We start from the raw sequence: 72,089 nt of genomic DNA on the forward strand, positions 1-72,089 counted from the left end.
GCGGTCATATACTCGCCATCTCCAAGCCGAAAAAAATTCCTCTATAGGGTTTAAAAATGGTGAGTAAGGGGGCAAGCATACCACTTCAAGTTGACTTTGGTTGGAGAACCAGGCCTGGACCAGAGCAGCCCGATGGAAACTGACATTATCCCATATCACCACAAACCTGGGCTGATCTGGTCTGTTCTGTACAACTATATCATGGAGAGCATCTAGAAATGTGAGTATGTGTTGGCTATTGTATGGACCCAGTATTGCATGATGGTGCAGAAGCCCTCGAAGGCATATGGCGGCACATAATGTGATGTTTCCCCCGCGCTGCCCTGGGACGTGCACAATTGCCCTTTGGCCAATTACATTACGACCCCGTCGTCTTGTTTTGCTCAGGTCGAATCCAGCTTCATCAATGAAAATGTATTCATGAGGCTGTGCAGCTCCATCCATGGCCAAGATTCTCTGAAAAAAAGGGGAACATATCACTGTACTACAGTGCTACACATACAGCACCCTCACCCCATCACACAGGTACCTGTGTAGCTCTCAGAATGGATCCATGTGGTACTGATATGGTACATATTCAGCTGCTACTGGACTTCACCAATACTCTATTGTAAATGTAAGGGACAGTTACACGTACCTGTACATATTCAGCTCAGAGTCCTTTGACCCTGTCACTGTTCCTCTCGAATGGGACTCTGTACAGCTGCTTCATGGTGATGCTGTGTTTACCCAAGATGCGTCTGATGGTGGTGATGCTCACATGGTCTATGTTGCTGAACACTCGCCTGTCTGCAAGTATTTTCCGTCGTAGCTGGTGGAGACGGATGGCATTGTCTGCCCTCACTAGGTCCACAACAGCAAGTTCCTGCCGTTGTGTGAACAGGCGTTGGCGTCCTCCCCCAGAAGGTCTTCGAGTCATTCTAGAGAAATACAACCACATATTGTCATCGGTTTGCTTATTTTTCTTACAGTACTTCACTGTATATACTGTATCATCCACTGTACAACACTGTACTTCAATATAAGTAATCATGGTATGTTTCACAGAAACTACCACTTTGGCTGCAAAAGGAGCATTAGCACCCTGCAATACCCTGCACACTTGATATGGTAACTGTAGAACAGTACTATGAAAACCATCTGAGTAGAGTAGAAGGCAGTGAGATGAAGACAGACCTGTTTTCTAGTCGGAATTTTCTTATTACAGATGCCACTGTGAAGCGGCTTAGATGTGGGTGGACTCTCTGCCCAGCTTCCCTCATAGTCAGGCCGTGGTTGATGACATGGTCCACCAAAGTTGCTCTTATATCATCAGAAATATGGGTCCGTGCATGGCCTCTTTGACCTCCTCCTCCTCTTCCTCTTGCTCTCCCTCCATCCATGCTTGCAAAGTTCTTGAAATGGCTAAACTGAGGGCTTTTTGTGGTTGGCTAATTGGTGTTCAGTTTTGCAAGTAAGTGCCTTCAGGTGTATATTTGAGTGGTTGCAATTACCCGATGTGTTTTGTATTTTGGATACATGTGTTTTCCAAATGGCACCCGGAAATTTCATTTTTGAACGAAGTGTCTTATGTATGAAATAGAGTGTAGTATGCAGGACCATGTGTGTTGCATAAAGGAGTAAGTGAGTTGCATAATTGCAACCAGAGTGCAAAGCAGCACTTTTGTTTAAGGTATGGGTACATGTGTTTGGGGTATGGTAACAAAAGCTTCAAGTTGTGTTACTTTAGTCTAAGCATGGGTTTATAGTGTTCAAGCAACGAGCAAAAACTGTAATAAGCACACAATGCACCAACTAAACACTGATGGTATGAATAAAAAACACATCTGGCTTTTGCTTTCTCTGTGCACAAGGTAGGCTATGTCAGTTTGAGCTGAGTACAGGGAAGAGTGGGTGATCTGTAAACCAGTTGCGGACCGAAGCAGCCCTATGGAAACTAACATTGTCCCATATGATGACGTCTGCTCTGCTCTCTGAACATTGGTGAGCATGTCATGTAAGGTGTCCAGGAATGTTGTAATGTGTGCAGTGTTATATGGGCCCAGGGTTGCATGATGGTGAACAACTCCATTTTGACTTATAGCTGCACACATAGTTATGTTACCACCACGGTGTCCTGGGACATTGATTATGGCACGGTGTCCAATGATGTTCCTGCCATGTCTCCTTGTCTTAGTGAGGTGAAAACCAGCCTCATCCACAAAAAACTGCTCATGACCCATCTGCCTCGAGCTCCATCACTCTCTAGACAAGACAAAACAAATTCAGCACAGCAGGCACATGCACAACACTACAGTGTGCACTTCCAGATTCAGTACCAATGATACTATAGCTTACCTGCACATATCGCAGCTGTTTTACACGTTCACTATTTCTTTCCAAAGGTGCTCTGTAGATTTGTTTCATTCGGATTCTGTTGCGGGCAAGTACACCACCTAATACAGAAATGCTCACATTTCGTATGTTTTGGAAGGTGGTGTCATCCTCAATTATGTGCTGCTGAATTTCACGTAGTCTAATGGAATTATTTGCAATCACCATATTGACTATATGGGTTTCTTGGTCTGCAGTGGACATGCTTCCTCTGCACCAGCATCTGGTCAGCTAGCAATTCTATAAAGTAACAGATTCAGTATTGTTACATCTATGGTATTGTTGTGTTCCTCATTAGCATACGGCAGTGCTACAAGTCTTAGTGCAAAGTGACTGTACTCACCGATTCTCATTTCAAAATGCTACAGTGTAGCGGCTCGAGTTAGGCTGAACCCGTTGGCCAGCTTCGCTCAGGGTCACTCCATGGTTGATTACATGGTCCCTTCCACCTCCCCCTCCTCGTCCTCCTCTTGCTCCTCCTTGTCCTCTTCCTCTAACTTCACCTCCTTGTTCGTGTCGTCCTCTTTGTCCTGCTGCTTCACCTCCACGTCCTCTTCCTCGGCCTCCTCTAATTCTCACTCTTCTCACTCTTCCTGCTCCCTCCATTGTACTCCACACGAACAGCTTACCTGTAGCTTATTTATAGTGCGTAGGCTGATTGCAAAGTGAACTAATTATCTAAAACAGTTTTCACATGAGACAGTGCGCCAGACAGTTGGCAAAATAGTGTAACTAACAGCCATAAATGTGTATAGTTTTGTTAGGAGTTTGTTGATCATTTGGAAATTCAGTGTAAAGCAGTGAGTTGTGTTTACAGTTCTGCAAAAAGAGTGCTGTGCAGTGGATTGTAGCTACAGGTTTGCAGAGTGTGTCTTACAAAATGGCAACCTGAGTGCAAAGCAGTGTTTGTGCTTTTAGTTTTGAAAACTCGGTGAGTGATTTTGGTATAAGTATTAATAGTTTTTGAAATTGTGCTGTAAGAATCACAGTTAGGCTTTAAGCATTCAGAAAAAACTGTAACATCACTTTGGGTTCTTGGCTAGCTTTGCATTAGCACGCTCTCTGTACTGAAGCTTGCAAAGAGCTGATGTTGTGCTGGCAGCATCAGCTGTTTCTGTCCTGGACGTACACGTTACAATCACACTCTTGTCCTTTTGTGTAATAACAAGAAGTAAGTGCTGTGGGCCACTCTGCCATTTTGTCCTCTTGCACATGAACTGTAATGCAGTACTGGAGTTGTCACTACAGTACTGCATGTTACACCCAACACTGCCACCCACCTAAACATGATTGTGCATCATGAAGTGATCATAGCAAAACCTGAAAGGAAGCAAACAACAGGCTTCAAACAGGATGCAGAAATATTCCGGCTATCCAAGAGAAAAGCAAGAGAAAAAAAGAGCCGTGGTAATACGAGAGGACATTTGTATGTGTGCAGAGTACAAAAGACTTATGGTGCTCTTTTTCTTGTAGATGAGTAGGAGGGGACAATGTGACGAGCCAGACTTCTTTAGTACTCTTTAAGTGGAAGCTCACAGTGGGAGGTGTGAAATGCTGTAATTCTATTTGTTTGTATGATTACAGATTTTGGAACTTGAAAATGATTTGCTCCAAATTATTTATAAACTGCCAACACATTCTTATTGTTTGATAGAAATAATCTTGTTCTTGTGATGAGCCACTTTATGTGTGCTTGGTGTAAACTCAGACCCTTTTCTTGAGCCTACCTCTTCTGTCCAATCTAATAATAATAATTTTTAAATTATGACTAAACTAGTATTTGCTGGTAGTGGTAGTTAGCTCCTGATCTGTAGTTTTGGAAGCAACGTTCATTTAAACTGAAACAGCTGTCTGTGATTTCATTAAGAGGCTTCCTCGTGCCCTTGAACCAGCTCCATGGTGCTCCTGTGTAGTGACACTCAGGGACAGCAAATGAAGCAATTATCTAAAACATTTCGTTTCCTATAGATGTGTGCATTTGATTTTCCACCTCTGTCTATATGGATATAGCTGAAAACAATAGTGTAGCCTACACTGTAGTAGAGGAAGAATAAATCTAATTTCATATCATGTATCCATGTGCAATAAGTATTAAGACTAAAATATGCCTGCAAATAGAGAATGTGATACTTGTTCCTCTCGGCATTCACACCTAATTAACTTCCAAACAGCACATTTTAGTCCAGTGACGACAATCGGACTCTTTCCAGACAATATGCTGACTGACTAAAGCCATATTTTTCCTCACTTTACGCTGGCTTTAGCTGCTGCCTTTGTTCACTAATGCTGTCTTTACACTAATGATTACACGCAGAAGTCTTTTCCACACATGAACTTTGATTAATTATAGTCTCTATTCTCCGTTTTACCCCCAAAAGATGAACTTTGGTGATCTCACTTCCAAAATGTCACAGCAGCACTGCGCATCCTCAGTCTGTAGCTGCACAGCATCATCGGCCAGCAGGCAGACAGACAGACGTGCGACGATGACAGACAGACAGGTAATTAGGCTGGTAGGTGGACGGACAGACAGTCGGGACAGGAGACAGGCCTCGTGTCCGGAGGCAGTGAATATGACACCCATGATCGCTCTTTAATCTCTGCTGTGGAAAAACAAACACATGCGCACACAAAGCGGGTGTGTGGTGACAGCTTGCTCCTGTCTGTCAGTCCAGTTAAACTGCAGTCAGGCCAGTGTCACACTGACAAACAATGAGCTCTGCTTCTCCAGGGTGAGCGCGACAACCTCCGACAACTAACCCACACACGCCCAGACACTCCACGCTGACTGTCTTGGCAAAAGAGCTATGTGGTCATGGGTAAGAAGAAGAAGGAGAATGGGGGTTTGAGTGTGTGGCAGCATCTATATTTCAGTGTATGACAGAAAGACAGAGAGAGAGAGAGTGACAGAGAGTAGATGTGGCTTGTCCCCGGCGCCCTGCATCAGAGAGAAGTCCTTTTGGCCTGTCATTCACCGTCAGCTTGTATTAGAAGCTAAAGGAAACCCCTGGGAGAGAGAAACAACAACGGGGAGATGGTGATGAGAAGTGCAGGAATGACAGAGGGGAGGAGAAACACACACACAGAGAAAGACAAAGGCAGAGGATAAGAGATGAGAGAGGTTAGAAGAAAGAGGAAAAGGATGGGAAACAATTAAAAGTGGTGCTGAAGTGGGGGAATGGAAAGTGAGAGGAAGGAGGATGATACAAAACGAGGAAGACAGGTCACGTTGCCAAAGTTACACTGTATTTACACGCGTTTTACTCAGCATGAATTACAGCTTCTGTTTTTCATTTCATCAAGTTTGTCGATACAAAACAGCTACAAAAGGCCAAACTGCAACAATTACAATGCTGCTCAATCACACATGAAATCTACCACAAATGGGAAACACTCTAAAAAAAGATTTGTAGGTCACTGACTTTGAAAGTACCTCATATCTCAGTCATGCTGCATATCTGTAGTGATATGGACTGGTTAGTGTGTTAGGTACAAAAAGGGATGCCACATTGTCAGATGGAAATGAAAATGATCACCCTACAGAGGGCTGAACTAAAACACGAAAACTCAAAGTGAAAAAGTTGACGTGGCATGAGGTGTTGATTTTGGGGACTATTAATTTTCGTCGTAGTGCTTTTATGGACAAAAACAAAGACAATAAATTTTAAAAAAGCTAATGCGAGAGGACAAAAACTATAATGAAATGTATTGATGAAAATAAGATGAAAATGTTCTGGATAGACAAGATCCAATCAGAACTAATCAAGTTGTGTATAAAGGCGGGATGAGTTTGGAAATGATCCAATCAGAAGTAATCTCTTTGTGCAGTGAGGCTGGATCACACCTAGCTTCCTGTTTCTCATGAAAACGCAACAAAATGTCAACGCTTGGTAGGAAGAGAAGGGCAGACATGTGGACACGCTTCCTGTTTAAAGTCTACGAAAATAAAACATTTTGTCAACCATGTGGAGCAACTCTCTGGTAAAACCACAACAAACTTTTGGATATTAGTTTTAATTTTCTACGGCCCCCACATGCCAGACAATGTTGGCGGATGTCCCTAATTAGACGATGGATAGCGTCCTGAGGGGTCTGTACTTCCAGATCTGGAGCAGGGCATCACTGAGCTCCTGGGCGGTTCAACCTGGTGATGTCAGATGGACCAAAACAGAACTCTCAGAGGTTTTCTATTGGCTGTAGATCAGGTGTGCATGGGTGCCATTTGGTGGCCTTGTTTCCACCATCCTCCAAGAACTGCATACTCCGCACCACATGATCAAAACTCAGTGTTGGGGAGTAATGGAATACATGTACCGCCGTTACATATTTAAAATACAAAATATGAGTAACTATATTCCGTTACAGTTACCGTTTAAAAAGCTGGTTTTTAGAATACAGTTACTTTGTTGAAATAAATGGATTACACAGCGGTCTTTTCCTGTTTTATATTGTGGCGGGTCAGGACTGTTTGGGTTTGTTTGATAGCTATGCTCTGTTGTTCCAGGCGGCAGCCATGGTGACGCTCTCTCGCGAGGAGGGAGAAAAAGGAAAAGTACGAGCTGTCACCGAGCAGAAACGGGAGCTGGAAGCATGTAAATATAATAATAACCACTGCAGCCAAGAAGAGAGCCTGACGAGCCCAGTTGTAAGTAAGCTATTAAGACTCGACTGTACACCGTGTTCGTGTTTTCCTCCGAAAACAATAAGTTCTGTTGGAGCAGCCTTTCAACGCCTCTCTCTGTCTCTGCTAGCAAAGTTGACCCAGACAACAAAGTAAAGCTATTTTTCAGCTACAAGCCCGACACGAACCCGACGTATTAGCCAGAGGTCCGGTTTGGAGTCGCGGACCTTCAGTAACAGTAATAAATCACACAGCAATAGGACATTCATGTAGTTGTAAACAGCATTATAATATATTAAGTAATCCAAAGTATTCAGAATACGTTACTCTCATCGAGTAACGTAACGGAATACGTTACAGAATACATTTTGCATGTAATCTGTAATCTGTAATGGAATACATTTTATAAGTAACCTTCCCAACACTGTCAAAACATGAGGCCGGGCATTGTTGTGTACTGGCAGGAACCCAGGACCCACTGCACCAGTGTAGAGTCTGACAGTGGGTCCAAGGATTGCAGTTGCCAGGCCTGTAGAGGTCTGTGCATCCCCAGATCATCACCATCACCAAACTGGTCATGCTGAACGACTTCACGAGGCCACTGTTTTTCTGATTGTTTGGTCAGAGACATTCACACCAGCGGCCTGCTGGAGGTTATTTTGTAGGAATAATGCAGGGCTGCTGATGGCTCGAGGATGCTCTACTGTCCTGTGCAGCTCTCCTGGAGTAGCTGCCTAGTTGTTACCCCTCTGATGCACCTGGTGTTATTTCATTAACACCAGTGATGCTGAAATCTCCTCTGTTACTTACCTGACCAGACCAAGGCCCCAGAGGTTTAACTGACTTCATGTTATACTCTAAATAAAAAAGGTTTTGTTGTTGTTGTTTTTTAGCAATGTACACGTAGCTATAAGGTTAACAGATTTTATATGTCAGAGTTAAATTATTATCTATATCAAGAAGCAGGATTATTACAGTTTTGTTTTTCTTATTATTTTATATTTCTACATATTTACCATTTACTTTCTGAAGGTCTTTAACTTACAGTCATGTAAACATGTCAGTGCTCAATAAGAGTGTGATGCAAAGCTTCATCTGGCAGCTTGGGATCACTAATTTGACGATACACACCCAAACTAAAACTAACGAAATTCTCGTTCCATGTTTTTTTGTTTGTTTGTTTTATGAGTACAAAATATCCTTTCAAGCGCTGCGTTGGGCTGGTGAATAAGTCTCAGTGCAGAGAGATATTGAGGTGAGAGTCTACTACCAGTGCCCACCCCATATATCCACAGTCTGGGAACCAACTCTATCGTCAAAGATGGCAACGCCCAACCCCTCAGGGTAGGGTTTGTCAGGGACCTCCAGAATTTGTGAGTGGAGGAATGGCCGGCCTGCAGTCCTGACCTCAACCCCATTGATCACTTGTGCGATCAGCTTGGGTGTGATATTTACGCCAGAGTGACCAACAAAACCACACTGGCTGGCAAAAACTGGTTGAAGTGTGTGACCAAGTGTAACAGTGTTTATGTGGTATTATTCCACTTGCCACAAATGTCAGTGTAATGGGGAAACAGCGCCCCCCCCTCTCGGTGTGGCTGGTTAGGTGAGGCTGGCTGCAGTAATCGCTGCCAGTCTGCCGTAGCCATACGAGAGGTGAGTTGTATTGTTCCGCACACGATGTAGCTAAGTAGTACAGACACATAAAACATGTTTGATTAGCTGATGGGCACCGAGTGTAATAAGTGCTTAGTGGACACATGTCCAACACCAGTTTTATGTACTTTTCATTTGTTTATTATTGTGTAAAACTGTATGCTAAAGCGGAATGCTAATGGGTTGTTCTGCCGTAGTGGGCTGTGCGGAGTGGTGTGTGGCGAGCAGTGTTGGTCAAGTTACTTGAAAAAAGTAATCAGTAACTAATTACTGATTACTTCCCCAAAAAAGTAATCCAGTTACTTTACTGATTACTTATTTTCAAAAGTAATTAATTACTTAGTTACTTAGTTACTTTTTAAAAACACGATTTACAACCTGAAGAGGTGATAAAGTGATAGATCTTTAAGCCCAATTCTACTTTTTCTGCATAATCCATCATACAAAATGTAATCAAATGGAAAAGTCTCTTTTTTTTTAACTTGTTTTATTAGTTTGAATCTTTTAACTTTATGCATCAAGCAAACATTAAATTATATGCAACATTCTCTGACTGGAAGAAATTAGTTTAACATTGAAACCTATTTTCTGCACATTCCAGCACATAAAATAAAATATTTTTTGTGTTTACACTCAGTCTTTCAAATAGATGCAAGTAAAACACAGCAGAAAATAAATAAAGTCAAAGACTCAGCGGTCCTGTTGCTCTATTTTCACCTGTAAAGCAGGAGTGGGGTAGGCGGAGGTTTACCCTGGTGCAGGTGTGCCGCGGTCAGTGGAAGAATCCGCGAGTTTCTCTGAGTTTCCCATTACGTCGTAGCTACTCGGTGCTTGTTGGAAGTTTAGGGGTTTTTTCGCTGTAAAAAGAAGTTTTCTTCCCACGCACAGCGGACACTAATGTTTTTGTCACTTTTTATGGAATCAAACTCAAAGTAAGGTCAGTACTTCCACGCTTTAAACGCTGCACGCTCATACTCTCTCTGCACTCCATATATGATCCATTGTTGATCTGCACACAGCTGTTGCCAGAAGTCGCACTGGCTTATGTCACTGTCATGAGACATTCTGGCAAAAAATCACGGTTTTAGTAACGCAGTAACGCAGCGTTCCTACGGGAAAGTAACTGTAATCTAATTACCGTTTTTGCAATAGTAATCCCTTACTTTACTCGTTACTTGAAAAAAGTAATCGGATTACAGTAACACGTTACTGCCCATCTCTGGTGGCGAGCCTGTGCACTGATACAACACTGTTGTTTCCATTCAGGAAATAAAGTGGCAACGATCGATCAGAGACTCCTTGTCTTCTGCAGAGTCGTGTTTTATATACAAGCTCAGGCCCATGACAAATACCAAGAGCGCAGAAGTGAGAGCCTCTGTAAACTGACAGCAGTGTGATTTTTAAAGCACAGCCACGATATACAGTGGCATATGCATATCAATATTTTACACTGCCATAAAGAACTAATGTAGGCCTACTCTCACTTAGGGAAGTAAGTGATGTGATGGCTAACTGAGTGGAATATAAGATACTTCTGATTATACTTCATGTGAACAGTAGTCGCAGAAAATACTGCAACCCTGGTTCGTGTAACCAGTCTGTGATCTTATATGTGTAGGATCCAGTTATGTTTTTTCTATTGGCACGACATCGATACTTTAAACACTGTATTGGATGCATCGATGCTTTGGAGATCGATACACCTAGCGCCACTGCAGGGCAGTAAAAGTCTACGTTTTACTCAGTGACACTAAATCACTAAGATGATCTTTAAAAAAAGGACTCGTGATGTTTTTGTCTTTATTTCCCAGCGGTGCTCATTTGGCACATTCTGCATTATTTCAACACATCTATCTGTCTGTCTGTCTGTCTGTAGATAGATAGATAGATAGATAGATAGATAGATAGATAGATAGACTGTAAAAAAGAAATTGAAGCAGTAGTTTGGGATGGAGCAGGGACAGAAAGAGAGAAAAGGAGAGAGGCTCTCTTAAGTAGTGGGGCGGGGAGGGGGCGGTCCGCACGCAGTGATTGGAAAATATCGAAGACGCGCACGCGCTAATCCGATGATGAGTCTCCGTTACAGAGGCAGGGAGGGGTGTGTGTGTGTGTGTGTGTGTGTGTGTGGGGGGGGGGGGGGGGGTCTGTGGAAATAAAAAAGATAAAAAAAAGAAAAAGTGGGACCTGGGCGGGAGCATCTTTCGCTCGCGCGCCGCGTCCCTTCTGAGCCTTTTGTGTTTGAAACTCTCATATCCCCCATATCAATAATTCAAGCGCGCGCGACAGAGCAGACGGAGCTCCCCCCTCTGCGCTATGAGTTCTGCTGCCTCGTCACTCGTCCAGGGCCCTTCCGCTGCGCGCACGACTCTCCCTTACTGTGTTTCCAAGTGACAGATAAGCTGCCGAGAGGTGGGAAAACAGGAAAGGAACAGGTGAAAACTGGGGACTCGCCTGGAGATACGGGTTAATAAAGCAATTGTTGAAAAAAGGAGCAGAGACGCCTAAAACTAAACCATCTGGGTTTGAGACACTCCGCCAGGGAGTTCACGTTAGGCTAATTAAATCCAAGAAAGCGGAGTAGCACCTAGTTGTAAAACGAACCTTTTAAGGTTAATCGAGGAACAGTGGGAAACTCTTCCTACCTGACATTTTTTTTTAAAAAGGGGAATAGACCCACTCCGGTTTGAGGTGTGAAGACGACCTGAACAAGTTCACTGCTCGGTTCCGGCATGCTGGCGTTTTGCCTTTTAAGTGCCGTGTGGCTTGCGGCGAGTCCGGTCCGCGCTCAGAACGAGACGGAACCAATCGTCCTGGAGGGAAAGTGCCTCGTGGTGTGCGACTCCAACCCGACCTCGGACCCCACGGGCACAGCGCTCGGGATCTCGGTGCGCTCGGGAAGCGCAAAGGTGGCGTTCTCCGCAGTCAGGAACACCAACCACGAGCCCTCCGAGATGAGCAACCGGACTATGGTCATCTACTTCGATCGGGTAGGAGACAAAAGATATAGTCCAATGTGACAGAGAGAAGAAAAAAAGATTCCAGCTCAGTGTTTGTCTGTTTTTATCTTCTTACAACCTGAAGAAGGAATGTTGTAAGACATAAAAGTTTCAGATGATGTTTTATTGTGTAGACTATAGAATGCGTGCTGTTTTAGGTGAACTGTATTAATATGCTGGGAAGACAGTTTTTACTACTGATGGCGGGGGTGGGGGTAAAATATAATTTAGTCGATGTCACAAAGGCGTCAGGAATAAAACTGGCATTTTCCCCCTGCACGTTAGAGCACCACAGATATTCCGCTTCGCCTTCCCGCAAACTACGAATTTAGAATGTGCGCAACAAATACTCCACTTAGTCAACAGACATGTTGCGTAAGACCATTAGAAAGACGAAAAACAAGTATCCGGGTTAACTTGGGGGATAGATAATACCACAGCGGCGGAGCTGTGCGCAGATGCATCGTGTCTCCGGTGGTGTTGGCTGTCGGAGATAACAGACTGTGGATTCATTTTTTAGGTAGTAAATTTTATTGGTAAAGTGGCTGTGTAGCCAGGTATGCGAGGCTTTTCAATATCTCAACTTTTTGAGCTGACGGGGTGGGATATGGGAACTGACATCTCTCCAAATAATTTAGTAAGGGAAGGTCACGAGAGTGAGATCGTACCCGGCTGCCGTTAAAGGTTAATTCTCCCTCAAACTGCCGTTCAATTTCACGTCATAATTCGCCTCCATCCATAAAATCAGACATTTGGCTGCAGGAGTGCATAATTGAAAAATTCATTTGAAAGCTCGATCAAGTTCCCTTCCAGTCCCCATAAAGTTTAGAAGTTCTGACAAGGAGAAAAATCCCCGATAAAAAGCAGAGAGTTTTCCATCTACATGAGTGAATCTGAGTGTGTGGTCTGGGGCGGGGGGCACAAGAGTCTTAACAGGGTGTCTGCTCCAGAAACACGTGGGTTGAATGGATTAGTCAATTCCACACCAAATAAACAATAGAAGAAATTCTGGATGAAGCATTTGGCTGTATAAGAATCCATTTTCTCCCAAAGGGCAGCACAAATTAGTTTGTTTCCTCGTCAAGTCAGTTTTGAAATAAAAATATTTTGAGTTGGTTGCAGTTGTGTTTCGCACAGCATGACAAAGCGCTTGTACCAGTGAATTTCTTTCTGTCTGTCTGTCTTTCAGGTTCTTGTAAATGTTGGGAGGAATTTTGACGAAGAGAGAAGTAACTTCATTGCACCACGGAAAGGAATTTACAGTTTTAACTTCCACGTAGTTAAAGTCTACAATCGCCAAACTATACAGGTAACGCCTGTTTGTGTATTTGTCGTGTGTGTGTGTACCTGTGCTTTTCTGCTTTTCGACCACACTGCGTGACAGCTGAATGTTCTTGCCCATATAAGTCGAACATGAGCTGCACCGTCGGTCATTAGATGTTTGAGACGTCTTTCTCCAGAGACAACAACAGCAGAGGCCGCCGTTAATAGTGTGAAAGCTAGCCCTCCGCCACCTGCTGGGCCAATCATAATTAATCAATACATGCACAGAGGATGGAGCCAAATGAAGCCCGTGTAACCAGCAGGAGGACGGGGCTGCTGTGGTGAGCGCGAGGGGTGCGTGGCTCCGGCGTCTTTACTTTCAGCACCACGGACAGCAACGTCCCCCTCTGTCTCTTTCCCTGACAAAATGAGACGACAGGAAGATTTTGATTATTTAGAAGAGATTTTGAAGAGAGCAAACACAGACAGGCATTTTAATTTTCTCCCTCAAGCACACAACGTCACACACAAACAGGTTTTAAGTAGAAGTAACATGTTTTCTATTTATTTGTTTGTCACACCCTCACTCGCATGCACCGCCTGGAGTGTGGTCCGTCACAAGTCTTCTTTTATCCCACTAATTACTCCTCTTATAGCTTAGCTGTAGTTTCCACATTTCTTTTGATGTGTCAAGTGATAGGAAGCTCTTAAGCAGTCCCATTTTTAACATTTAACATGCGCGTGATGATGCTTTACAAGCTACACAGCGTTAATTACAATGTAAGTCTTGCAATTTAATCCGTTGTGTAATTATGCTGTTGGCTCCCCTGAGGCTTTGGCATTATGTTTTGCTACTTATACATTATTATTGGAGTCTTGCATTAATTAGCATGGCAGTGGAAGAAACAATAACAGCAGCGAGGAGAGCGGGCAATATTTGAGAGGGAAAGCTGTGTGTGTGTGCCTGTATGCAGAAGATGCTGGATGGCAAACGCTTGACTCTTGGTACTGTCACATTATCATTTATAGCTACGAGATATAAAAGTAAAAACTTTGAGTTTTAAAAGCACTTTGGGCTAAGTCCTGTTCAATATAAGCCCTCTGAAGTCTTAAACATTTTAAAATCAATAACTGTTGAAAACTGATTGTGGATGATTCGAAGAAGCTTTATTCTGGCATGCTTTCTGACATAAAATAGACCAGTGTAGGTTGTCCTCTCTCCTCCAAGCATCCAGCCTGCGTGCTGCTCACCCTCAACCTCTTCCACTCATCCTCCTCCCATCCATCCAGCGCATCTGCTGTGTTGAAAACTCCCACTGTTTGATTGCCTTAGAGGCAGCTACTGTGGTGCATGCAGGAGACGAAAGACAGCAGGAAAAGAGTAGCAGTTGAGAGTAAATTAAAAAAAAAGAGGGACAAGGGGATGGAGAAGAAGGGGGTGGGCGCACAGGGGTGAGAGGACAAAGGAGAGGAAAATGGGGGATGATAGAAATGGAAAGGAGAGACAGGAATGCATTAAAGAGAAAAGGAGACATAATGGACCAAACGGGAAGAGAACGAACAAATGAGACAGGAAAAAGCCAAATATCACGAGTCGCTATTGATTAGCAAATGCTGCATACATGTAGGAAAGGATAAACATTTTGTTCCGTCTCATCAGTCTTTTCCGGTGCACAGATCTGCCTGTTTATCTGGGAGGTTCAGAGAGGTAATGTGGGTGTCTTTGCTTTATGCCTCCGAATTAAAAATACATATGGAAAATGAAACGCGGCATATTCTCACATCTAAAGGGAGCTCGTATCGCTCTAGCCATCCATGTCGGCTAATAGGGGGCTTATTTACAGTGTTTATAAAAATCACGGACTGTATAGCTATGAAATATTTTGCCACTTGTGAAAATGAGTTGCATTTGCAGCATGTGCCACAGCACTCAAAACAAATAAAAGAAATAAATTCCACATCATGAATTCTGAATGTTTCACATCTGTAACTCTAATATCAATAAGACGTTCACACAAGGTGCTGGTAGACTTCAGTGGGCTGATTTTTAATTAGATGTTTATTTTTTGTGCATTTTTGAAGACGTGATAATCTATATTGAAAATTACTGGAGGTAGTAAACAGAGGTTAATAAGCTCTTTGACCACTGCGCAGCAACTTTATCAAAACACAGGATCACAGCCTATTATCAACAGCTTGTTATTACTAAGTAGATGTTTGCATTGTTTTAAAAATTGGTTTCAATTATCTCTGTGAAATTTGCACTGGATATTCATTTTAGCGACCTATAAACAATTCTAGTTTTTGTTAGTAAAAGATCCAGCAGAACATTATGAAAAATATATTGCCATCTGGTTTTACAATGTAAAAAGGAGATATTTTACAGCAGTATTTTAAGCATGTGAGCATATTCAGAAGTAGCTTTCATAAAAGCCTCAAGTCAAAGCCGGCCTGTAGCTCTGAAAGTGACACAAAGAACAGCTAAAATGCCTCACGCTGTGTGTATTATAGGCCTTTCTGTTACTTGGATTTTCCCATTTAGAGCAAAAACCCAGAGGCTTGACTTCAAGCTGCTCATAGTACAAGGCCCAATAACAAGAAATGTTACCTTTTTACACACAGCTCTTCGACCAAGTAGTTGCACATGTCCCTAACACACCTACATGTATTCCCAAGGCAACGTTTTTTATTCTCAGCTTAAAGTGAGTGGGGTCATTCAAATAAAACATCTTTATTGTCATTACACATGTATAAATACAGGCTAACAGTTTGCATCTAATCAGAAGTGCAATAGGAGCAGATTATATACAGATGTTTATATTGCTATACAGAAAGCAAATGTACAGAAGTGCTGCTCAACACGATTTCAGAAGTCATGCAGTACAGAAACCCGGTGTTCACTACACTATAGCAAGAAGACCACAGGGGCCCAATATAACGTTAGTCTGCTACATCCACAGTGACACTGAGACGCATGTTTACCATCACCGTTGGTAACTGTCGTCACTTACTGTGGCACATGAAATCACATTTATCTGAATGATATTATAAAGAATGCCAGTTTATCAGTTGTTTAAGCTTAAAAGTAAAAAATTGCATTTGAAGCAAAACGTTAAATATTTCAACTGCTTCATATTCTGAGCAGTGCTGCTATTAGTTACATTAAAAAGTAATTATTCTGATTACACAGTAACATGTAATAAGATATTACAAAGAGCATAGTTTGAATCAGATTTGGTCAAATCTATTTTTTTAGAACGTACAGTATTAAAAATCTATTTAAATAAATAGGAGTATATTTTGACAATTATACACTCCAAGAACATTGATATAAGATCTATAAATTCACAGTATACATGTTACTGCGTTACATAAGGCCATAGTTTTTAGTCATGTCTCAAGTGGTTTTGCCATAGAAGCACCACTTCATTAAAGTGTTGGCAAATTCTGTTTTAAAAACACTTTTAAAGATTGATACGTGCACACACCACTGAGATGAACATTTGCATAAGCCACATTCCTTCTAAACGTACTTAAATATCCTCAAACAGTTTATTTAATATAGTGTGACTCCTCCGTGCTGCTCTCCACTGCAGATAACACATTTATTAGACACAAGCACAAAAATGGGAGGCCACGTTACCTCAACCGAGGTGTGTGTTAAGACGCGGCAAATAATTATCACGCCAAAAAGATTAAAAAATGATTTCTGAAAATGGCAAACGGTCGTAGTTTCAAGCTAGGGCCTGAAAGAGCCTGCTGCCTCGTCTGACACTATTCAGCACTGAATTCAAACAAGCGTACAAACATTGTTTAAAAAGTGCTCTTTGATGCCTTTATGTTAAAATGCTAGACGCCCATATGAAAGATGGCTGAAGTTTTTAATAACTGAACTTTAAAGTCTTTAACACTTCTTGACTTTGGATGATGTCAAAGTATTTTTTCATTCAGTTGTCTCAGGCACAGTTCTGGCGTTGACCACTAAAGGCACCACCCATCCGCTGTTCACATATTCTGTGTGTTTGTAAGGTGGAGCCGGTCAGGAGAAAAAAGGGCGGTTGGCCTTAAAAGGAGTGAGCTAAAACAGCTTGTTTCAAACCGAAGGCTGCCCCAGCACCCAGTGTAGCGCCAACACGTAATATATGTGTAGCCATTTAGCACCTGTCACTTGTTCAAAGTGTATCTAATGTAGAGCGTTAAACACTACAACAAGGATTGGCACAGTAAATTACCACTAGTGGTAATGCCGATGAAGGTCAACAAATACACATTATAATTATGGTGCACATTGTACCGTGATGATAATATTTATTTGATTTTATTGCTGGAAATGGGAAAAAGTTAAACTACGTAGCTTCAATTAAAAGAATAGACTGAAACCCAGGTAACCTAGCATTAATGTGGAGCAGACTGTACTGCACATGGATCTGTTGCACCGTGAACAGAATGACCTGCATGAAATATAACAAATAAATAATAGAAATACGATAGGCTTCTGCTCCTGGTTCAGAGAGTGTTTCATGCAGTGGAAATGAGAGGCGAGTCAAAGCCACATAAATAAACATCTTATCTGTTCTTAGGTTTTCTTGACTTGAAAGTATGGCAAGGGTAAGCATTGCTCTACAGGTAATCAGTCAGTCTACTGTTTCACACCAGTGCAACCGTTATGGTCATCTAAAAATCACTGTATTAAATTTTATATAAAGGGTACATATACGAGGACACATACAAATTTCAGTGATCAGCTGCGTTTTAAAGCCAAATGGGTACCACCATTAGCATTTGTGATTCAGGGCTCAACTGTAATGTAAAACCACCCTATATACGCACCACATTGTACCAAGTCGATACACAAGCAATGCCACCCTCATGTGAAAATATCACAACATTTGTAAACAACATACATTTTTGGTAGCGTCCTGTTAGCTACATGGTTACAGCACACACGTGTCTGTGCTTTGGTTTTATTCCAGCGGTGTACCTGTGACCTGTGTCACTCCGCTCTCCTAAGCTTCCATCTGGCTCTGTTACACTTAAATGCCCCATAAAAGGTAAGAAAACATAGAAGTGTTTGAAGAAGAAAAAAATCTTGCCAGCCAAAAACAATTGTGCCAGGTGTTAGTAACAGTGAGGATGGATCCACGGTGATGCTTTAAGCAGGAGACACATTCCTCAATAAACTGCTGTGGCTCTGCATTAGTGTGGCACAAAAGATCCACCCATTTTTATTCTTGGACTTACTTTATGCTAATTATAATTTACAGATCATGCAAATTTCCCAATTAACTGATACTCATCAATAGTCAGCCGACACTAATAAGAATCTAAGAATGCAGAGCTATGCCTTTTGGTTGTGTTATGAAAAATATGCCAGGAGGTCAAACAGAAAGTCACCTTTGAGCGTTTGCCATGTATTCGTTTTTTGCACACTCTGACATTTTAATGAGTTTGGTTGGGCGATTGTCAGAAGATGAAGCATTTGATTAGAAAACACTGCGCTCTTCCAGAGTAAAGTGATAAACAGGCGAATATACAGAACATCGTTAAAATGTGAGAGGTAATTAATAGCTACACAATATTATGATTTATGTAGAATACATATATTCAAAATGTTCTGTATTGTGAGCATCTAATAACAAAGAAGATGTTTCTACGCTTTTCCTTTTCATTTATAGTTAACACACACACACACACACACACACACACACACACACACACACACACACACACACACACACACACACACACACCCTTGTTTTCACTGCGTCAGAGGACAGTACAGTTTTATCCTTTCAATTAAATGACTTATTTTGTTACATTGTGGGGGATTTGCTTTTTCCCACCAAAAGGGTGGCAGGTACAACTTGATTCTATTGAAGTGATACACACAGATTTATACAGTGACACACAGTCTGCCAGCCAGATGCTTGGTGTCGTATTTATCTAATGAACCTGTGCTCAGTCTCGCAAAGGTTGCACTGAATTTATGCTCATGTGTGAAAGAGAGGAGGAGTCGGCGTTCTTTGGATATTCATTTTCTTTAAATCGAACAGGGTTGATGTAACAAATGAGTCATTAGGACATAATGTGAAAAGATTTACATATCTCACTGACATCTCTCTAAACAAAGAGCAATATTTAAATTTAGCTCTCAGGATTATAGGAAAAAACTTTTAGCCATTCGTGGCTGGACTTGCACCACACAAAACCGCTTCCTGTTAATTACCAGAGTAAAAACAACTCTTGCATTTAGCAGACGCAAGGTGTGTGTCTGCACGGCTGCAAGATGAAACAGGGCAGCTGTGTTAATACCACAGACAGTACACACAGTCTGTAGCATTATGATATGATGGGCACTTAGTCTGAGGTTCAGTGCTTTGCTCGGTATAATTTTATATTCAGTTTTATTTGATTTTGACGTTTGTCTTTCTTGTACTCTGTGTTTTATTGCATGGTATAAATAATTTAAGTAGCTGAATTGTGGGTATATTCAATTTCCTCTGGCTTATGGTGTGTGTAATATAAATATTAGAGACTCATAGGACCATCTGGTCTTGTTGGAGTTTTCAGATGATCTGTCTTAATTATCTTTCATGTGGTTTGACATTTGGCAACAGATCCAGAGTTGCATGTTTTTCTGACTTTCACCAGTGGGAAAAAACAACAACAAAAAAAGACAGTTGAAGGCTCTGCCCAGCGGTTTCCTCAAATTAATGATGTTGTTCCCTGAGGCAGTATCGATGAAGACGGGTGTGATCTGCTGACATTTGTTAAGATCTGTTTTTGTGCCTGTGTGAGTCTATGTGTGTGTGTGTGCGCACAGTTCAGTTGTGACCTTTGCTCTGGTTGCCTCCATCTCTTTGAATAAATGCTGTTTCATTTTTTGATCATTTTCACAGAAACTCTTTACAAAAGCACCAAATCAACTTTTCAGAGTGCTTTGAACAGAAAACAGTCATTTGTGCCAGTGGATGACAGTTAGGCAGCACGTGCAAATCCATGTTCTTCAAAGTGAAGCATTCATTGATTGTTTACAATATAACATGTCAGAAAACATCAACAAATACCCCAAAACATCCAACTCGAATGAGACCTGCATTAAATTGGTACGAGTGCCAGAACAGCGCCCAGGAAAAATATGCTGCTATCAGTTCTAACATCGCTGTCCTGTAATGTAATAATGATGACAATCATGTTCGATATTATGTTGTGTTTAGATTCTGTTATCAACTGTGTAGATGAAAGGGCAAATGTAGCATTTTCAGCAAATGTTGGTCATTCTTTTATATATTCTATGTAAAAATGTAAATGTTGCTATAAAACACTCCAGGAAAATCCAGGCTTCTTTCTATCTGGAGCTGTTCAGTGTGTTTGACTCCTTTAGTAAAGCAGCTGCTGTAGTGATGCCGTCAGTGCAGCCTTATCAGCCCAGTCCTCATCACAATAAGTCTGTTGCTAACTTGGGACACATTGTTAGCACTTCTTTAAGTATTCCTTAACAGTGCAACAAACTGGATGTCTCCAAACTGCGTTCGTATATGAATATAACTGATTACACAGAAACCCAGCTTTTTTCTTCAAAGGTTGATGACGACAGTCAAACGATGCTGTGATATACTTTATGGTCTGACACACACAGTAATGGGGACAGCCAGGTGAAGTGAAGACAGCACGTTTACTTCAAGCTCAGTGAAACACACGGACCAAGCCAAACGGTCCCACAGTTCAGTGTGACGGGACAAATAAAGTTAGTGTGGTAGACGCCAACGACAGATTACACATTTTGGTTTTCTCTGGGTATTAAAAGTTTGAACTGCCAGGAGATGACCCCAGAGGCCCGTTACCGAACACCCGCAAACCTGCTGAGCATGAGACTGAGGTGAAAAACGTCGTTAGTCTCTGTGTAATAGCTGCTAGTTTCCTTATCTTGAGCCTTTAATACAGAAAATAGGATCAAAACGACTTCATGTTAAGATGTAAAAGTAATTAAGCAATGCTGAAATAGGGTCAAATAGTTCTTTTGTTAAACTTTGTGACCACAGAGTTTGTGTGCTTTCTTTCAAAAGTTCTGTACCTGCTTTGGTCAGTGAGTCATTTCTTCTGTGCCTGTTTTCAAAATGGCATCTGGAAACTCATTCCTAATGAGGCTTCCTGCTACCAAACGAAAACAATCAGACGTACTGAAGCAGAAATTAAGGACAGTGACAGTCAGACAGCTGGCAAAGGAGAAGAAGCAGCAGTGATCACTGAGTTAATACATCTGAAGACTGGAGAGGCCAGTTCTGGTTTTGTGTGTTAGAATACTTTGTGTATTATTTGTTATCAGAGTGAACAATAACTACACAATAACTTTCTGTGCTTTTTCTAATATATGACTGTTATACCAACACATTGTCATCCCAATGTGTAACATACGGACGACTGTGACAAATCGTATGTTAGGAACGATAATGCTCTGGTTATACTGGATGTACACTCTTGATTGCTCGCTTCACAATCGTAACTTCAAATTAGCAGCATACGGTCGCTGTGCACACACAGCTTTGTCTCCGAGTTCCTTTTATGCACATGTTTCATCTGGAATGGTAAAAAATGCCTTTTTTAAATGATTACAAAACACAGCCATTACCCACTTTGAGATTCCTTTTCCTTATTGTATTCGAGAAAGCAGCTACTGTTTCCTCAAAATCGGATGAAACGGTGCAACAACAAAAGCAGAAAATCTGAAAATAGAGAAGATGGTCGATAGCACAAAATAAACATGCAGAGATGACCTAAATAACAGCAAACATGCTCCACATTCACATAATGATTCAGCTTGTGAAACAGTGAAAGCTTTCCCCCCCAAAATGCAAAGCATGATAGTGGAAATGATCAATTTACTGAGTTTAGCCAGAAACCTCAGGTTTACTGTTCATCCATTAAGAAGTGGTACTGCTGTAATTATCTATGAATATTCCTATTGTGGTTGTCTGTGAAGGTTCTCAGTCATCCAGGTCATCGTAGTCAAAGGAGCTTGCAAAGAAAAGCGTCTGGACTTCTTTAAGAAAGAAAGAAGAAGTCCAGACGCTTTTCTTTGCAAGCTCCTTTGACTCCTATTGTGCTTGTTATCACTAGTCCTTCTGTTAGTGTTGTGTTATACCAGGAACTGCTGTTGTTTCCATACTGTTGATTTGTCATGACTAATGTGCTAATGTGTTAACATCCTTCACAGAGAAAGCAGAGCCCTTCAGGATTATTCCATTATCCTGGCTGTGGGTGGGGCAGACTGCCTGTTTACATTTACTTTTGATTTAAATTCCATTTCATTTCAATTCTGTTTTATTTACACAGAGACAAATCACAGCAATCAGCTGAAGGTGCTTCATTTTCATTATTAAAGGATAAAGATGCAACAATCATGGAGGAAAAGCCCAACAGTCTGACGACCCCTTATGAGCGAGCACTTGGTGAAAGTGGCAAAGAAAACACCCTTTTAGCAGGAAGAAAGTTCCAACAGAACCAGGCTCGAAGGACCGAAGGTGTCCGATGAGGCGCTGGACTGCTAATCTGTTGTGCTTTGTGCGTGTGGGTTTGAATCCCATCCTCATCGTAAATCCTCTTCTGCACTCCGACCAAATCCTTTCGCTTGTTTTCTATATATTCCTCTAGTTTGAAAGAGATGACATTGCTCGGCTTGGCGGAGGTGGACGGCGACGTCTAAGCTTCTCTGCTCATGCTGCTGTGTAGGGAAATGAATGGGTGGACCCTAACTAATAGGAGTGGGCCAATTAATATATTCAACGTTTCTCAAACAATATTACCACTAAACGATTTCAGAGGCACGCACTTTGACTTAGAGTGCATACAGAATATCCATCGTATCCATCCTTACCCACTGAGGCACACAGCCTTCTTTTGTTTTTGTTATCTTTAGCCATCTTCACAATGACCCTGGAGGAACTTTAGAAAACTCTGGAAACTTGCTGTTTTAAAGACGGAGGTGTCACAGTCCTCAGACAGATGCACCATTATGTAGCTTATGTATCATCACTCTGTGTCTGTAAAGTGTGGATGAAAATGAAAATGTGAAAGGTCCAGTGGGGAAAAAGAAGGGAAAGCAAAAGATGGGAGAAAAGGAAACGTGTTGAAAAGAAGAAAGATGAAAAGGGTGGGGGACCACCAGAAGAGTATCATTGTCATGTCAAGACAGATAACCGGACAGGAATTGATGATGCAATAACAGGATGTCATCGTGTCGTTAAACATTAAGTGCAGCACGGAGACGTCAGACAAATTCTATTTGCATAGAGAAAGACAGATTCTGTCTTTGCTGTCTCTCGGCCCTCTCTGACATCCTCCTGCCAGTGCAGCCGTCTCTCTCTCCTTTCTCTGCGCTTCCTCCTTCTTCTCTCACTCTCCTTCGTTATTCTGTCTCTCCTTTCCATTACTCAGCCAGTTAATTGGTGCTTATGCATTAATGAATGCAGATCGATCGCGGCCTGACATGACGCGAAGCCCTATTATCATGCTTTTATATTTATGGCTGCTAATTGAATGAGTGTAGGTGTAGCTGAGTGTGAGGGTGGGGTGGGTAGATGGCCACACAGAAGCACAGCCAATGCGGTTTTTTTATTTGTACAGGTGTGTGTGTGTGTGTGTGTGTGTGTGTGTGTCTGCATGTGTGTGTGTGTGTCTGCATGTGTGTGTGTGTGCGTGTGTGTGTGTGTGTGTGTGTGTGCTGACTGCAGTCTCATCCTTCCAAAGCCACTGTCACAGCTTTATTAGAACCATACATCACTGACCCTGTAACACAGAAACACATCCAAATCTGAAAACATGACTTTATTCATATGTCCTCTGTTCATAGACCTCATGTGTTACAGTCTGAATTAAAATCATCATCAAGCTATCAAATGATTTGTTAGCTGCTGTGGTGTCTCACATGTTGGAGCCCGACTTGGCTGGACACAAATCACACAAGCCCACTTGGCACTGTCCCCTCATTGTCCTGTCATTGTGTTTTAACAAAGTGTGTGCAGCCCCCCACCCCGATTCTAACTGATAGAAAAGCCTGCCCATGTTTGAATTTTGCAAGTGTGCAGGGACAGCAGGGGAACACATTTTGACAGGTAGAGAGATCACGTGTGTGTTTCATGTATATGTGGGGAACCATGCGGGACTGGAGGGATGGAGGCTTGGTTTGTAGGTGTCCCCAGGAGTGACTTGGTTGAATGGCTGGGTAGTTGTGTGTGCTCTTGTGTTTATCTGAGGGTAACGGAGTGATGTAGTGATGCTGGCTCTTCCTTGTCTGCCATCTCTGTCTCTCTTTGGAAGCATTACACGCACACTGGACACGAACCATGTCCCCCCTCCGTCTCTGCTGTCTTTCTGCCTGTTCCTGTGTTTAATGGCCTACTTTTCATCTGTTGTTCGTCTGTGTGTGTTCCCATCCTGATATCTCTGCCTGGTTTTCTTCTGCTTCTCCTGTCTCTCCCCTTCTAATGATTATTTTATATTATGATATGAAGGGTTAATAAGGCTAACCCGGAGTCTTCGGATGCATCTCTCCACATAAAATGTTCTCTTTAGCTTTGTGATCCTCATCTGTATTCTAAGTGTACTGGGCCCAGCTTGATATTCGACATGGTGGAGGAAGTACTTGATGTTTTTTATTTGAAACAAGAAAGAGTTGGTACATAAAAATACAAGTTCATACATTCATCAAGCATCAACGAAGAGTAATGTTTAGATTTCTCTGCTTCTGTACTTGTTTCCTTTGGACATTATCACTCAAAGATCAGTTGAAGTGATGCAGATATTGATGAAGCTTGCGTAGCAGGATGGGATCCAGTGTTGAGATTAGTATATTTGTGTTGAAGCAATCCAGGCTCATCTCTCTTCAGTGATTGAAGACTCTTGGAAACAGAGTAATGACTACAATCAATCAATGCATGCACTAAAGCAGCGTTTTTCTTTTTCACAGTCTGGAGTTGCAATACAAATGCAAAACTTAACCTCCAGTTAGACACATACAGTAGTACTGAAGGTGTCAGTGACAGTGTCACCAGATGAATCGTCAAAGGAAATCACTGGTTATCAGCAAAAATAGATTGTGCATCCCCGGCGTATATATTTGATTTCAAAAATTGCCTCATCAGTCCACGTATTAGCTGTTCATAGAGATATTTTTATTGTGTACATGATGTTCTTTAAATGTAAGCATTACACTGAGGCAGTGTCTCAGATGAATTGATGGCATCCATGAAATACAGTTAGAGTTTCGATTCTGTGAGTGAATCTTAGAGGCCATCAACCACACTTAGGGATACATTTGTCAAAGTTTGACCTGCTGCTGTTTTACATCTGATCGCCTCTGAGCAAAAGTTTTGTTTTACAGACTTTATATTTAATATTTTTTATACATCATTCAGTCCTTCATCACTGGAAAGAAGTCGGTGCCTTTAATCTGATGAGAAGGTTTAGCGTGATTAAGATCATCACTCATCAAATATAGTTTCCTATAACCTTCAATTTAGTTTAATGCTTTAGGTGTATGAATAACAATTCATAATTTAGTCATTTACAAATGAAGACTTCCTGAGTGCACTTAACCTAGAATGTCTGTTTATAACTTCCAGATATCTTTTTAGCTCAATAAACGCAAAGATGCTGAAGTGATTTAATATTCTGACTGCTGTTTGAAACTTTACTGGATGTTCAAAGTTGAGGTAAGACGGCCACATACAACGTACTCTCCTCTCATACCGACACACCTCCATTGCTTTCCTCTGGTTAGTCTCCCCCCTAACCCTAACCTAACCCTGACAGTGCAAAGGCACTCCCAGATCTAAAAACTGTATATACTTGGTCACCTGTACAAAATGTGGTATCCAGTATGTCGGGGAGACACGTAATACACTGTTGACCAGATTCACACAGAACAGGCACAATATCTCAAAGAGAAAGAACACCCATAAGTACCTGGTAAGACACTTTGTATCTCATGGCTGGGAATCTGTGAAGGCGACTGTGATACAGGCAAATCCCACATGGTCAGTCCAGCAGAGGAGGACGGCTGAAAAAGTTTGGATTGCCAAATTAGACACAATGTATCCCAGGGCACTGAATGAAAAAGGATGTTGAAAAACACGTCTGGTGTGATGTACATAGTTATTGTTCTATATGTGTTTCTAGTGCTGTTATGTCCCATTCAACACACACGGTTCTAACATCCCACCCTGAGACTTATCCTAAACCTAACCTCACTAAACCCCATGCCGGGATTTATTTGAGCCCTAAACCTAACCTTTCCCCTCTCCCCCTCTCCTCTCCCCTCCCCCCCCTCTCATTTTCTCTCCTCCTCTCTCTCTCTCTCTCTCTCTCTCTCTCTCTCTCTCTCTCTCTCTCATTTTCTCTCCCTTCCCCCCCCTCTCTCCCTCTCTCTCCTCTTATCTCCCTCTCTTCCCCCCCTCTCTCCTTTTCTCTCCCTCTCTTCCCCCCTTGCTCTTCCTCTCTCTCGCTCTCCCCTCACCTATCCCTCCTCCTCTAATCCAACTGAAAAACAACTGATATCCCCAATTGTGAATGAGGAATAAAGCCCTCTTACAGGTCTGTAGTGGGACCATGTGGACCCTTGAGTGGAGACTAAGGAAGGCCTGTGCATTGAAGCCCGGCCGCCTTTGGCGACTGAGCTTCCATCTTGGTTTCCCTAACCCAAACATGACCCAAACCTAACCCAAACATGACCCAAACCTAACCCAAACATGACCCAAACATGACCCAAACATGACCCAAACCTAACCCAAACATGAACCAAACATGAACCAAACATGACCCAAACCTAACCCAAACATGACCCAAACCTAACCCAAACATGACCCTTACATGAACCAAACCTAACCCAAACATGAACCAAACATGAACCAAACATGACCCAAACATGACCCAAACCTAACCCAAACATGACCCAAACCTAACCCAAACATGACCCAAACATGACCCAAACATGAACCAAACATGACCCAAACATGACCCAAACATGACCCAAACATGACCCTTACATGAACCAAACCTAACCCAAACATGACCCAAACATGAACCAAACCTAACCCAAACATGACCCTTACATGAACCAAACCTAACCCAAACATGACCCAAACATGACCCAAACCTAACCCAAACATGACCCTTACATGAACCAAACCTAACCCAAACATGACCCTTACATGAACCAAACCTAACCCAAACATGAACCAAACATGAACCAAACATGACCCAAACATGACCCAAACATGACCCTTACATGAACCAAACCTAACCCAAACATGACCCAAACATGACCCAAACATGACCCAAACATGAACCAAACATGACCCAAACATGACCCAAACATGAACCAAACATGACCCAAACATGACCCAAACATGAACCAAACATGACCCAAACCTAACCCAAACATGACCCAAACATGACCCAAACATGACCCAAACCTAACCCAAACCTAACCCAAACATGAACCAAACATGACCCAAACATGACCCAAACATGAACCAAACATGACCCAAACCTAACCCAAACATGACCCTTCGGCTGCACCAGCTACAGGGGCGCTGTCACTTGGTGTCGCTCTCTCTGTGGTAGAGTATCACTTCCTGTTTCTGCTCAAACACAGTGGTGTTTTTGAGTAGCTTATCTGCTTAGCAATTTAGTTAAAAACTTTTAGATACATTTTCTTTCATAGTATAATCTTCACATGCTTCATCCGAAGCACACTCTCTGTGTACTCACTACCTAATTTATAGCCAAAGTATTCACTCACTGTCTCTGTACTGTTTCGCTAGCTTGGCTTAGCTCGTAGCCGACTCGTTAGCAGCATGGCCTCTTCACCTGTCCCTCCTGCTCATTGTGTCAGATGTTTAGTTACTCCTCGGCCTCCTTTAGCAGTAATATCTGTAACAAATGTAGCATATTTGCAGCTCTGGAGGCCAGGATTACTGAATTGGAGACTCGGCTTCACACCCTTCATTCACCCATAGCTAGCCAGGCCCCTGTAGCTGGTGCAGCCGAAGATAGCGTAGGCCCCGCTAGCTGTTCCCCGGCAGACCCCAAGCAGCTGGGGAAAGAGGGCGGCTTGGTGACGGTGAGGAGGAAGCATAGTCTTAAACAGAAACCCCAGGTACACCACCAACCCGTTCATGTGTCTAACCGTTTTTCCCCACTCAGCGACACACCCGCCGGGGGTCAAACTCTGGTAACTGGTGATTCTGTTCTCAGACGTGAAGCTAGAGACACCGGCAACCATAGTCAATTGTCTTCCAGGGGCCAGAGCAGGCGACATTGAAGGAAATTTAAAACTGCTGGCTAAGGGTAAACGTAAATTCAGTAAGATCATAATTCACGTCGGCAGTAATGACACCCGGTTACGCCAATCGGAGGTCACTAAAATCAATATTGAATCGGTGTGCAACTTTGCCAAAACAATGTCGGACTCTGTAGTTTTCTCTGGTCCCCTCCCCAATCAGACCAGGAGTGACATGTTTAGCCGCATGTTCTCCTTAAATTGCTGGCTGTCTGAGTGGTGTCCCAGAAACGATGTGGGCTTCATAGATAATTGGCAAACCTTCTGGAGGAAACCTGGTCTTGTTAGGAGAGACGGCATCCATCCCACTTTGGATGGAGCAGCTCTCATTTCTAGAAATATGGACAAATTCATTAAACCCCCCAAAATATGACTAACCAGAGTTGGGACCAGGAAGCAGAGTTGCAGTCTTACACGCCTCTCTGCAGCTTCTCTCCTCCTGCTACCCCCCCAAAACCCATCTCCATAGAGACTGTGTCAGCTTCCAAAAAGACAAAAAACAAACTAAAAACCAGCAACAAACAATTTAAACATAAACAATTACGAAGAAAGAACAATACAGTATCCACATCTGAACCAAAGAGTAAAACGGTGAAATCTGGATTATTAAATATTAGGTCTCTCTCCTCCAAGTCTCTGTTAGTACATGACTTAATAATTGATCAACAAATTGATTTACTCTGCCTTACAGAAACCTGGTTGCAACAGGATGATTATGTTAGTTTAAATGAATCAACACCCCCGAGTAATTCTAACTACCAGAAACCTCGAAGCACAGGCCGAGGGGGAGGTGTGGCAGCAATTTTTCACACCAGCCTATTAATTAATGAAAGACCCAGACAGACTTTTAATTCATTTGAAAGCCTGATGCTTAACCTTGTCCACCCCAGCTGTGAAACTCAGAAACCAGTCTTACTTGTTATCATCTATCGTCCACCTGGGCCTTACACAGAGTTTCTGTCTGATTTCTCAGACTTTATATCTAATTTAGTTCTGAGCTCAGATAAAATAATTATTGTGGGTGATTTTAACATCCATGTAGATGCTAAAAATGACAGCCTCAACATGGCATTTAATCTGTTATTAGACTCAATTGGTTTCTCTCAAAATGTAAAAGAACCCACCCACCACTTTAATCACACTCTAGATCTTGTTTTAACATATGGCATAGAAACTGAACATTTAACAGTGTTTCCTGAAAACCTTCTCCTGTCTGATCATTTCCTGATAACATTTACATTTACAATAATTGATTACACAGCAGTGGAGAGTAGACTTTATCACAGTAGATGTCTTTCTGAAAGCGCTGTAACTAAGTTTAAGAATATAATCCACCCACTGTTATCATCTTCAATGCCCTGTACCAACATAGAGCAAAGCAGCTATCTGAACGCTACTCCAACAGAGGTCGATTATCTTGTTAATAATTTCACCTCCTCACTACGTACGACTCTGGATACTGTAGCTCCTGTGAAAACTAAGGTCTCTAATCAGAAGTACCTGACTCCGTGGTATAATTCTCAAACACGTAGCCTAAAGCAGATGACTCGTAATCTGGAGAGGAAATGGCGTGTCACAAATTTAGAGGATCATCATTTAGCCTGGAGAAATAGTTTGCTGCTTTATAAGAAAGCCCTCCGCAAAGCCAGAACATCTTACTATTCATCACTGATTGAAGAAAATAAGAACAACCCCAGGTTTCTCTTCAGCACTGTAGCCAGGCTGACAAAAAGTCAGAGCTCTTTTGAGCCAACCATCCCTTTAACGTTAACTAGTAATGACTTCATGAACTTCTTCACAAATAAAATTTTTATCATTAGAGAAAAAATTACCAGTAATCATCCCACAGATGTAATATTATCTACAGCTACTCTTAGTACCATCGATGTTAAGTTAGACTCTTTTTCTCTAATTGATCTTTCTGAGTTAACTTCAATAATTACTTCCTCCAAACCATCAACATGTCTTTTAGACCCCATTCCTACAAAACTGCTCAAAGAAGTCCTGCCATTAATTAATGCTTCGATCTTAAATATGATCAACCTATCTCTAATAATCGGCTATGTACCACAGGCCTTCAAGCTGGCTGTAGTTAAACCTTTACTCAAAAAGCATCTCTAGACCCAGCAGTCTTAGCTAATTATTGGCCAATCTCCAACCTTCCTTTATATCAAACATCCTTGAAAGAGCAGTTGTCAAACAGCTAACAGATCATCTGCAGAGGCTTATTTGAAGAGTTTCAGTCAGGTTTCAGAGCTCATCACAGCACAGAAACAGCTTTAGTGAAGGTTACAAATGATCTTCTTATGGCCTCTGACAGTGGACTCATCTCTGTGCTTGTCCTGCTAGACCTCAGTGCAGCGTTCGATACTGTCGACCATAATATCCTATTAGAGCGATTAGAACATGCTGTAGGTATTACAGGTACTGCGCTGCAGTGGTTTGTATCATATCTATCTAATAGACTCCAGTTTGTGCATGTAAATGGAGAGTCCTCTTCACACACTGAGGTTAATTATGGAGTTCCACAGGGTTCAGTGCTAGGACCAATTCTGTTTACATTATACATGCTTCCCTTAGGCAGCATCATTAGAAGACATAGCATACATTTACACTGCTATGCAGATGACACCCAGCTCTATCTATCCATGAAGCCAGATAACACACACCAATGAGTTAAACTGCAGGAATGTCTTAAAGACATAAAGACCTGGATGGCCGCTAACTTTCTGCTTCTTACTTCAGATCAAACTGAGGTTATTGTACTCGGCCCTGAAAATCTTAGAAATATGGTATCTAACCAGATTCTTACTCTGGATGGCATTACCTTGGCCTCCAGTAACACTGTGAGGAACCTTGGAGTCATTTTTGACCAGGACATGTCCTTCAACACACATATTAAACAAATATGTAAGACTGCTTTCTTCCATTTGTGCAACATCTCTAAAGTTAGAAATATCCTGTCTCAGAGTGACGCTGAAAAACTACTTCATGCATTTATTACTTCCAGGCTGGACGACTGTAATTCAGTATTATCAGGAAGTCCTAAAAACTCCCTGAAAAGCCTTCAGCTAATCCAAAATGCTGCAGCAAGAGTCCTGACAGGGACTAGAAAGAGAGAGCAGATTTCTCCTGTTTTGGCTTCCTGTTAAATCCAGAATTCAAAATCCTGCTCCTCACATACAAGGTCTTAAATAATCAGGCCCCATCTTATCTTAATGACCTTGTAGTACCATATCACCCTATTAGAGCACTTCGCTCTCGCTCTGCAGGCCTACTTGTTGTTCCTAGAGTATTTAAAAGTAGAATGGGAGGCAGAGCCTTCAGTTTTCAGGCCCCTCTTCTGTGGAACCAGCTTCCAGTTTGGATTCAGGAGACAGACACTATCTCTACTTTCAAGATTAGGCTTCAAACTTTCCTTTTTGCTAAAGCATATAGTTAGGGCTGGACCAGGTGAGCCTGAATCCTCCCTTAGTTATGCTGCAATAGACGTAGGCTGCTGGGGGATTCCCATGATGCACTGAGTTTTTCCTTTCCAGTCACCTTTCTCACTCACTATGTGTTAACACACCTCTCTGCATTGAATCATATCTGTTATTAACCTCTGTCTCTCTTCCACAGCATGTCTTCATCCTGTCTTCCGTCTCTCACCCCAACCAATCACAGCAGATGGCCCCGCCCCTCCCTGAGCCTGGTTCTGCTGGAGGTTTCTTCCTGTTAAAAGGGAGTTTTTCCTTCCCACTGTCGCCAAAGTGCTGCTCATAGGGGGTCATATGATTGTTGGATTTTTCTCTGTATCTATTATTGTACGATCTACTGTACAATATAAAGATATTGAGGTGAATGTTGTTGTGATTTGGCGCTATATAAATAAAATTGAATTGAATTGAATTGAACCCTACCATAACCCAAACATGACCCAAACCCTGTTACTGTGATGTACAGCACAGTCAAAGACGGGAAAAAAATGTTTGGTGTCAGCAATGAATTTAATTTCAGCTTTACTGATGAAATTTCAATTTTATGAAATTGAAATCTGCCCAAGGTCTCACATATATTAGCCTGAGATCTACGATTATTTTAGTGAGTGGTTTAGAGTGATATTTTACGTGTGGCAACAAATCTGTCTTTCTGCTCATACTTCATTGTAAATGTAAAAGCAAATAATTCACATTTATCTGGTGTAATAAACTCAGTGACTGCGTTTTCAGCCGATAGTGAAATGTAAATTTGTCCATGACCTGTGCCGCGTTTCCTTTGTAAGAATTAAAAAAATAATTTCAGTATAGTCTGAGTATTTTCCATCAGATTCAAAGCTGCCTGTTCAAAGCTGCACACACGCACCCACACATGCAGATACAGTCTGAGTCGCCATGTTCAGTTTGCTATTAAGAGGAGTGCTGGGCCAAGAGAGCCCTTGACTCTGACAGGCTCTCCATCTCCTGCCCACACACACACACACACACACACACACACACACACACACACACACACACACACACACACACACACACACACACACACACTCCTGACCATCAGGCAGAATGACTTGGATAAGTGTATAATTATGGGATGTTTATGACTGTGTTCCATCAGTTGGTGACGGTTTTACAGTTTTTTACCTCGAGAGCAAACAGAAATATTTTGACATGTTTAGCTCTCAGCTGTAAATTTGAGTTTTTCTTCCTGATGTCCATACTTTAAAGATCATGTAGACAGGTAACATGGCCTGTATGACGTTTGTTTAAGGAATCAAAATCTTTCAAACTGCAGTCAGCTTCTTGAAAATGAAAACACTACTACACCAGAGTGACCTGGACAGAAACAAACAGCCAGCGTGTTGTTTCTGTGCACCAGGAGGCAGATGACAATATATGTTGGGAGTTTTAAAGGAACGAGTGGTAGAAGAATAGTGCCCAGTCCATCTTTTAATCCATCTAGCCATCCAAGAAGTTGTCCACCAGTTTGAGATACAACATACTCTGTTACATTTACTAATGTGTGCATTAGGTGTGACCATATGGTTTTCACTTGGAGAAAAATAAGATATCGATGGCTGATTGCCCTTCCAAGGTCATTCTTTGACATTTCCAGCCTCCAGTAGATTCCTAGATTATTAACTAGCCTGCACATCTGCCTCTGGAGTGTACTCTGGGTCTCTATCAGATCAGAAAAGTACAAAAAAGCTAACTTTTAAGTTGAATTTCATTTTGGGATAGAGGGGGAAATCCAGTGAATGCAAAAAAATTGTGTTGGTGTGACCAAAAAACCCCAACACATTTCCTGCAGCTTCACTTTCTCTTTCTTTGAAACAGTCAAACTCCAGGCTGAAAGTTTCACCTGTGAGGAGCTTCACTGCACACAGCCTGGTGAAAGCGTCTCGCATCTATACTGCTGGTGTAAGATAGAGACCGAGCTATCGGCAGCGTTTTTTTATTATTCTAATTAATAAATATTTTTTATGCTGGAAAATCTATTTTTCACGTCAGTGATTCCTGCAGAAAATAATTAGTTTTAGGCACATTTTAACATCTTATGATTGTATTTTAAAATAGGAGCATGACATAACAAACTCACATCAGCCACCCTAGTGTTGTAAAAAACAAGACTCGTACAAGAACCTGAAGAAAGGCAGTACAACAGAAACATTGTGTTGCTTCTCTTATCAGGTTGCAGTGAGACTTCTCACAGGACGGTCTGTAATCTCACAGGGTTTATAAAGTGTGTTCCTGCATAAACAGACGTTCGCAGGTACCAGAGGTAGAACGAATCGATGATTTTGTTTAAGTGAAGTGTAAGGGGGAAACATATAGGGAGCGCTTGTTTTTCTGCTGTAGCTCAGAAGCGAAGCGATGAAAGCCGTTGTCAGGTTTGAACCTGGGCGAGGGAGGGGACACAGCGCTCACAGCTTCGTCTCTCTGTAAGAAGAAGAAGATGTTATTCCCCACGGAAACATTTGTTGAATCAGACACTGTGTGAGTGTTTGTGCGCATATCTCTGTCTTTCTACAAGTGGATAATGTGCAGAGCACAAAGCTTCAAATGAAATCTTTGCATGCGTTTCCTCTTTAAAATATGACAACTAAAAAGTCCAGAAATACGATGCTGTTAGTCCTCATGGAAGCATCATTATTGCACTGAGTGTTTTGGAAGTCTGCCATGCCATATGTTCCTGCTTCTGTGAGCAACTTGAGGACTGTTTGTCTCTTTTCCACACTTTTCATTCTATACGCCGTCTGTCCTTTTCATCCAGGTGAGCCTGATGCACAACGGTTGGCCAGTGATTTCGGCATTTGCCGGGGACCAGGACGTGACGCGTGAGGCAGCCAGCAATGGTGTTCTGATCCAGATGGAGAAGGGAGACCGGGCCTACCTCAAATTGGAGAGAGGAAACCTAATGGGAGGATGGAAATACTCCACCTTCTCAGGCTTCCTGGTGTTCCCCATGTAGAGAGGAAGAGGAGGAGGAGGTGCAGGGATGGAAACAAAGGAGGACGAGCTGGTGGAAGCTGGAAAGCAAAAGGAAGATGACGAAAAGGCAGGTGGAGGAAGAAGAAAAAGGACATGGTTAAGATGGGAGGGAAACATGACAACAGACTTGTGTTTGGGACGCTGCAGAGGAAGGATGAGATGTTAGAGAGATATGAGCGTGATGTGAGAAAGTTACAGAGCCGGCACATGAGAGTGTACGGTCAGCTTCTTCACTTTGCTTCTTCTTTTCATCCATCCTTTCATGCATCCTTCTCCTCCCTCTGTTTCCTCGTGGCTTGACTGCAGCTTTGGACAGCCAAAACCTTTTCTATACTCTGCTGACAGATCGATCACTGATATGGTCCAGAGTGTTCTGAAGCCCACGTGTAACCCTCCCTCCTGTCCCCACAATCCCATCATTTCTTCATCAATCACCATCTGCATAAGCTTTGACCAATATTACTTGAGCAACTATTCCTCGCTAACCCCAGTTTACTGTGCCCATATGTGTGTTTGTGTTTTTCTCATGCTCGACATAAACGCCACTGATTTTGGATCAGCTTCTTCCCCTGAAGCCAAACTATACTTTTTAGAGTGTAAACAGTAAAGTCTGATCACAGAATCAGGGGCTAACCTTTTATTTATCATCATAATCACAAGCCTTTTACAATAAATGCATCATTTGTTCTTTAAACACACGTCTGTTTCTCCTCTTCATTATATTTAGCACGTAGCAGGATTCAGCTTTGTAATGGTTATGGTTCAGCGCTCGTAGCAGTGGGGTCAAGGTTAGGAAAACATGGCTTAAATACTTTGCTGTGTGTGTTTAGGCGACAACATTTTTCTACAATAAACTGAAGTTTTTTCTACACTCATCCGAGTGCCCCCACCCCACCCACTAAGACTCGTGGTCCATTAGTAGGCAGTCATTAAACTTGTATACAAAGTGCAACTGGGGAGAACAAAAGTCAGTAGAAGACAGAACAGTTCAGTTTAATAAACCGTCTCCACTCTCTAGTCAGGTACTCAATACTTCTCCATCAATCTCTGGTGTCTATATCTAATGAACCGAACACTGATAGTCAAACAGGAAGTAATACTTTACTTTGTTCCTCCACTGTTTTAATCACGACTCTGAATCAGGCTTCTGTGCACCTGTCCTTTCACCCGTACAGTCAGTCTGCTTCCTCCCTGTCACTGCTGCCATGTTTTAGATATAGTATCTCCATGTAGGATCCCTTTTCTCTCTTTAACTATGCTGTTTACCCACAAGTGCAGGTTTGGCTTCCTTTTAGCGCACCTCTGTTATCCCCTCCATCCTCCCTTCCTCATGTGTGTACTTTATCCGCTGCTGCTCATTTGCCTCCTAGCACGGATCCTTTCCTGCTTTTCTTCAATGTGGACTGTGGACAATGAAACAACCTTCAACTTTACAAAATTATATATATATATATATATGATGAGATACAAATGGATATATAAATATAATGAAATCTAAGCCACCATTTCTATTCTCCTAGTTTTAAGATGAAAATAATGGTAATACTAATACTGAAAACGTAATCTGGTTGATGACTACAGTATCTGTATTTCCGTACTTCAGTGTTATATAATGAAAAAAATATTCTAAATGAAACTTAGTGATTGTGTGGAAATCTGAGGCTGCCATTGCTCTTCTGATGAAAACATGCTTCTTGTTTTTGTTTTGGGTCAAACCAAGTTGTGGCTAAAAAGCTGAGACTACTACTTATATAAAATAAACTATAGCTAAAAGGTACTTTTATTATTATCATTATTATTATTATTTGACTGTAAATTACATGTGAATATTTAGACTATGACAATATTTGATTTATGAATCAATCAAATCGATTTATCTACTGTTTTCTTATTTATTTGCTCTGAAGAAATCAATAAAACTAAATGGTACTTTTATTTTTCTTAAACCTACTTTAAGCCTGTCCTCGTACTTTATTTTGTTCAGTCTTGAAAAACAAGCAGAAACTCGTTGATCCCTGATGACATGTCTAACGGTGGGCTGTGTTCACTGTATATGACCGTGTGCGTGTGTCTGTGTGCATGTGTGTGTCTGTGTGCATGTGTGTGTCTGTGTGCGTGTGTGTGTCTGTGCGCGTGCGTATGTCTGTGTGCATGTGTGTGTCTGTGTGCATGTGTGTGTCTGTGCGCGTGCGTATGTCTGTGTGCATGTGTGTGTCTGTGTGCATGTGTGTGTTTTGGACCTATGGAGCTTTTCAGTGAGTCACCTTAAACACACACTGACTGAAATCTGCTTGATCGTGTTCTTCTCCACTACCTCTGTCCTCCTTTCTGTCTCCCCTGGTCCTTCACTCTCATTCCTCCTTTTCCATTTACTGCTTTTTTATGCTCATACACTCTCTCTCACCCCACTCTGTCTCTCTTTCTCTCCCCACTCTGTTGATTTTTAAGGTTTTGTGGTTCGTTCCTCTCCAGACTCTAATGAGCTCCAGGGGGAAAATTAGTGCTGGAATAACAAGCAAACATCAACATCATCTCCCGTCTTCTTCCCGATCCCTCCTTCCTCCTGTTCTTCCTGCTTTCACTGTTCTTCTTCACCTGAAGTCATGTCCTCTGTTCATCGTTTGTTTTTCCAACACTTGATTCTCCTTGTATTCCCGCTTTTCACATCTTTTCTTTAACTTTCTTCTGTTCTGTGCATCTGTCTCACTGTCTTTGTCTCCTTCTTTTCAAACCTTTACTTTTCTTCTACATCTTCTTTCCAAATTCTACTTGGCAAATGTTGTGGAATATAAAACATGAAGCAGTCTTTTGTTTCTGGACACACCTCCTTTGTTCTTCTTTCTCTCTGTTTCTCATTCACTCCCCACATTTAATAAAAAGGCAATGAGTGCTCGCAGGTTGGCATGTGCAACTGCTTAGTTTAGGCTTGAGTCACACAGGCCTTTGAACCGGTCAGTGAACCTCTGGTAACCACAGCATGCATATTTAATGAGTGGAGATATGTTGCAAATGGGTACATAGTGCTCCTCTGAAAACATCTTTCTTTGGTTGCTCACAGTTGCACAGAAGATGCCAACTTGCTTGCAAATCCGAGTCAACTACAAGCTGAAACTGGACATTTCTTTTGCCTTCAAAGTAAAAGGCCATATTTCATGCAAAACACAGGAGACCACCACATTCTGCTAGTGATGAAAGAAATCACACAGAGGTTTTTGGTGCAGCACCTTCTTTGTGACTGATTTTACTGGTCATCAACCTCCTCTATATCTGCAGTCTATGCTAAGCCAACCATCTGCTGGGCCTATAATCAGCAGAAGGCCACGGGACAAGGCTGAATCTGATCATGGAGCTCTGAGAAAAAGTGAGCAGGCCAAGTGAATAAATGTTCAAATGGTGACGGCAGTCTCTCGTGAGGAGACAGAAGATTACGTTTCTGAGTAAATATTTAAACCATAACAGGTCAAGAGAAATGTTCAGAAAAGCTGAATACAGCCCACGTGTGACCTTTTTGTTACAGTTGGGGTAAGCAAAGTCGGTCTGTTAGGGAACTAGACTTCTGTAGGTCATCTGTCCTCTAAAGTCTAGCCTGGAAACATTATCCAATCAGAGAACAGCTGCAAAGCAGAACAAAGACCACAGCAAATCATGCAAAAAGTAAGCTGCAGTGAAACACTGTATTAAGGACTGAAAGAGCAGATTTTAAATTCTGCTGGGAAATCAAAAATCATTCGCGACCTTTCAAAAGCTCCTTGACCTCGTATGACTACAACTGGGCGTGGCTTAGAGAGGAGAGGGGAGGGTTGCAGGAAGTTTCGCCCTGATGCAGCTGCCGATCGCTCATCTGAAAGAAGGAGCAACAATACAGCACAGAGAAATAACTGCATGTTGGTTCTTGCTGACACTGTTTAAGGATTCAAGTCTAAAGTTCAAGTCTAAAACTCAAAGAAAGTGTCAGTCAGACGTCTTTATGCAGGAAAGTAAATCTCCAAAGGTTGATTCTGTTCATCTGGACGTAGCGTTTTGTGGGAAGTATAAATACTACAACTACAGTTTTTTGACATTAGAATTTAAAACATATAGTATCTGAATGTAGTACTCAGTATAATTCAGTCGGTTTTGGTGTTGTTATTAGAGAAAAGTCATGTATTACACATCACTCATTATGTTTCGTACAAGTAATGCAAAAGCAAATCATTATGTTATTTATTAACTCACAGGAGAAAGCGGTTAGTTACACTACACTCACTACATTACCTTCTTGTTACTCCATAAAATGACCTGAACCTGAACTTCACACACCAACACAAATCCCTGATCTAATGAGAACACACAAATGACCTTTCTTTCAGTTTCTACATATGAAATGGTAAAATGGTAAATGGCCTGTATTTGTATAGCACTTTACGCTTTAAATGAACACAAAGCTGACAACACAAAGGCTAAAAACTAGACTTCAAAGTTATCTCCACGGTGATTGGAAGCTTCACGTCCGACTGCTCATCTCTGCCTTTGTTACCTGTAGAAGTTTAGGGTTTCACTGCTGGGCTGGGGTCTGCATGCACTCAGGTTTAACATTGCTCTGGATTCTTGGTGTGCTGACTGTGTGGTGTGTTAGCAGTATAATGGGGTTGTGTCTGTCCTGGATGCAGTTGAAAATAAAAGTATTGTCCACATCTCTGCTGTAAACCGCTCCACCATTTTCCTCTTCCTGCGCATGAACTGAAATCAGCTGTGCTGCAAACGTGCAGGAAGAAAAAGACATGTTGGTTTGACTTGGTTTCTTTCTATCCAACCAGCGTGCAGCTCACTAAATTTAGCGCTATAACATGCTATGTTACTGCACTCCTAAAAATGTAATGTGATCACAACCAACAGTGTGTCATAGTGATACCAGCTATGATTGTAGTGGATGAAGTGGGGTGGGTTTGTCCGCATTGAAAACCCACTGCATCATTTTATTAAACGTGTTTTGAGTGGTGACAATGTTGCAACGCTGTCTTTCCCCATGGATCGGTTACCCTCTCTTTCCCCACTTCACTGTTATTTACTCTTCTTTATTTCTACAAGGGTAAATTAGTTTGGTCATATTTCCTCTGTGGCACTCTGGCCTTTCACAGCACCTAAAGTCTACAGGCCACGACTAAAACTATTTCAAGTCTTCTCTTTCCTCCGGACAGTTGGTTAATTTGAACATCCAGATTCATGCAAATATCAACATTTTCATTTGCAGGGTAAAAAGCTGATTCTGTTTTTCTGCTGTTTTGTTGGTGACACATATAACCACAGCCCTGTGGCTGTGCCCCACTGCGGCTGGCTTTACTCGCTGAGTGTCGGTGGCTTAATTTAGAACTGCAAACAAACACGTGCATCATAAATGTCCATTTATAACGTCTCCTTACACTTTGCAGCCAGTGGCACCAATCATGACTGTGTGTGGGCAGCAGGAAGGAAAAAGAAGATTTTGGTGTTTTATAGAAAACCCATGTAGCGTCTGTTCTCTCTAACAAAGAAGAACAATCAAGCTGTTCTTTCACATCATTAGACATCTCTGACACGCTCCATGACACTGTCTTGTAGGTGCTCACACCAGTTGAGTTTCATTTTACTTTACCTTACTTGCAACACGATCCTCTGTGCAGCATATATACATTTAACCCTCTTAATTTCCAACCCTTTTTCTGCTGAGCTGGAAGGAAAAACAAAAGCTATCTTCATAGCTGACTCACAGTCGGTGGTCCCAGATTCCATTCCTAAAATCAATTACATCATGCACTCAAACATTCTTCTTTGTGCTGTTAAGTGGAACTGTTAAATTGATCTCATGTATCTTTTGCACATCACGCAAGTTGTGACAGATGGCAAGCAGTCGGCATCCTGCTGTACATCAAACAGGTCTCATTGTCATCTCATGACTGGAATCGAGGACTTTTCTGCTGAACACTGTATATAGAGCTTATTGAGCAGGCACCTATTGCTGGGATTTACATTTTAGATTTGATTTCTTCCAGGATTGCCTACTAATCAATGTCAAAGTTCTCCCATGAAAAATGAAATTGCACCAGATTTAAATGTGGCGATAAGCCTTCAATGTCATCTTCTCTTTGCATCTGTCCTTTCTTTAATTAACAATTTGTTTACAACATGTTTGTTTCCATAACGACGGAGATGATGGCGTTTTGAGAGATCCATCTCCTCGTTTATAACTTACTTGTTCGTGCATCGTTTTCTTAGAATGCATTTACTCAAATGTGTCTTCGTACATAAATGTTAGCCATAACGTTTATAAAATAATATAGGTGCATGTGTGCGTGGTGGAATGTGTGTATTAAAGTGAGGAGTTGTGTGTGTTCGTGTTTTCATTTCCCTCGCAGCGGTGGGTCTCTTCAGAGGCCTTGTCCTCCACCACTAATTTGATTGTGGCAGAGCAGAGGAGACATAATTGTCTGCAGCAGGTCATCTCATGCCAAACAAAGCGTGCACGTGTTTGCTGTTTGTACTCTCCATCGTACTCCACCTCTCTCCTCCCAATGTCACCAGAAAGCTGACAGTTGGGTCTGATGCAGCATTGTATTTTCAGCTCTATGGAAATGTGCACACACATACTTGTTTACAGTTTCCGAGAGTATGCACACACTCAGACACACACTCAGACACACACTCCGCTCCTGCTGCCATCCACAGTTTGCCCCCGTGCCCTCTCACTTCAGCCAGATGGACAAGGAGACACACACATTAAAAAAGAAATACTAACAGCCAGCAATGCAGACTGACATCGAGATAAGGAAAAAAAGAAGAAAAAAGCAGGACCAGCAAGTTTTTTGGTCCAATCCAATCCAATTTTATTTATAAAGCACTTTAAAATACCCAGCACAGGAACAAAGTGCTGTACAAAAAATAAGTTAAAACAATAGAATAACAGAAAGCAGCAAAATAAATAAATAAAACACATAAAACATAAAATTAAAACAGCTCTATATTAAAACAAAAACAAGATAAAACAGTATCGAATCACCTAAAAACAACTGAAATAAAAATAAAAACCAACATCTCACGTGGTGTCAAAGGTCAGGGTAAAGAGGTGGGTTTTCAAGAGTGACTTAAAAACAGGTAAAGAACTGGCCTGTCCAATATAAAGTGCATTACAGTAATCCAGCCGAGTGCTAACAAAGGCCTGGATCACTGTCTCAAAGCGCTGCCGAGAAAAAAGAATTGGCTTTATTTTTGCAGATGCCTGAGGTGAAAGAAACTTGATTTTACCACTGCCTTAATCTGACTGTCAAGCTTCAGATCACACTTTGACCCCCAGGTTTGTGACAGCTGGCTTAACATACTGGGCCAGGGAATCTACATACACATTGGGGGGTCTCAGTGGGGCTACCAAAAACCATCACCTCTGTCTTTTAATGTCATTGAAACACTGAAGTAATGGCTGTGTAAGGTATCCGCCTTTTTTCTTTAGAGGGACATAGATCTGACAGTCATCAGCATAAAAGTGGAAAGCAATGCCGTGCTTTCTCAGTACAGAAGCAGATATAAAGAGAAGAGGAGGGGGCCTAGAACCGAGCCCTGTGGGACACCACACAAGAGGGGAGCGGAGGACGACACATAGTCACCGAGGCTGACACAAAAACTTCGCCCCGCCAAGTAGGACCTGAACCACTCCAGTGCTCCAAACGAGAGAATAAAATGGCATGATCCACGGTATCAAACGCAGCTGTCAAATCTAAAAGCACAAGAACAGCACAGTCCCCAGCATCAGTCGCTAAACATATGTCATTGAAAACTTTTAAAAGGGCTGATTCAGTGCTATGAAAGGGTTTAAAACCAGACTGGAAAACCTCTAACACATTTTGCTTTTCCAGGAAGGCCGTTATTCAAATGAAAGATGACCTATGACCTCTACACCCCAACTCACTCTGAGGTTACACAAATACAGAATGAGTTTCTATCATTTTTAAATGATCTGGCACCCATGTTTACGCCCGTCCTCTTTGTTTCACACACACACACACACACACACACACACACACACACACACACACACACACACACACACACACACACACACACACACACACACACACACACACAAACGTGGGTCTCAGGAGTTGAGTTCATGCAGTTAAATGAGACTCACATACACGACTAACAACATTTTACGAGATATTCCAAGAACACTAAGATGTTTCATTGAAGTTGCAACCATGTATCCCAAAGGCAGGATTTTATGATACTGTTGTGAAACTGGTGCATATGATGTCAAACTTCAAACAGACTAAATGTAGCAGCAGCGACACAGACTCAGAGAAATGGCCTTTACACTTTCTGTATAACTGAGTTGTTTCCAAGCAGATTTAGATGGAGGCACTCTCTGACTGGATTACAAAAGCTTTTTCCACATGACCAGAAACTGTAGGTCGACGCAGGTTTACACAATTACAACAACATAATCAATTTCCTCAAGCAACTGTTTCTCTGCAAATTATTTATTTACTGCCCAAAAGAAATAAATGAATGACATCAACACTTAATAAATTAGTTTTCATGATGATTATTTTTAATATTTATTTTTAAATTAAAATATTTAATGTTTGTTACATTCAGAGGAAGCTGTAAGTCATGATGGACACATGTGCTGTGATTCTGTGAGGCTCCAGCTTCACGAGCAAAACTGCCCGTGTTGATTTTGTGTTATGAGCTAAGGTGATGGGGGAGCACAGGTGAGAGACCAGGACACAGAATTACAGACAGATACAAGACACAACAAAGAATAGAATATAATAAACCCATGCAGCTCGTACTGAGCTGGGATGTTCTCAGAAGAACACAAACTGATGAAAGATCTTCATAAATATAAAAATCGTGCTGCTCAACTACATTTAAAATGTTCAATTAAAAGAATATCCCAAACCAGACTAAATCTGTTCTTGTCCTTGTACTGTCCACTGAGAATACACACATTACATTTTTTAAATAAAAAATATTAGTTCATTTTGAATTTTATGGTAGCAGCACATCTCAGGTCTATATGTTTTTGTAATTTAACAATAGTCTATAAATGTCTGTGATCCGAGGAGACCAGCTGCTGGACTTTTGGCATTTTGGTGTTTATGACGTTAAAGATTTTATGTCTCCTTTTCATGTCATAATGTGTCAAATGTTTCAGTAGATTAATATATGCATCAGATTTGTCACTCTGACAGTCACAAACTCTTTTTGAACACCTAAATGCTGAGTACCAGGTCTGTTCAGCGTAAACACATAAATCAGACTATTGCAAAGAACAAATTAAATCCATTTGGATTTGTTTTTGTTAAATTAATAAGGTCAGTACATCGTTGTGATCTGATTTCCACATCTGTCTTCTCCGCGTACATGGACTAGTATTACCAGTGCCTAAAAAAACTTAAAACAAGAGTTTTAATCTAAATTCTATTTAATTTGTGTCACGGTGAACACTTAACATTATCTCTTACTATCTGCAGTGTCACACATCATTTCACAGCTTGTGCTCCAGTACTGCACACACTGAGGAACCTGGATGCTTCTGTGATTACACATGTGTCCACTGCATGTAGTCAGTGTAGCAGCATGACTGCAGTGCAGTGATACAGGCTTATGTGTGAGTGTGCAACAGCTAAGGGTGCAAAGCCGCTCTTTGTACCTTAAGCGCTTGAAAAGAAGGCAGCTGGACTTCTTTAAGTAAGACGAAGACACTTAAAGAAGTCCACTCACCTTCGTTTCAAGCTCAGAGATGACACTGACCTGCATGATGGAGAACCTGCACAGACATGTTGTAAAGATAATACAGCAGTTCACTACAGCTCAGCCTTTGCGTGTCACATCAAATGTAAGTGCAAAACAATGCTAACCTTATGCAGGTAATTAAACCATTAAAGAGGCTCTGCACAGTGTGCTGCAGCTGTTAGTCCGTAGAGGAACCAAGGCTGCACATTTTAAACCCACATACATTTCTACTAAATAAAGATGGTGGACTTCGGATGATAATAATGCTTATCACAGGCATAAACAAAAGCCTGAATGTGCAGTTAACTGAACATTATTTATGTTATGGATTATATGTATGTTTTTCCTCCTGCAGTATGCTAAAATATTTGCTGTGGTGACGAATCAATCCATGAATGTGTGTTTTACTTTAGGAACAAACAGATCAATGACCTGACAGATATTTGTCTAATGTGGTACACTGAATAAATTATTATTGACGGAATACAACATTTTGTAAAGATTGCTTTCATTAATACAATAATAATAGGTAATTAATTCAGTATTTATCTGGCAATTTGTTTCCATCTTCTCTCTCCCCAGTGCAGGAACTTCGCTCGTGATTATGAAGCTAAATACCTTCATGCATGAAGCCAAAGTCGAGTCACGGACATGTGATGGTGACGAGATGTGACCCTTATCACCTCAGTCTCAAATATGTCAGTTCAGTCACAGTTTTTAAGTCAAGAAATTATGACGATTGCCTTTAATTATAGATGTGGGACATTTTTTTCTCATTTTCTCAGAATCACACTGCTGTTGTTAATAAAATAAGAGATGAATATGTGTGTTTGCAAAATGGACCCTAAGGAGACGTGGGAGAAAATGAACTAAGGTTAACCACAAAGCGAGCCGCTTATTTGGCTGAAAAACATGAACACAAGAACAAAGCAAGGCGAACATGGGCGAGAACTAAAACATGAAAACTCTGACATGAACATGGCCTGAACACGAACATGAAAAACTACAACGTGAGATAAACAGAGTACGAGCTTGAGGGAAAAACCTGATCCATGAAAAGCCAAAACTCACAGGAACATGTAACCAGACAAACACACAATCCAAGACATGAAATACCTGAGGAGACATGGAAGATGGAGACTAAAGCACTGGCATAACAGAAAGTAAAACACAGGACAAGACAGACTATATAGAGGACAGGAAAAGACTCATAAATCATGGAGACATGGTTGAAACAAAACCTGAACTAAATAATATCACAACAACTTTATATTATGGCACACTAACATAAGAAAAATCAAAAATACAAAATAAACTCAAAACACTGGGTCACAGCCCCTGACAGCGTCGCCCTCTGACGCAGACAGTTTTGCCTAAAAGTAAAACTTAGCTAACATTATTGTAACAAAGTATTTATAATGAATAAAATCTTTATTTGTACCAGGGTAAAGGAGGCTCACAGATCTGTCACAGAACGAATGAACAGGATTCAGGACTAGTTAAAACAAAGTGCTAACTATGAACAAGACAAGTCTGAGATAACAGAAGTAATATGTGAAGACCCGAGCGACGCAGGTCCTGCAGTGCTGGGGAAAAACATGAGAAAGCAAAGGGAAAGAAGAGAGTGGAGTGAGAGAAAAAGATGACAGCAGGAGAGGGTATATGATGAGAAAAAGAAAGATGAAATGAGAGCACAGAAGTAGAGCTCAGTGCAGAGCAGAGGAGTGCAGGGCTGCAGTGAGAGCCTCTCACACCACACTAATGGTTTTGTGGCATCCAGCAGGTAGCCAGTCTGGCCAGCCGAGTTTGGACGAGAGTGAGGGGACTGAAAAGTGACTATGTGACAAGAACGAAGGTAAATGCAAATTTACAAGACTTGTGCCATGTTTTTAAAGCTTAAATACAGTTTTGGTTTGCTTTTCTTTCCCCCACGTGTCTTAGTTACTAGGAGTCTGTGTTTGTGTTTTTAAATGAACACATTTAGAGTCAACCTGTGCTTTCTGCTCGTTTACCTGTTTCCCACGTACTTACTCACCGCGAGTAGGTGGGAAACAAGCTACGTTACTGTTCATCACATCTGCCTCTTAATCTGCATCTCTGTCCTTTATCTACAGTTTATAATCTACAGGGCGATTGTGGCTCAAGAGTTGGGCGTTCGCCTTGTAATCGGAAGGTTGCCGGTTCGGGCCCCGGCTTGGACAGTCTCGGTCGTTGTGTCCTTGGGCAAGACACTTCACCCGTTGCCTACTGGTGGTGGTCAGAGGGCCCGGTGGCGCCAGTGTCCGGCAGCCTCGCCTCTGTCAGTGCGCCCCAGGGTGGCTGTGGCTACAATGTAGCTGCCATCACCAGTGTGTGGATGTGTGTGTGAATGGGTGGATGACTGGATGTGTAAAGTGCTTTGGGGTCCTTAGGGACTGAGTAAAGCGCTATATAAATACACGCCATTTACCATATACACAAATCCAAAAAAAACCGACTGAAAGTAAACAAGCTGATATTTCTGATTCTTCCAACAATGTGTTTTCCACTTTTATCTTTTCTATAATAACTCAGAAACTTATAAAGTCAAAGAGCAGCAAAAGCCAAAAGTGCCGAGCCGCTTAATTTCATGAACAAACGTCGGTGGTTAAACATAAGACATGATATTGTCTCAGCTCAACCTTATTGGTCAGATGAAATGCCGCAAAGGTAATGCAAAGCTTCTGACTGTCAGGTGGTTAACAGTGGTTAATGTCAGAGTTGAGACTGCTTAATGTAGTCAAAGAGCCACTTGGACCAGTTAAACTAAACTTAGCATCATTAGTGGGTCGGTGCAGTTTTAGTGATATAATGCCATCAGTACCATTGTACCAATACCATACCGTCCTTCAAGAAGCCTGGAAGCCTGCAAAATGGAAAATGGCTGCAGACTTTTGCATGCTGTGAAAGAAGAATAAATCAAATCAAATCAAATCACTTTTTATTGTCACATCACATGTGCAGGTACATTGGTACAGCACATGTGAGTGAAATTCTTGTGTGCGAGCTTCACAAGCAACAGAGTTGTGCAAAATACAATAATGTAAACAAGCAAAATACAAGAATGGCTACATCTGAAACTAATAAATATATGTACAATATATAATAGTATATGCATTTCTGGATGTGTATACTAAATATTTTTTTACGTGTGTGTGTGTGTGTGTGTGTGTGTACACATATTTTACAAATTAAATAGAGTAAGCAATAAATAAAATATATAAAAATATACAGAGTTGAGACATGTGCAAAACAGTGGCATTACTGTACAGTGTGGAGTGCATAATGTTAAAGTTCCAGTAGTGAAGCCATGGCCAAGACCAAAGAGCTTTCGAAGGACACCAGGAAAAGTATTGTAGACCTGCACCAGACTGGGAAGAGTGAATCTACAATAGGCAAGCAGCTTGGTGTGAAAAAATCAACTGTGGGAGCAATCATCAGAAAATGGAAGACATACAAGACCACTGATAATCTCCCTCGATCTGGGGCTCCACGCAAGATCTCATCCCGTGGGGTCACAATGATCATGAGAACGGTGAGCAAAGATCCCAGAACCACACGGGGGGACCTGGTGAATGACCTGCAGAGAGCTGGGACCAAAGTAACAAAGGTCACCATCAGTAACACACTACAACGGCAGGGAATCAAATCCCGCAGTGCCAGACGTGTTCCGCTGCTGAAGCCAGTGCATGTCCAGGCCCGTCTGAAGTTTGCCAGAGAGCACATGGATGATACAGCAGAGGATTGGGAGAATGTCATGTGGTCAGATGAAACCAAAGTAGAACTTTTTGGTATAAACTCAACTCGTCGTGTTTGGAGGAAGAAGAATACTGAGTTGCATCCCAAGAACACCATACCTACTGTGAAGCATGGGGGTGGAAACATCATGCTATGGGGCTGTTTTTCTGCCAAGGGGACAGGACGACTGATCCGTGTTAAGGACAGAATGAATGGGGCCATGTATGGTGAGATTTTGAGCCAAAACCTCCTTCCATCAGTGAGAACTTTGAAGATGAAACGAGGCTGGGTCTTCCAACATGACAATGATCCAAAACACACCGCCCGGGCAACAAAGGAGTGGCTCCGTAAGAAGCATTTGAAAGTCCTGGAGTGGCCTAGCCAGTCTCCAGACCTCAACCCCATAGAAAATCTGTGGCGGGAGTTGAAAGTCCGTGTTGCTCGGCGACAGCCCCAAAACATCACTGCTCTCGAGAAGATCTGCATGGAGGAATGGGCCAAAATACCAGCTACTGTGTGTGCAAACCTGGTAAAGACCTATAGTAAACGTTTGACCTCTGTTATTGCCAACAAAGGTTATGTTACAAAGTATTGAGTTGTATTTTTGTTATTGACCAAATACTTATTTTCCACCCTGATTTACCAATAAATTCTTTACAAATCCTACCATGTGGATTCATGGATTTTTTTTTTTCACATTCTGTCTCTCACAGTTGAAGTGTACCTCTGGTGCAAATTACTGACCTCTGTCATCATTTTAGGTGGGGGAACTTGCACAATCGGTGGCTGACTAAATACTTTTTTGCCCCACTGTATATGTACAATATATAATAGTATATGCATTTCTGGATGTGTATACTACATATTTTTCTACGTGTGTGTGTGTGTGTGTGTGTGTGTGTGTGTGTGTGTATACACATATTTTACAAATTAAATAGAGTAAACAATAAATAAAATATATAAAATAAAATATACAGAGTTGAGACGTGCAAAACAGTGGCATTACTGTACAGTGTGGAGTGCATAATGTTAAAGTTCCAGTAGTGAAGCTGAGGTGTCTATGACGTGTTCAGCAGTCTGATGGCCTGGTGGAAGAAGCTGTCTCTCAGTCTGCTGGTACGGGACCGGATGCTGCAGAACCTCCTTCCTGATGGAAGCAGTCTGAACAGTTTATGGCTGGGGTGACTGGAGTCCTTGATGATCCTCCCCGCTTTCCTCAGGCACCGCTTCCTGTAGATGTCTTGGAGGGAGGGAAGCTCACCTCCAATTATCCGTTCAGAGCACCGCACTACTCTCTGGAGAGCTTTGCGGTTGTAGGCGGTGCTGTTGCCATACCAGGTGGTGATGCATCCAGTGAGGATGCTCTCAATGGCACAGTGATAGAAGGTCCTGAGGATGCGGGGGCTCATGCCGAATCTTTTCAGTCTCCTGAGAAAGAAGAGGCGCTGCTGCGCCTTCTTCACTGTTTTGTTTGTGTGTACTGACCACGTAAGATCCTCAGCCAGATGTACACCAAGGAACCGGAAGCTGCTCACTCTCTCCACAGCAGCGCCGTTGATGGTGATGGGGGTGTGTACTTCTCTGCACCTCCGGAAGTCCACTATCAACTCCTTTGTCTTTGCGACGTTGAGGGTGAGATGGTCGTCTTGACACCAGTGGGTCAGGGCGCTGACCTCCTCCCTGTAAGCCGTCTCATCACCGTTGGTGATAAGACCCACCACTGTAGTGTCGTCCGCAAACTTCACAATGATGTTGGAGCTGTTAGTGGCCGTGCAGTCGTAGGTGTAGAGTGAGTATAGGAGAGGGCTCAGTACACACCCCTGTGGAGCACCAGTGTTCAGTGTGATGGGGGATGAGGTGATGCTGCCCAGTCTGACCACCTGGCGTCTGTCAGACAGGAAGCTAAGGATCCAGCTGCAGAGGGAGCTGCTCAGTCCTAGATCCTGCAGTTTCCTGTCCAGCTTCGAGGGAACGATGGTATTGAATGCTGAGCTGTAATCTACAAACAGCATTCTCACATACGTGTCTCTCTTCTCCAGGTGTGACAGGGCAGTGTGTAGTGTCAGGGCTATGGCATCATCAGTGGACCTGTTGTGGCGGTATGCAAACTGTAGAGGGTCCAGTGAGTCGGGTAGTGCAGAGCAGATGAAGTCCCTGACCAGCTTCTCGAAGCATTTGCTTACGATGGGGGTCAGGGCTACAGGTCGCCAGTCGTTCAATGAGGAGATGGTGGAGGATTTGGGTACAGGGACGATGGTGGCCATTTTGAAGCAGGCTGGGACTACAGACAGAGAGAGGGAAAGGTTGAAGATGTGCGTGAACACTCCAGCCAGCTGAGCCGCGCATGACTTGAGGACGCGGCCGGGAATCCCGTCCGGACCAGTAGCTTTGCGTCTGTTCACCTTCCTGAAGCACCTCGCACATCCTCCTCAGACACAGTGTGCGCACTGACGTCATCCACGGTGCGCACACTGTCCGGTCTCATGGTGTTCGCTGTGTCGAATCTAGCGTAGAATACGTTTAGATCCTCACACAGAGAGGCCGTGGTCTGCGGTGTGCTGGTTTCCCTCTAAAGTCTGTGATCGTGTTTAGTCCCTGCCACATACTCCGAGGGTTGTCAAACTGTTGCTCCACCCTGTCCCTGTACTCACGTTTGGCTGCTTTGATCGTCTTCCGGAGTTGGTAATGTGGGTGTTTGTAGTCCGATGTGTTCGCGGAGGCAAAGGCGGTGCTCCGTGCCGCCAGTGCCGCGCGAGCATCTCCGTTAATCCAGGGTTTTTGATTTGGGAAGGATTTAACTGTTCTGGATGGGACGACATCTTCCACGCATTTCCTGATAAATCCACAGACTGAGTCTGTGTATTCATCAATGTCTCTGGCGGCCACGTGAAACATTTCCCAGTCCGCGTGATCAAAACAGTCCCGCAGCGCAGACTCCGATTGGTCCGTCCAACAGTGCACCGCCCTCCGGGTTGGAGCTTCCTGTTTCAGCTTCTGCCTGTAGGCGGGCAGGAGCAGGATGGAGCGGTGATCTGATTGGCCGAATGGGGCGCGGGGGAGGGCTTTGTACGCATCCCGGAAAGAGGTGTAGCAGTGGTCGAGTAGCCGATCTCCACGAGTGCTAAAATGGATGTGTTGATGGAGTTTTGGTGAGACTTTCTTCAGGTTTCCCTTATTAAAGTCTCCGGCTGTGATAAACGCTGCCTCTGGGTGTGCGGTTTCCTCGCTGCTGATCGCGCTGTACAGTTCCCTGAGTGCTCGGTCAGTGTCGGCTTGTGGGGGAATGTAAACAGCCGTAATAATCACTGCTGTAAATTCCCTCGGTAGCCAGAATGGCCGGCACTTAATCATCAGGTACTCCAGGTCCGGTGAGCAGAAGGATTTGACCGGGTGCACGTTCGCATAATCACACCAGCTGTTGTTGATCATGAAACACACACCACCGCCTCTGCTTTTCCCAGTAAGATCCTGTGACCTGTCCGCGCGGTGCACGGAGAACCCCGGTAGTTGTATTGCGGAGTCCGGTACCTTGTCCGATAGCCAGGTTTCTGTGAGGCAGATCACGCAGCAGTCCCGCATCTCTCGCTGGAATGAGATCCGTGCCCGAAGCTCGCACAGCTTGTTCTCCAGAGACTGCATGTTAGCCAGTAATAAACTGGGTAACGGTGGTCTGTTAGTGCGCCGTCTCAGTCGAACCAGAACGCCAGATCTTCTCCCTCTGCGTCGGCGTTTGCGGCCTCCAGGGCCAGAGAACAAAGGCGTCTCAGGTGAGATGAATGGGAGGTCTGCAAACGGAGCGTCGGTGTTGCAAAACTTGAACTCCGGAAAGTTATAAGAAAGACCGTCTTTTATGTCCAGTAAGGTTTGTCGGTCGTACACAAGGAGACAAGTGCTGCTCGTGAAAAAATAAAGGAAAAGTAAAATTAAACACAGAAGAAAGCCGTTGCTTGGGGGAGCTCGCGACAAGGCTGCCATACTCGGCGCCATCTTGTTTAGATGTCATCATCATCATCATGTCAATAGTGGTATCATAATATGTTGCTTAAACTTAGCAGCACAAACAGGATATCTGGCATGCTGTCCATGGAAGGCACTTTCAGTTAAATTCAAGCTCACTTCTACAGCACCCGATTACAAAAACAGAGACAAAACAATTACTTTAAATCACTTTATACTGTAACACTCGCGATTCTTTGGTGCTATCTGTTTGAATTTTCTATTTTAAAGACAAAAAGAGCATGTAAAGAAAAACGAGAGAAAACGTACGACTTTTAGGACAACTTCTAACATCCCACTATACGTAGTTAGCTTTTATTTGCAATTTAAGGGTTTCCACTGCAAATATATTCACACAATTAACATGAAACTTCATGTTTGGTGAGAAAGCAACATGTCAGTCGAACTGTTTAGGCCGCTGACGCTGACAGGAGGGCGCAGCGACAGCAGTAATACTGAAGCACATCACATTTGGGACTTTCTTCAGTCACGTGCAGTCCCCCATATTAGTCTGTCAATGCTGCCAAGGTCATGTATCACATAATGCAATCATTTAAATAAACAAGCAGTATTTCTGGATAATTTCATAAATCTGGAGATGTTTTAAGGCACCAACAGTCACGTTTATTTTCTGCACTGTGAAATGGTAAAACCTATTACAGCATCCTTACAGATTCTGAGCACAGAATCAGAACCTGTAACATGGAACTGCAATAAAGATCTAATGTTTAAAATCCTCGCAGCATACACACGGCTGAAATACTGTCCAATTATCCAGGTGACGCAACCACTTCTCTACCAGAAGCAACACTGAGAGAAATTTCTTCCTTAGGTGAAGGGACATGGAGTGCAGTGACAGCCCTCGCTGTGATTTTTAATTCTTAAAAACAGATTCACTCACACAGTAGCTATCGTTTCCTAAACATGGAGAACAACTCACACAGATATATGTTTCCAAAAAATCACAACATAACATATAATCACTGATAAAAGGTGTTTTTCTTTGTCTTTGGCTCTACTGCTGCTGCATTGATCGCCACACATCACATTAAACAGGTGAGAAACAAGTAGTGGAGGCAAGCGTAGGAGTAGGAAGAAGGCAAAGGGAGGAAAAAGGAGACATGTCATGTCCACTGGCAGAGCTCTCACTCATGCACAGGTGTGGCCCTGAAAAATTGGTGGCAGGAGGGCAAGCTGGGAAGTGTGAGTCCTTGTACATCTCTGCGTTCAGACAAAAGAAGGAAACAGAAAAGAGGCGAGCATGGGACAGAGTATCTGAGTAACGTATGAACAAAGGAGGGAGATGGGAGAGGGAAGGCAAGAAGGTGAGACATTTACTAGGACAGCGAAACAGAGTGCGAGGAGAGAGGAAGCGAGGCCATATGGCATCGCTTCAGGAGACGAGAGCTGAGCTGATTGATCGAGGAAGAGGTGACTTAGAGCACATTTGGTCCAGTGGGCGACAGTTATCACACGGAGAATCCACTCAACATGCTTCAATCCAAAGGCAAACAGCACAAAACACAGGTCTTACTTTATACACATACTGAAGAGACGACATCGTTGTTTTATAGCCACTGCATCTTTTTCCTCTGACTCGTGCCCGCTCTGTGTTCACCTCTCATTTCTTATACTGAGGCTTTTCTATCGTTTTTCTCTTGTCTGTATTTAAAGGGACACAGCCAATCAGTTTAGTTATCAAATAAAATAAGTGAAAGCTTCTCTTAATTCTCTGTAAGTTTGTAAAAATAGACCAGAGCCTCTTAACATGTAACATAATCAGCTGTACATATTTTACCTACCAAATACAATACTTACAATACTTCTTTGGCTCCCTGAGCCAATTTAGTCACATTTTATTTTATTTAGTGCATGTATATGAAAATCTGTGGAGCTCAAATCAAGCTTGAATTTGTTGAGAGGTTCAAAAAGTAGGAACAGCCACTAGCCTCTTCCTGTGTCCTTCCCCTGTTCCACAGGATTTAAACTGCTGTATTAACATCACGCTTTCAAATATGAACGTAGTCACAAAAGTCAGTGACACTGCAGATAATTCAGTGTTAAGAGTATCCAGTTAAATATGAGATTGCCTTACGAAAGTGTGTTCAGAGGACAGTCCCAGTCTTTCAGCAGGTATTAACCTTTTCCTACCTTACCTGTGTACAGGTGTGGTAGGCTGGCCATCATCTCAACGCTGTGGTCCTGTTTTTGTGTCACAGCCAGGCTGCAGACTCTGGGCTGTAACAGGATTAAAACAAATGGTTAAAACATTTTTTCCTCTTAAATATCTCACTATCAATGAGGTAAAGACTTCAGATTTGCTGAACTGGACTTCTGTGCTGCGTTTACTTAATTACTTGCCGGAGACAGTAATCCCTTGTGTCCTCTCGCCACTGCTCTACTCCCTCTACACTTCAGACTGTGTGGCCACCCACGGCTCCAACACCATTGTGAAGTTTGCTGACGACACAGTGGTGTTGGGTGCCATCTCCAACAACGATGAGGCGGCCTACATGGATGAAGTGAAGAATCTGGCATCGTGGTGCCAGGACAACCACCTCCAGCTGAACGTCAGCAAGACCAAGGAGCTGGTGGTGGACTTCAGAAGGGGTCAGCACAGAGACTACAAGCCCATTATCATCAATGGAGCTCCAGTGGAGAGGGTGCAGTCCTTCAAGTATCTTGGTGTCCACATCTCCTCAGACCTGACATGGGCTGCCCACATTCAGGTCCAGACCAAAAAGGCTAGGCAGCGCCTGTATCACCTACGACAACTGAGGAAGTTCAGGGTCTCTCCAAAGATCCTCAGGATTTTCTATACAGGCGCTGTGGAGAGCATCCTCACACAGAACATGACATCGTGGTTTGGGAACAGCTGTGTGAAGGACCAAAAAGCTCTCCAGAGAGTGATCCGTACAGCAGAACGCTGCTGCAGGATTGCTCCCCCCCCACACACACCCGCCCTCTCACATCATCCATAAGTGACTGAGACACGACTCTCTTCCAGACACTCTAAACCCACCAGCACAATGTACATTTCAAATTCCTTTAATTTTAAATATGTTCACATTGTCCATCCTGTAAAATAGTCAGATTGTCTATTCTTATTTAATTTACACAATGTACAGAATTCACCTGCTTGCTGCAAACATGCTACTACTGCACATTCACCTAATGAATATATTATATATAATGTTCTTCCCGCCACTTTTACACAAGTCGAGGAGCGTGTCAGGTAACATTTCACGGTGTGTTATACTTATATAACTATGCATGTGATGCATAGAGAACCTTGAACCTTACACTGCCAGTTACAGTAGTTTTTGTTACTCCGTAAGATGACCTGAAACACTTCGTCACATAATTACTAGTTAACTATTAATAGGAGCCTGCAGGCTACAGTCTCACACATCTATGCAAGTTCCTGTCCTAATGAGGATCATTTTTACATATGAGCACAAAGCAAAGATGAAAAGCGGCCTAAAGACGCTTCAAACCGATCTTGATTCTACTTTAGACACATGAACTGGTAGAAATGGAGGCTACAAGCCCTTCTGCTGCCTTTGTTACCCCACGAAGATCAGGTGTGACTGCTGGGTTGGGGTCAGCATGCACTGAGTTTCAGTATCACTCAGGGTTCTTGGCTAGCTTTGCGTTAGCATGTTGTGTGTTTAGCTGTTCCTGTCGTGGATGCATTTTCCACTTTACCATTGCACTCTTGTCCTTTTGTACAATAAAAATAAAATTAACCTCCACCATTATACCCGACACTGGGTCCACACATGAAGTCTGTGAACTTCTATTTGATTAGTTATCTGGCCAGTAAAGGCAGCTGGTTATCATGTGCATCATCTGACAACTAACCCTCTCATCCAAATGTGGTAGCTTCTGGCTTCATAAACTGCCTCTGCTACCTAAAAATAAAATAATTAATATAAATGTAATAATAATTACAAGCTAATGCTTCAAAATGCTATTTCTAAAACATTTTTGTGAAATAAAGAGCTCACCAAAGAAGGACAACGGTGTCAACACATGATCCAACGAAAGACAGCATCCACTGTCTGAGATCACATTTATTCACTGAGCTATTGAAATTACTGTGGCTCTTTGTGTGTGTGTGTGTGTGTGTGTGTGTGTGTGTGTGTGTGTGTCCAGTTGGTATTTTGAAATTTCCTCCCATAACTGCTGATCCATGAATAGCTCAGCTAGCTGCTTCGCCACATGTCCTGTCATTGAGTGCCTAATTGGCAAAAAACATACACAGTGTTGTTGTACACACACAAAGAGATGAATAAGTATGTGTGCGCACACGCACAGCACAAGGCGCTCGAACATACAGCCACATTTTGTTGCACAGCCACAAACACAAACTGAAACAAATAAACGTGCTCCTGCAATCCGAAGCAAAGAGAGGAAAACACAATTAGAGGAGAAAAATGTCAGGGCTACTTCACAGTGTGTCGACTTCTCAAGTGGACCCCCGGCCCTAGCTGTGCTGGGAATGGGAATTAACGGGGCGAGCTCATAAGGAATAAATTCCTGGGATCACTGTGCTTCAGAATGAAGATGCTTTTAATTAGAAACATTCTTGACGCTCATGGAAAAACCGTACCTGAAGTCTAAAGATGAAGCCTTCTATTTGAAGCGACTGCTTTGTGATCGAGGTCTCTCTAAGTGCGGTAACAGAGAAATTATGGTCGTTCGTTTTTTCAAATTGGATCCTGATTTGTCACTTTCTCAAATGATTGTTTTATTGCCTCCAATTAGTGTGATAAAGTGAAGCAGCAGAAAGAAATTGTCTATAAACAAATGTAGCAGCAAGATGTTGATGTTGTTTGTTTCTGGTGTTGTGTAATCCATCTTACGTGATTTGTTAGTTCTTCTAATGCGCTGATAGTCTGTGTCGCTCGCATTAAACTGGTTTAGCTCATTTGCTCATAATAAGGTTCATCTCAGCTGATTCTACATTACAAACCTCCTTCCTCAAACAATAAAAAAATAACTTGCACAGTTCGGCGAGTCAGTGTATAGAAAAAACCCCATTTTACGCTGAGTTGGTTCTTCTCTCTCTCTCACACACAGTGACTGACTATCATAGCCAATTTTACAGTAAATTACTCCCTAAACAAGCTCAATAGAGACAAGCCCAGCAGTCTGGCACCCGGCGCTCGCGTGTAAACATGATTATATCGAGGAAGTGGCTTCACATTTTCAGGCACACAGTGACAGCCAATTAGGGCCTACGTTAGTGCGGCTAATTCTTCAAATGCAGTATGTTGAGAAGGGACAGACTGGGATGGAGCGAGAGCAGAGGAAGGAGAAGAAAGGATAGATAGAAAAGGAGAGTGGCAATTAAAGAAAAGCACCACGGACTGTGAGACACCATATTAGTGCTATTCACTTATATGTACTTATATATATGTGTGTGTGTGTGAAAGCTGAGACATTTAATTATACCTACAGTTCAGTTCTATTGGCTGTTGATAGCGAGAATCAAACAAGAAAAAGTAATTTCCATTTTCTATTGACAAGAGGCAGGAGGACTCAAATTTGCCTTTGAACAGAAATGGTACATGTGGCAGGTCCAAGTTGGAAACACACCTGTAGTTGCTGACTGGTAGGATGCCTCTGCTGCGCCCTCGCCCGCAGTGGAGCAGGTCACGAGGCTATCGGGATAATAATTTGGGGAGCTCAATTAGTTTGTCCTCTCTCCTCCCCTTTTCTCTGTCTCCATAAACAAAAAGCACATTACACATCGATCCCTGGGAGCTGCTGGGTAACAAAGCGGTGACGGGTCTTTAATGAACTGTCTGGTGCCAGCAGCTTGAAAAGGCTCCTCTTCTGATTCTGATAATGAAGTTAGTCCACATCAGATTGAGAGGCGTGAGGTTCTTACAGCCATTTTCACCGTTTAATTTAGCCTCTTCCTCCGGGCCGACCCACAGGGAGCAGAGTTCATGCCTTTCAGGGTGATGCAACTTGGGATTCCCCTTGCCAGTGATGCTTCTTTGATTGTTGACTGAAGGATTTTCAGGGTGATAGGCTATTTTCACCTTCCTGCATTTTTATTAACGAGGTTACACAAAGTGCAGGTCATAGATCGGGGCTCTGTGTTCCCATATTTAGTGGATGGACTGGGTCTTATAGTGCTTTTCTACTCTGATTGACCAGTGAAGCTGGTTAACACTCAAAACAAGTCAGCTTATTTCCCATAACACACACTGTGACATGCCAGGGACGTTAAGCAGGTGGCAGCAGGTGGCCAGTAAAGGGAGCATCTTGTTAGTATAAAATATCTTCGCCCAACAGCCAAGTCGAGGCAAACTGTTCAGACGACATAAATTTGAACAGGCAGCAGTCCCTGCCTGGCATTCGGGCTACAGTGAAGAAATGTAAGCCACTGCTTTCCTTAAAACTATAAGTCATCCTTAAGAAGTTAAAGGCTCTGTATTATTATTAAAACTGTAAAGCTACACATCTCACTCTGCCCCTACACCCCTGTCCTCGGTGCCTTTTTATTCCCTCCCAGTGCAGCTGTTTTTAATCTTTTCAGGGCATGCTGTGCTACACTTGTGTGTGTAATTCTTGTAATTCCCATGTTAAACGGAACATAATCACACTAGCACTAAAAGGCAATTCGGTTCAACCTCAGAAAATGAAAGGAAAGGGGGGAAAAATGACCCCGCACAGGTTATTGCTTTCTGTTGAGCATGCGTCAACAGCTCTTGAATTTAATGCATTCCTGCAGCAGAGATCAGCTCACCGGCCCTCAGGGGAAATAACTGCGTGCAGTCGTTTGGGGATTATGGACAAGTAAAGGAAGAAAAGGTGTGAGGCATATGCACTGTAAGACTGGAGGATTGTGCACGTGGGCCCTGAGGTGTCACAGATGCAACAGCTTATAAATGACAGGCGCTTCTGATGAGCGTTAGTAAGAGCACTTTTTTCAGTGAGCTCAATGTTGTGTTTGTAGTTTTGCTGATACTGCAAAATTAATTCTGATAAGAGTCAGATGATTTGAAGCCATGCAAACCTGTTCGGTGACTATTTGGCACAAATTTATTTTTAATTATAAATCGTGCACAATTTTTACCAACCAACATTTACACACAGTCAGCTGACAACATTCTTCATGGCATTTGCCAAAGTGTGGATTTTATTGTGCAAATTAGAAGCCTTGATAAAGTAGATATTACAAAAGCATGCAATAATCCATGCAAACTCAACTGCCAGTAAATGTACAAATAAACTCAATAAATATGTTTTATAACTACTGACAATAACTTTGGCGAATCCTTATATATACCCAGGCTTATCGACACGCAATATTATATTGTGTTATAAAGCCTTATGAGCACCTCATTAACTAACCGTGCTCGCACTTGTGTCCATAAACTGACTGGAATCCAATATTTTTAAACTGGATTTGTTTGAATCATCGATACATGTCAGGTGTTTCTGTCAGGCCCATGCTTCACTTCTTTTTCCTGCACAAGTTCATGAAACGTTTCAGCACAAACATATTCAAGTATACGAATGAATCATCGGGTGCACATTGATGCTTTGAGAATGCGCCTCTTCCACATACTGTGTTATTCAGTGAACGTTAACACAGACATATCAGTGGTCTGTTCAGTATATAAACCATTCTGTGAGTGCGCTGGTGTGTCTGTACTGAGATTTGTTTCTGATGCTAAAGCACTTTTCTAATTGGCAGAGATAAGCAATTCTTAACATCTCCTAAATATTCACTGGTGCACACATACACACACGCCATTACAATAACACACAGCATTAGAATATTGGGTTTACAGCCCTGTCGTTTGTCAAGGGGCTCTTTAGGGGCTGTAAAACTGTCTGAGTGTGGGGATTTGTCATCGCTACAAAGGCCCGCTACTTCTATTAGTCATAAAATATATAGAGAGGCAAATACAGGCTGTGATGAAGACACAGCAGCGAGACAGAGGGAGCTGGAATGTGTGTGTTGGAAGTCACTGCCAGCTATGCTGATGCTAAGTTTCTCAGTGAAGTTTTTTGTTCTTCTTATTCAACATGACAAACAGAGAGGGGGGGGGGGAAATGGAAAGTCATACAACGCGCTATAGAGAAGTATATGCTGTGCATCCTCTGCTCTGCTTCAGTTCTGTTTCTGTGCATGCCTCAGTGTGCATATGTGTATGTGCACCTTCTTTGTTGCAAGCAGTAATTTCCCATTTTCAATATCCTGTTCTATTTCATTCTGTTCACTGTATTCCCTTTAACTTGCTCCCTCTCACACACAAACACACACAGAGACCGACAGTGTTTCTATGAAGAAAGATGACGCCATTGAAGATGATGACAACTCCCATCTGACATTTACTAACCTTTTGAGCGGAGAGATGGGTATGGAGGAGGGAAAGAGAAAAGGAGGAGTGGGGATGGACAGATGAGTCGGGGAAAGAAGGGGGAATCTACGCACGGCATTCCTGTTTTCCATTCTTTTCACCGTCACATTGTGTTCAGCTCCCTGAAAATGCTTTTGTTGTTGTCTGCACCTATTTTCAGGCTTATAGCACACAGCTTTTTGTACTTACAAAGCCCCTCGTTTTTTTCTCCATCTTTTTATTTGGCAGATGAGGTACTCTGCTTTGTACGTGTGCGTGTGTGTGTGTGTGTGTGTGCGTGTGCGTGTGCGTGTGCGCGTGCGTGCGTGCGCGTGCGTGCGTGCGTGTGTGTGTGTGTGTGTGCGTGTGCCAGTCGATGGGGGGAGGGGAAAGTAAAAGAAAGAAAAACTGTTTAGTCACAGCTGATAAATGATTATGGAAAAGACCTCGTCCACAGTGAGGCCGAAAGATTTGGAAAATGACACTTTTACATTATTCAAGGATCTTAACAAAAGTATTACATTTACTGTATTGGAATTACAGCCGTTCTTTCAGAGAGTCACATATTTTCAGAGGCTAACATAATTTTAAATATGAAAATGTTTTAAATATTTGGATGAAAATTAATGACTGCCTGAAGTCTAGAACCTTTGGATATCACCTGTCAAGGCCGGGACAACCAGCGTGTTTGAGGAGCGCACTCAAAAGCAGGAAACACGAACTGGAGTTTAACAAAAAGCAAGCCTTTTATTCTGGCTGTTAGAAAAACGTAGAAACAAAATTGCGAAAACTAAATTATGAGCTAAACTGGGAAAGGTAAAGCTAGACATGGAAAACTCTACGTACAAACATTAAACATGAGCATGAACATGAGATGACATGAACTCCAGGAACATGAGGTGAGATAAACAGAAGACCAGACACTGAACAGAGGGAGACAGAGGACTTAAATACACAGCAGGGTAATGAGCGAAGTGGAAGCGCCTGGGAGACAAAGCTGACACAAATGAACCTGAACACCACAGGGGAAGCGAAACTAAACACACCGAACATGGAACACGAGACTCTTCAAAATAAAACAGGAACATAACGGGATGTAGACATGACAACACAAGCTGACAACATGAAACACATGACAGACACAAGGACAGACACATGAGGACAGATGAGGGAGATGAAGGCATTGGAATGACTAAACACAGAAGACAGACAAAGACTCAAAACTAAAGGGACTTTGATGATAACATAGACAAGACTAAACCTTAACTAAAAATAACACAAGAAATTATTCAAATCTAAACTAAGAAATCAAAATTACAAAATAAACTCAAAATGCTCCCTGACAGTCACATGTGTTTCCTCCCTTACAAAGCTCTGCCAGGCCTGCAGCCATCAGTTGTTGCTTGTTTGTGGGTCTCTGTTCATTCAGTATTGTCTTCAGTAATGGAAAAGTATGATCTACTGGTTTAACCTGGCCACTGAAGAATATCCCACGTCCTTGCTTTGATAAACCCTTAGGCTGTTTTTGCACTGTACTTTGGGTCATTATCCATCTGCACTGTGAAAGCACTGTCTGATCAGTTTTGCAGCATTTGGCCGAATCTGAGCAGAGAGTATAGCCCGGTACTTCAGAACTGATCCTGCCACATAAACACCAGTGACCCTGTTCCACTGACAGCTATATGTGCTCGTGGTTCGCTTCCAATCACAAGCTGTTTTTCTTTTCTCTTCCTGTCATTATGGTACAGGTCTTGTGCAGAGCTAGGCAGCTAGGCAAATTACAGTCTGACCTTCTTGTTCTCCAGTATAACCAGTGGTTTGCACCTTGATGTAAACCATCCATGTCTCCATTCATGAAAGCAGCCCAGAATTTCACTTTGAATGACGAGGAGGGGCAGGATCAAGAACATGTATATCAGAGAGACAACTCAAGTTGGTGCAGTTTGGAAAGTAAAAGAAGCCACGCTGAAAGGGTTTAGAAAGCTCCAGAGGAGGGACACTGAAGATACTGGACTAAGGATGTTGAAGACAGAGCTGCCAGGCAGGAATCAAAGACAAAGACCACAGAGGAGGTTCATGGATGTAGTGAACAAGGACATAAGGAGGTTTGGTGTGAGAGAGGAAGATGCAGGAATAGGCTGGGATGGAGGCAGATGATCCGCTGTGACAATCCCTAAAGGAAGCAAACAAAAGAAGAAGAAGAATTACACTCATAAAACAGTCTCTTGGGTACAGACACTGATAACAGCCCGTTCTCACTCCCGAGGCGTAACATCCTGACGATTTGTCACTTTGGCGTTCCTGAGGAACATGAAAGGCGACCTTCGGCGTTCTTAAGGTATGGGTGTATGGGTGAAATACAGTAGAATGACGGTCCTGCGGTAAAACCTTATCGCTAACCTTAACCAGCACTTTAATGACATGAAACAATATTTTCCAAAGCGATTTGAGGAAAATGAACAAACGTGTGGATTGATTCCAAACGGTTCTCATGTTTCCTAATTTTTCCCGATGTCATCATTTAGGAACGTGTTGGGTGCCCAGAAGCGTAACATGTTGATGATTAGTCACCTAGCGTAACATACTGAGAACGTGTTGTTGATAAAGGCGTGCCCACCTCCTCCAGCATGTTCTTGGTTGTATGTTGTAAATGGGTTTTTGTGAACCAGGGAGACAGCTCTGCGGCTATCCACTTTAGCTGTGTTGTGTGGTAGTCCAGGCTTGTTGGTGTTGCTGAGGTGCCCAGTTGCATTCCTTCATTTTAAGAACATACCAGATTGTTGGTTTGGCCACTCTTACAGATTTACTTTGGTTTTTCAGCCAAAATAAGGATGGCATCCTCATTGGCATCTTTTTCAGAGCTCATATTAAGAACGCCAATGGAAACAGACCCAACACTAGGAATCAACAATGGAGCTTTTATCTGTCTCATCTGTCATGGAAAAGGGAGGGGGCAGACCTCACCTGATCACAAAACTGTCCATCTGAACATCTATGGATAAAGATGTCTGTAATTCCTGAATAGTTAATACTTTTGTTAAACCTCTAAAGCAGATGGTCTGCTTTGCACAATATGAAGAAGCCTAACAACAACTGTTTTTGGACTGTGGGAAGAACCTGGAGTACCTGGAGAGTACTCCACAGCCCCAGGATGGCCCCACTTTGAGGTGACAGTGCTACACTGTGCCGCTCAATCCTTAATAACAACATCACTGTTTTTAACGCGTGATTTCTACATCCCATATTTAGACATGATATGCTTCATTCTTTGGTGAAGCCACTAAGTTTATTTCTAAACAGTAAACTGTCTCTGTGCAAATAAGGAAGCAGCAAAACCATCAGTTTCTTACCAGTTCCTTTGCGCACTGTAATGGTTTGTCCAAGTTAACAACCACCACCAGGGATTCGAACATGAGGAACAGCGCAAACTGATGATGAAGAGTGCTGGACAGAGGGAGGCTTATATACACAGGAGAGAAGGTAATTAGTATAATTTGCTGATGGTTAATGATATAGTGCTGAGATCTATAACTGTGTGGAGCACGACGGAGTGAAATAGTGCATACTAATCCACAGTGACTGCACTGTAGGTTACTGAGCATGAAACAGACACTCACAATGTAAACCAGATCAGTTATTTCCTTTTATGTTACCTAAAATCATTTTGCTTGGACAACTGTGAGTTTGTGACATATGAAAACACTCAGATCAGATAAAGTGGTTTATGGCTTCATGGCTGAAGGAACCAAAACAAGCTTAGTCTTGACTGAGACTGATTATGACCATGTGTGCTCATGCAAAGAGCAAACAGGTTGGCTGAATATCACTGTTACAGTCCCTGAAATAAGAATATCATTAAAACTATAAAGTCAGCACAAGAACACAGAGAACTTTGGAATAACAGGGATGTACTGTAAGGAAAAGGCCCCGAATCAGCAGGAGTCTTTGTACAAAAACCACCAGTATATAGTGAAGAGGATTCCCCTGCTTTTATTGGTTTGATTGGCATGGAAACCAGCTGTGCCAAACACCTCCCGGGTCATGAACCTACACAAAGTCCAGTGTCAGCTCTTCAGTGAACTCAAACACAGACACGAACCCTCCAAACAATCAAACACAGAGCGCGATGCTGTTGGCTTCTCACTGACGTTAGTCAAAACTCGGGATAACAAATATATTTTTATTGACTTTATAATGTAAAGATTTCTTCCTCTTGGTCTCAGATGTGCTGATCAGATCCATGCTCTCCCACCACTCAACACTGTTTCCTGCTAAATGATTACAATGCACATTAATTCATCATTAATTCACTCGCAGCATTTACTACACAGAGGTAAGCTGTAATATATTACAAAGAGCTTGTTTTATGCACTAGGGTACATATTAATTTGTTCATGCTGGATATGCAAGAGTAATATTACATAAGACATAGACACCTGCTATCCCTTCTCTCTGCTCCAGGCAGTGCTTGTGGCAGCACTGTGCACTGATGGTTTGTCTGTCTTCTGTGAAATGTGCTGCTTTCTCACAAGTACACAAGCACACCTCTGTAGTCAACAGAAAATGCCCTTCAGGAGATGTCTTATTCTGCGTTTTATTTATTCCCTTCCGTACCCACAAGACAAAATATTCACCTTTTTATTCAGAGTTATACAGACATAGATTTTTGAGTTTCGGTACACAGGAAGGAACGGGCAAATATATTATGTATTTTGTGTAAGTCGTTAAGCCATACCTTACTAACGTCACAAATGCGTTAATATTTTATAGCTTTACAGCTGAAAGTAGAGCTACTAGAGCACAGAGCATTAGCATACCTACTCAATAAGAGTAATTTCACTTTGATCTGCAGACAAAATAAAGCCATTTTCAGGTCTCCTTTATTAGGACTTTTAAATGTATCCGGGTGAAAGTTTCATACCTGTAATGTGAACAGTTGCACTCGGTGCGGCAGGACTGACAGAGCATTAAAAGAATGAATTCAAATGTTTTATTTATTGTTTTTACACGTGTGCACTAAACCCCAGAATTGACCCTGTGCACGAGAAAATGCTAACTTCCTGGTTTGAGACCGGATGTGGGGGTGTGCATTTCCAGTAGCTTTACTTTGCGGTCAATCGCTACTGCGACGATATCCTCCAAAACCGTGTCCAAAACTTGAAAACAGAAAGATGGCGTTAAGTTACAAAACGCAGAAGGTGGGAACACTCACCACTGCTGTGTCATAAAAAATCTAATGATCAATTTTGACGTTTAAAGCGTTTCGATCGATCAGTTGTTCACTCAACACAAGCAGAACTGCATCACTGCAGCAGAAGACACATCGTCCACATGCAGAAGCACATCTCTGTATAGTGACTGGTCTGATGATTCAAACAGGCAAATGTTCAGCATTCAAACTACAGGTGAAGATCAGTCAAACCAGATGTTTCCTGTTATGTCGAGATCAGCTCGTCAAGTACACACCTACACAGCATGTTAACAAACCGTGAAAAAAGCCACACAAAAAATGAATGATTGCTGGTAACCGTTTCTATACATTAGTATGTACAAAGGGTATGTTGTGACTTACCTTCAAAATTAGAGCGGTCCCTCGCTATAACGCGGTTCACCTTTCACCTCGCTGTTTCACAGATTTTTTAGTGCAAGTTTGCATGCTTATTTTTTTATTTTTTACATCACATTGTGTCCTGCGTCCTGATCGCTACTGTCAGGGTTCCTGGGTCGTTGACCCAGTGATTTCAGGTTGTTCATGTTCAGTTTAGTTCGCCACATTAATGTTCTCACTTCCTGTTTTTTCCCCGTGTCAGCTTGTCTCCCGTGTCATTAGTCAGATTATGTTCAGTCCTGTACTCACCTGTTTCCAATCATTGTCATCATTCAACCTGTGTATTTAAGTTCCTCGGTTTCACCAGTTCTTTGTCGTGTCATCGATGTTATGTCGTCGTTCCCGTTAGTGCTCAGTTATTCAGCCAGCCACTCAGTCTTTCAGTCAGCTAGTCAGTTCTGCCGTTCCTGCGTTGTTCATTCACCCACTCCAATAAATCCTCATCATTTCTGCACCGTGAGTCCTGCGTTTGGGTCATCTCTTCCACGCCTCCACACCTAACCTCTGACAGCTGCAGACGATCTCCTCCGTGACGTCTCTCCTGTACAGTACAGAATCGCTGCATCGATGCTAACAGTGTGACTCTGAAGTGCAGTGCTGTATGTCCACGATGTCCACCAAACGTTTTGCACCGTCAAAAAATAAAATTGGCTCCTTGATTTCACCTCTCGCTGGTTATTTTTAGAACATAACACCCGCGATAAACAAGGGACAGCTGAGAGATATAACATCCATCGGCTTCCGCTTATCCTTTTCAGGGTCGCGGGGGGCGCTGGAGCCTATCCCAGCTGTCATAGGGCGAAAGGCGGGGTACACCCTGGACAGGTCGCCAGTCTGTCGCAGGGCTAACACACAGGGACAGACAACCATTCACACTCACATTCACACCTAGTGACAATTTGGATTAATCAATTAACCTATCCCCACAAGCTGCATGTCTTTGGACGGTGGGAGGAAGCCGGAGTACCCGGAGAGAACCCACGCAAACACGGGGAGAACATGCAAACTCCACACAGAAAGACCCCGGCCTGATGTTGGAATTGAACTCAGGACCTTCTTGCTGTGCGGCAACAGTGCTAACCACCGTGCCACCGTGCTGCCCAGATATAACATTTGAATCCCTTTTCTCTTTTGCTCTGAGGCGCAGGGAAAAAATATCGACAAGTCGATGAACATCATTTACAGATATATTGGGTAAATGCCCGAGACATCTATAGAAATGTAAATCGCCGCTTGATTCATTCATTTGCTTAACTTGTTTTGGACCGTAAACCAGGCGCGAATAGGACACCGGAAACAAAGCTCCCCACAGGAGTTTCCGCACCGGAAGTAGCACATGCTAACGTGCACATAGTCAATTAAGCATGAATCTCCTGCCTTATTTACAACACTGTTGCATTTGATTGTTATATTTACCATTTTATCATCATTCCCTCTGATTGGAGTAGGCGTCAGACTTTGGAGAAGAAGAGTTATGCTCTGCGTGAACAACCTGTTTCTATGTGACCGTGCATGAAGCTAAAGCACAAAGTCTGGCTTTGCAGAGAAGGTTGATAATCACAGCTGTGGAACCTTTATCGTTGGGGAAGGAACCTGGCTGTGGTGGACACCCCTCTGGTTGCATCTTGGGTTCCCTGGTTGCGTTCGTCCCCCACGTTTTTAGTTGTTTGGGATTACTTCCTTTCTCTGAATCATCTTCCCATGTTTTGGGTTTATGTTAAGTGTATGTTATCATCTTCAAACTTTCAGGATTCCTAGGAAACTGTCACTATTGTAAGCTCATGACGTCACTGACTTTATCGGTTGTTGGTTTCTGAGCTCGAGGATAGTTTGCTGTTTAATGATATGGCTGTTTATAGGGAGAATCTAAACTCTTATTAGTTGTTGAAATAAAAACGCCCCCTTTTTCATCACAGTAATGAATTCTGGGCGCTGAATATAACCTTGTTCCTTGAGGAAACATTTATTATTTTCACTGTAAGAGCAATATAATGTTGAGAGAGAGACTTGGAAAGAAAACACAGTGTTTGGTGACTTGGTGTGTTTGATGATTGAGTGCAGGCAATGTTCACAGATATCATCGCGGCTTTTCTCTGAGGCTCACATTTGTTTTGGAAAAGAAAATCTGACAATAAAATATGAAATATGACCACTAAACATAATAAAACAAGGTGAATAGCTTAGCATATCAAGGCCACCAAGTTTAATTGGTACACAGATAAAAAAAAGAGTGTTTGTGGATCGTGAAGCATGATTTGATGCAGTAAGACTGACTGCGTGGTCTCTGGAGGAGGCCTATATCCTTCAGTGAAGTGGTGTGTTAGTTCTTCAAAATCTAAATTATGCCAAGCCCTGGCAGTTATATGAAGATATGCAGTAATCAACTTTCCTCCAGTATTCATGCCAACTATAAGAGCGGTATTGCATTGTTACTAAAATAAGAAAGTGTGAATTCCTGCCGTCTCGATGTTTGAGTAATTTTATTAAAATAGTTGAAAAAATCCTTTGTTTTTTTGTTTTTTATTCTGCCACACTTTCCCACCTGCAGCTGCTTTATTCTCCAACATTTAACAACGAGGCAGTTGAGGTGTTTGCTTGAAGTGCCTTGCATGAGTGCACTTTGACAGCACTTGTTGGACGGTAGGACATCATTGCTCACTCATGCATAAGAGCAAAGACAAGAGAAGTGTGACTGCACTAAAAAACTCAGGGAACAAGATAAATGTTTAATTTATGAAAATCAGGTTTGTTTTAAGTGCATGCAGCGGAATGCTTCAGCAGCTATTTGTTCATAGAAACAATAAATTCACACACACACACACATATATGCAAGAAGCATGTGAACACATCAGGGATGCTGCGGCTATGCCTGAATGCAGCTCTTCAGTGTTGCTGCTTTAATAATCAGTTTTAATGAGCATCACTAGTTGTTATTCCCTTCAGCATGATTCTCTCTCCCTGCATCTGTCTGTCTGTTTCTTGCACACATCATCTCTCTCTCTGTCTCTTGGTTTCTTTGCAGTATCCTCCCTTACCCCCGCCTCTTCTATTCCCTTTAGTTTGAAGCTCAATTAATGCCCCGTTTCATATCTGCTGTACTCAAACGCCCCCTGGGACTCCACCCCACCACACACAAGCAGGCACACTCGCTGGGACCGCAAACGGAGATATTGTGTCACATTCTGTTCAAATTAATTTCTGACGTTGTTATGTGTGCGCCGGTGTGTTCACGTGTTTGTGTGTGTGTCTGTGTGCATGATGATGTTAACCTTTTCAGGCATGAGAGTTTGTGTTTTTACAAGTGGCAACTCAGCATGATTTTTTGACATGCACGTTAGTCTTTTTTTCTTCGCAGCTGGAAACAACATCATCATGTTGCCTCATGCTTTGTTGCTGTCACTGACAGACAAACTGTATCTGTGGATTAGCCACCTGACACAGCAACAGTAGCGAGTCTTCTCTGCGACCCTTGACTTTCAAAAACACCAGTGGGATTTTCATCTGCATGTTCGGTTTGTTCAGAAAGATAAAGCTGGCCTAGTTGAGTTATTGAGTCATGTTATGGATTATTGAGAAGTAAAAATGTTGCAGAAAACAAGACTTTGTTTAGCTTTGCAATTCATTATAATTTTCATCTTAATTTGAAATGATACAGTGGGGCAAAAAAGTATTTAGTCAGCCACCGATTGTGCAAGTTCCCCCACCTAAAATGATGACAGAGGTCAGTAATTTGCACCAGAGGTACACTTCAACTGTGAGAGACAGAATGTGAAAAAAAAAAATCCATGAATCCACATGGTAGGATTTGTAAAGAATTTATTGGTAAATCAGGGTGGAAAATAAGTATTTGGTCAATAACAAAAATACAACTCAATACTTTGTAACATAACCTTTGTTGGCAATAACAGAGGTCAAACGTTTACTATAGGTCTTTACCAGGTTTGCACACACAGTAGCTGGTATTTTGGCCCATTCCTCCGAGCAACACGGACTTTCAACTCCCGCCACAGATTTTCTATGGGGTTGAGGTCTGGAGACTGGCTAGGCCACTCCAGGACTTTCAAATGCTTCTTACGGAGCCACTCCTTTGTTGCCCGGGCGGTGTGTTTTGGATCATTGTCATGTTGGAAGACCCAGCCTCGTTTCATCTTCAAAGTTCTCACTGATGGAAGGAGGTTTTGGCTCAAAATCTCACGATACATGGCCCCATTCATTCTGTCCTTAACACGGATCAGTCGTCCTGTCCCCTTGGCAGAAAAACAGCCCCATAGCATGATGTTTCCACCCCCATGCTTCACAGTAGGTATGGTGTTCTTGGGATGCAACTCAGTATTCTTCTTCCTCCAAACACGACGAGTTGAGTTTATACCAAAAAGTTCTACTTTGGTTTCATCTGACCACATGACATTCTCCCAATCCTCTGCTGTATCATCCATGTGCTCTCTGGCAAACTTCAGACGGGCCTGGACATGCACTGGCTTCAGCAGCGGAACACGTCTGGCACTGCGGGATTTGATTCCCTGCCGTTGTAGTGTGTTACTGATGGTGACCTTTGTTACTTTGGTCCCAGCTCTCTGCAGGTCATTCACCAGGTCCCCCCGTGTGGTTCTGGGATCTTTGCTCACCGTTCTCATGATCATTGTGACCCCACGGGATGAGATCTTGCGTGGAGCCCCAGATGGAGGGAGATTATCAGTGGTCTTGTATGTCTTCCATTTTCTGATGATTGCTCCCACAGTTGATTTTTTCACACCAAGCTGCTTGCCTATTGTAGATTCACTCTTCCCAGTCTGGTGCAGGTCTACAATACTTTTCCTGGTGTCCTTCGAAAGCTCTTTGGTCTTGGCCATGGCGGAGTTTGGAGTCTGACTGTTTGAGGCTGTGGACAGGTGTCTTTTATACAGATGATGAGTTCAAACAGGTGCCATTCATACAGGTAACGAGTGGGGGACAGAAAAGCTTCTTACAGAGGACGTTACAGGTCTGTGAGAGCCAGAGATTTTCCTTGTTTGAGGTGACCAAATACTTATTTTCCACCCTGATTTACCAATAAATTCTTTACAAATCCTACCATGTGGATTCATGGATTTTTTTTTCACATTCTGTCTCTCACAGTTGAAGTGTACCTCTGGTGCAAATTACTGACCTCTGTCATCATTTTAAGTGGGGGAACTTGCACAATCGGTGGCTGACTAAATACTTTTTTGCCCCACTGTATGTGTCGCTGCTTTTCCACAATGTCATGTTTTTGCTGAAAGGTCAGAGTTCATTCAAGTCTTATTTGCTGCCTGAGTCGTATCCAGAATATCTCATTAGCAGTGGCTGAGTCAGTTTGACAGTGCTCGGACTCTGTACAGGTTTTAGTTCAGGTTTAATGACAGATGTCCATCTGTGACCCAGTGCAGTGATTATGACGGGAGCACTGGAAGCAGTGCAGAGGTGCACAAGGAGATGATCTTGAATGTTTATATCATTTTAGTATTGCAGTACTGCTGCCAATGTAGCATTTATGGATTTAATTAGATTTAATATGAAATAATTTCTAATGCAGTTAATTTAAATAACAATAAATAGATTTATTGTTGATTAATTGGTTAATTGGTCTGGGCGACCGTGGAACAGGGGGTTGGGAAGCGCATCTGTAACCAGAAGGTCGCCGGTTCGATCCCTGGGCTTTCTGTCCTGGTCGTTGTGTCCTTGGGCAAGAAACTTCACTCTACCGCCTACTGGTGTTGGCCAGAGGGGCCGATGGCATGATATGGCAGCCTCGCTTCTGTCAGTCTGCCCCAGGGCAGCTGTGGCTGCAACTGTAACTGCCTCCACCAGTGTGTGAGAGTGAATGAATAGTGGCATTGTAAAGCGCTTTGGGTGCCTTGAAAAGCGCTATATAAATG

The 72,089-nt window shown here is 42.5% G+C and overlaps 1 protein-coding gene across 1 annotated transcript; it reads left to right on the forward strand.

The window, feature by feature from the left end:
- Window positions 1-10,794: 10,794 nt before the first annotated feature.
- Window positions 10,795-36,669, forward strand: cbln1 (cerebellin 1 precursor). The gene is made up of 3 exons (XM_026176819.2): window positions 10,795-11,637; window positions 12,836-12,955; window positions 34,502-36,669. Exons 1-3 carry the CDS (start codon window positions 11,380-11,382, stop codon window positions 34,697-34,699), a joined length of 576 nt encoding a protein of 191 aa, XP_026032604.1. The 5' UTR covers window positions 10,795-11,379; the 3' UTR covers window positions 34,700-36,669.
- Window positions 36,670-72,089: the final 35,420 nt, after the last annotated feature.

This window comes from Astatotilapia calliptera, chromosome 7 (genome assembly GCF_964374335.1).
Source record: "Astatotilapia calliptera chromosome 7, fAstCal68.1, whole genome shotgun sequence".
In the NCBI taxonomy this organism is placed as follows: Eukaryota; Metazoa; Chordata; class Actinopteri; order Cichliformes; family Cichlidae; genus Astatotilapia; species Astatotilapia calliptera.

Bases quoted from the DNA above. Each gene is read 5' to 3' on its own strand.
- cbln1 (XM_026176819.2), top strand. From the start codon at position 11,380: ATGCTGGCGTTTTGCCTTTTAAGTGCCGTGTGGCTTGCGGCGAGTCCG. The intron at 11,638-12,835 runs GTAGGAGACAAA...TCTGTCTTTCAG, and splicing joins TGGTCATCTACTTCGATCGG to GTTCTTGTAAATGTTGGGAG. The intron at 12,956-34,501 runs GTAACGCCTGTT...CTTTTCATCCAG, and splicing joins ACAATCGCCAAACTATACAG to GTGAGCCTGATGCACAACGG.